The sequence below is a fragment of the Molossus molossus genome, unplaced genomic scaffold, assembly GCF_014108415.1.
Source record: "Molossus molossus isolate mMolMol1 unplaced genomic scaffold, mMolMol1.p scaffold_m16_p_12, whole genome shotgun sequence".
NCBI lineage: Eukaryota > Metazoa > Chordata > Mammalia > Chiroptera > Molossidae > Molossus > Molossus molossus.
Window position 1 is genome coordinate 22,130,597 of NW_023425347.1, and position 72,089 is coordinate 22,202,685.

Below are 72,089 nucleotides of genomic sequence, written 5' to 3' on the forward strand. Positions count from 1 at the left end.
ACTGAATCACAACTTTAAATAGTTAATTCTATGTTATGCAAATTTTACCTCAATAAAAATTAAGAATACATACTGCAGATTTATTCCATTTAAAGGGTGAAGAAGCTGAGACAGTCCCACCCTGTCTCATGTCAATCATTAATTATTGATTGAGAGCTTCTCTCTGGCATTGCTGATTCCCTGGGACAGGCGGAGGAAGAAGGCTTTCTGTGGATTGCAGGAGATCCCTTGGGCACAGAGATGCAGACTGGCAGTTGGAAGGTGCAGCATACTCGAAATACATGGTCTGAGGGATATGGGCAGGCACCGCCAGCAAACTACACTCACTGTGGTGTCACTCATGTCATTTCAAGGTATTTACATACCACCATGTACAATTCCCGAAACAATTACTCTGAATACATTCTAGTTATGAATGCTGTGAACGGTTAAGTTAAAACGCAAGAAGACATAGCAGTAAACACAAAGCAATGTGTCTAAATACCAGTAAATGTAGTGACAAACTTAAATTTAAAAAATTAATTTTTAAAACAAGGTTATTGAAATATTAAAAACTAAATGAATTCAGTAGTTTCAGGACTTTTGTTGTTACCAACAGATTATATTCATCATAATCTGAAAGGGGAGAGTACAGATGAACCAAGGTAAAATTATATTACATTTATTTTTTCTTATAAAGTAAAATATGTTACAATATATTTCAAATGTAAATTTTAAAAAAACTGTAAACATAAAAGCAAAAACCAAAAATTCCTAGGTTACATTTAAATAAAGTTCGAAATAAAAGCATACGCTCCTGTTAACAGGTGACAGCGATCGGTTTTAAGTAGCCCACATACTGAAATGACAGTGGAGAGTCTCACAGAAACCAAGGGCAGGACTGCAGTGGGCCCCAAACACAGATCAGGTTTGGAGCGTCAGATACCTTTAGAAATACACCTGCTTCTACCTTTGCTCCCCTCTCCACAATGAATTCTTCTCTATTTATGTTAATATTCTTTCTTTCCTTGGCCCCACTTCAGAAAATATGGCCATCTAAATCTCCTGATGTCAGTGTTACATGTACAAACTTTTTTCATTTTATCCTCACCCAAGGACATTTTTTTTTGCATTTATGTTCAGATAGAGTGGGAGGAAAAGAGAGAGAAAGAGAGAGAGAGAAACATCGATGTGAGAGAGACACATCGAGTGGTTGCCACCCACACGACCCCAACCAGGGCCGGGGACAAACTACAACTGAGGCACATGCCCTTAGCAGAAACAGAACCTAGGACTCTCTGGTCAGCGGGCCGACACTAATCACTGAGCCAACCTGGCCAGGGTGACATGTACAAACTTTTGAAGAAAGATTTATCTTTTTTCACTAACTTTTTAAATTTTATTTATTTATTTATTTTTAATTTTTAAAAATCTTTCCCCGAGGATAATTTTTTTCTTTATCTTCAGATAGAGTGGGAGGGGGGGAAAGAGAGAAAGAGAGAGGGACAGACAGAGAGAGAAAGAGAAACATTGATGTGAGAGGGACACATTGACTGGTTGCCTCCTGCGTAACCCTGAACAGGGCCCGGGATGAACCACAGCCGAGGTACATGCCCTTGGCTGGAATAAAACCCAAGACTCTTTGGTCTGCGGGCCAATGCTCTAACCACTGAGTCAAACTGGCCAGGGTTTTTTTTTTTTTTTCCCACTGGCTTTTACTGTTCCTCCCAAATTTCCAGGAACAGATTGTGTGGCAAAGCCTAAGTTGTTTGCCTACCCCCGAACCAGTCAGCTGTGTGGTAAACACCTCTTGGAGTAGAGTCCAGTGGCACAATGATAACTATTGCCTGTAGCAGATACACCTAATTGATCACTCTTTCCTCCTGAACATGGAATCAGAAATCACTTAAACTTCAGAAATAACCACTATTGTAAGATATTTAAATGCTTTTAATGTATCTAATGTTGTCTAAGTTGGTATTGCTTTTGTTATTCAGAGCTTATCAAACTTGATGCATGAATTAATTCAGCCTCCTTAGTACCCCGATACTAAAACAAAACAAAATTCAAGTTAGCCTGCTCCTAATCCAGCTATTTGCTAAGTGACTTGGCTCTTAGGCATGTCAACTTATGAGAGACCCACCTGTGATGCTGTCAATAACTTTGCAACAATCAGCCAGGTAAATCCTATGATTTCACTTCAGATAGCAGGAAGACCTGAGTGATGGTACTAGTAACTCTGCAACTAGTAATGCTACATTTTATAGGAATTGCAAATCATATTCTATACAAAGACCCCTTGAAGTATATAGATCAGAGCAGTGGTTTGTTTGCTACTTGGTAACTAAGGTCTGATAAAATTCAATGGTCTGATAAAATTGCATTTCACTGGGAGGCAGTGACCAGGCTACACAGTATGATCATTGAAGAACCTAAACCACCTTGATGGTTAGAACTTCAACTCAAGAATTTTGGGGGCATACAAACATTCAATTCATAACACACATATACTTATATACACACAAAGTGCTAAAATGTTAACAATGGTTATCATCTGAGATAACAACGGAAAGTCTGCAATAGATTCTCACACTTTTCTCTTTTCTGTCTTGTCATCAAAAGTCCTTTTAACATATTTCTGTGTTTAGGCTATCACTTTACCACACACATGTTTTATTCCCTCTTCCTTTCTCTTCTTCCTTCCTTTCTTCTTTTTGTTATTTCATGACATAACTTCTTTATATGTAAGTCTGTTATATCCCACTCCAGGATCAATTTTCTTTGAACAAACCCTTTTGTTATTATAGTGTAGACATACACCTCTGTAATGATCTCAAGGCTATATGAAAGATTGTATCGACTCCCCAAATGTATTTTTTAAACTTTATTATTTATGTACTAGGCTAAGGACATATAGTAGAAAAGTTAAGACCATGGATTCTAAAGTCAGATTGCCTGAGTTCAGTTTCCAGTTATCTTGTTAGTAGTGTTGTAACCTTAGACAAGTGCTTTAATCTATCAATGCCATGGTCTCATATCCATAAAATGAGGGAAATAACCATTGGTATGTCACTGATGTGTTGTATGAAATCAATGAGTTCATGTGTGTAAAGCACTTAGAAGTGTCTGCACATATGACGTACCCAATAAATGTCAGTTACTATCATTGTCATATTCTATTGTGATTTCTATTTTAAAGGAATTACTTAATCACCTTCTAAACTGTTTACTTTAAAGTTATTTGTCATTGTAATTTTCAATTGTATCTGTTATTTGTCAGGATACCTAGTTTTAGAGTTCCATTGACCTCTCTAGAGGCACCTGAGTGACAAATCTATGAAAAATATCTTTCCTGGTCAACATAATTATATTTCTATCCTTGTCAGTTTACTATTTTACTTTCATAAGCCATAATATTTAATCCCAATATTTGATAATATATAGAGTCAGTCAGTCTCTTCTGAAATTATCTTTTAAAGGTCATTATATTTTAACTGAAAAAAAAAATTCTTTCTCTCCCTCCCTCCGTCCCTCCTTCCTTTCTAAGGTTTTCAACTTATTATCCCCTCTTGACTTTAACTTTTAAAAATTTATACATTGCAATTTCATGTGACCTTGTCATATTCCTATGTGTATTCACAGAATGCGACTGTGGTCTGGCGAACCTTGGCAAGTGTTTCATCATACAGACCTGCAGCTATGACACAGTGGAAGAACCTGCGCAGGAAGTCAGGGCATCTGTGATCAAATCTGAGGCTGTCCAGGGAATTACCTGGGCAAGTCATGTAACTTCACAAAGTATCAATTTTGTATTTCCTCTAAGAGATGAGAGAATGCAAGTGGAGATCTTTAAATTTCCTTTTAGTTTGGAAATACTTTGACTCTAGGAAGACAGCACATGTCCATGATTAAGTCATATCAGCTTGATCTGCACTGAGTTCTGAACCCAGGGCAGGAAATTGTGTGTCATGGCTATTTCTCCCTATTCTGTAGTGTTAATCACAAGACTGTTGAAATTTGCTGTACCTGTAAATTGTACTTGCCTTTGTAGGAATATGGGAGGGGTTGCTACTGGAGCTTATATGTGAAATGGTGGGTGTGAAATAGCTAAATGGTAAAATCTTAAAACCTTATGCCTCTACAACTGGCAAATTATGCTGCAAACGGTTCCTCCCAGCCCAAGAATGATGCGTATACTGTGAAAGAAGGTACGCTGACAATTAGAAGACATTTTACTTCATTTCTAGCTACCTTAATGATTACCAAGATTATTCTTGGTGTTCATTTCTACTTGGTGAACTTGTAATTTGGTTTAGTCGAACAGAGAATATTTTCAAAAGGCTGTTCGTATTTGCCCTTGTGGCTCGCTAATGGAGTCACCTTTAGAAAAGTTTTCTTTCCTTTTCTCTGTTTAGGCTTTGTTTAAATGAAGAAGCTGTCCAGATAAGCTTTATGAAGTGTGTTTCTCCCTTTTTGTCATAACCACAATTTGATCAGTGTTCAAAAAAAGCTTTTTTTTTTCTACTCTTCAAAATTGTGTGGGTTGAAAATTTCTCCATGCTGTCAAGCTCTTCATGACTAATAAATGTTACCTGTATCAAGTCTTCTAATTATCTTGAAGCATTTGGGTTTTAGAGCCAGCAATTTCATTATTTTACCATCTGCCAAAGAGTGTTTTTGGCAGGGTTCAGAAGAAAGATAGATAGGCAATGTGGATGAAAACTTGACTAATTAAATACAAGCCTAAGTATAAAAATAACACTATAGAGTTTTGCTTAAGCCAAGCTAAGACCTCATTTCATACTCCAAGGTCCGTGGTGAATTTAAGTGCTTCCCATGCTTAGCCACTGACCATGTCATTCAGAATGAGAGAAATTAAAGAGGACGCAGGGAAAACTTTCTATGACAGTTAATATTAAATTTCTTCAGAGAGTAGTTTATATTGAAATAGCTAGTAGTGTGAGGTTATTAAAAATACCAAATTAACAGAGAAAACGAAAAAGATAAACTAATAAATTTTAAAAACCATTTTATATTCTCCCAGAAATAATGTCTTCATTGAGACCTAGGGTGCTTTTTACGATCCTTATAAATGTTCTCTATCCTTCATCACACAAGGGAATGTAGGCATATGGATTTCTGACTTCCCAAATAGTTTAGATACCTCATAGACAGGCTAAACTGCTTCTGACCAGAAATGCTGAATGTATGCTCCTTTACCTAAAGTAGACACTTCAATAGTCCAATTCCTCTATGCCACAAAGGTGCCATGCTACCATTTTCATGGAGAATGGATGCATAGCGTGCCTGTGCATTATTCTGAACAGACTGGCATGGATGCTCACTGCTGCTATAACCGGTCACAGGTGCTCCAGTAATTCTCCAGCTCTGGAACCTCAATTTGAACTTGAGTTCTGCCACTCACTCTCTAGCCTCGAGGAAATTATTTAATCTCTCCTAGGTGCCTCAGATTCTGCCTCTATAGATAGGGATAATAATAGTACCTACTTTAGCAGACTGATGTGAGAATTAAATTAGTAGATATGAAATACTTAGAACAATGTCTGGCACATAGTAAGTTTTCAATAAATGTTACTTACATATAAAACATTACTTATATCATTTGAAATAAAAATTCTATTAATAAAAACTTCTTAAAAGCATATATGTATGAAGAGATATATACATTGCAAGCTTTATAACAGTATAAAGATGTTAACAATATAATGACCAAATATAAGAGAAGAGAATGAATAAACAAATGATGCTTATTCTATGTAATATAATACAAAATGAAGTATGTAAACATTTAATATAGTAAAGCAAAACTTCTAATTTTATAACATTAAACAATAGAATCATGATGTAAATTTTATTTTAATATGATTTCAATTAAAGAAATCAATAAGCAAAGAGAGAATGAAATATGAAACAATGTTAAGATTTATAGATAATTTTTTTATTATTATTTTTTTGTTTAGGTCTTTGTTCCTTTCTTTTATAACAAATATAACTATGGAAATAATAAGTTATATTACAGTTTTAAAGTTATGAAAATGAAATGAATAAATTGGGACACACTTGACATGGAAAGTCAATATAAAATATGAAAACTTAGAAGGGAGCTTAAATCACCTCCTCTAACCTCTTTTGTGTAATGAGGAAGCCACTAAAGCTCGGAAAAGCGAAGTGACTTGTTCAATCATACAATTAGAGTGTGACTACAGATTTTAAATTCCTGCTGCAATCTAACTTGTTAAAATAGATGTGTCGAAGAGTTTTTGCTGTGATACCGTCTAATGCATATATAATTAAGAAAAATAAAAAATGAAATTCTCTTCTTTGGCACTTAATGGTAATACATAACTACCTTTGAAAGTAATGTCATTATGACATGGGCTATAGAACCACATTGATATTTCAGAGAGATGGATTTTAATTTGTTTAAAGGGAACAGAGGCAGAATGTTTCTAAGTAGACAACCACCCTGACTGAGTAGCATTTTGGTATTTGCATGTGTAGTTAATGCTGTACTGCCCTCGGTGGATGTCAGGGTAGTGACAAGTGAGGTTGGAGTCACATATCAATTAGACAGGATTATGAGAGGTGACACCTCAGAATAAAATAGTAATACTGTGTATGTGAGTACATAAACTTGCTGTAATAGTGTGCATTATCAGTCTTTTTGTATTGTTTTATTCAAGGACAGCGCTGTGTACGTATACCTCACCTGTGCCTGGATCTTACAATCATAGTCTTACGCTCCCCTCTGTTTAGATTTAGTTTATCTTAATGTATACAATATTTCTTTAAAAGTTGACAGAATTCATTTCTAGACTGCAGTGCAGTATAAATGAACTAAGTATAAACTATTTTGTTACTGATATTATTGTTTCACTGGGGCTTAGTCCTGCCTTTTCATTCTGGATTTTATTTCTTGCGCTTCTTTTACCACTCTCTATTTTTCTACTGGATAGACGGAATTTTTCACTATTTGTCTTAAAATGAGGCATTTCTACTTTGATCCTCCTGGTGATTACTCTCATTTGTTGAGAATCAAAAGCATACTTATTTATCCATTAGCAATACTAAAGTTCAGCTGTACCTATATATTACCCTGGACAAAGTAAGACACTTTCTTTCTTTGCTTTCACTTTCTATTGGTGTACAGAACACTGTCTCCAGTCCTCAGGCAAGTTAGCATATTCTAGTTTTAATACAAGATTATATGGATCTAATTTTTACACATTTGTGCTCATGTGGGAAAACATAAACTTTATTAAATTCATCCCTCTGCCTTTCCTCCATATCTTATTGTTTCCTCCTGAATTTATTTGTCTTCTTCCTGAAGTATAACTTCTAAGAATTATTTCAACAAGAGCCCTGTATGTCTGAGAATATCCTTAATCCCTTTTTGTGTTCAATGCAAATTCAGTCGTATATGAAAATATTTGCTAAAAATTAAATTTTCACCACTCTCAGCATAATAGTCTATTATCTTTGCAATCTATGTTGTTAAGACGTCAATCTTATTAATTAATAGGATTAAAAATAGTTTGATTAATGCCACTCCAATTTTATTCCTTTGAGAGAGAGCTAATATTTCACTTTGTCTGTGATCTTTAATTTCACCAAAATGCATCTAGAGTTGTTATCTACCCTGTTGGGCACTCTCTGAACTTTATTAACCTGAAATATTGCATTATTTACTATTTGCAAAATTCCCATTACATTCTCAAATGCTTCCTCCTTTCTGTTTGTTTATTTTTCTGGGACTCCTATTAGGTACATGTTGAACGTTTTCTGTTTTCTTCCATGTTTACGACTTTCCTTTATCATTTATTCTTTCCTGATGCCCTCTGGAAATGTTCTTTGACCTAAACTCCTGCTCACTAAATAGTTCCTTAGCCTTTCCATTGAGATTATTTCAATAACTATGTCTCTCATACCAAACATCTGCAATTAATTTTTCTTCATAGCTGCTTTTTATACTTCATGTTTTCAATACCCTCTTTTGTCTATGAGTAATTTAAATTCTTGTTCTTTTTCTTTCATTAGGTGTACCTTCTTTTGTATAGCTTCCTAAATTTATCATCTTTTCTATTTCCTTAAGTTCTGAAAAGTCTTGATTTCACCCCAGAAACCCAAATGTTATCCTCTCTCCATTATCAACTGCATTGCCTAGTGATGTCTACTTTAAGGAATTTGATGAAAACCTAGGCTCCCGCTTGGTAAAACTGATGAAAACCTAGGTGAGGTTGCAGAGAGGAGCTCTTGGAGACAGAGAGCCCAACTAATATACTCCGTGCCTCTTCACCACCCTAGGCGTCTCTTGCCTCTGAGCCAAGGCATATTTTAATCCAAGAGTAGCTACCTTCTGAGACTACTGCCTGGTTCTGAGTGAGAGAAAATGGCTTGGGCCATGTTGACACTTATTACTCTTGGCTTTCCAGTGGAGCAAGGGTGAACGCAATAAGAGAAAAGGGCACTCCCAGGAAAGTGTCCCAAGGCCAGGAAACAAATGTGAACCCGGAAACGTGCCCATTGGAAGCTGTTCCCACATATCAGGACTCATTCACTTTTTCTCTCCCTAGGTATTTATTCAAACTTTTTTTTTAGTTGCTAAGGCATCTCCAAATTTGGGTTGAAGGGAGGAATCCAGAAGTCACAACTTGTTATTTGATTATAAATATACACTATATTATTTATATGGAAACTATAACTATGTTGACTCATTTCTTATCCAGACTAGAAACCTATAATTTAATTTCAGATATTTTAACCAAATAAAAATATGATACACACCATTAGGAATAACAAAATCGTAAAAATTTAAAACAACTTCTTAGTTTTGAAAGAATAACTAGGTAAAAAATATACATATGTAATATATCTATATAAAATGTGATAATAGTATATGAATGTAGAATATATATGAAAGTTGTATTCTACAGAGAGAGAATGCTTCATCTTTTTTAGGCACATATGTTATATTTTACCCCAAAGCTTTGGAGGAAACATAAATAAAATTTGAAAGGTAACATTTTAACCAATCACATTCTCATATTAAATTGCTTCAAGAAATTTTTGGAACAACTACAATATAAAGTTAAGTAACACCAACAACAATAGAAAAAAATATAGCTTCTTAAATATTGAAGTTCAGATTCTGAATACTACTGAGATCAAATTATAAATGAAAAGGTTGGTTATATATCAAGGTTGACCAGAGTGCAAAAAAAGGGGCATGAATATATACTATTGTTGTATAATCTGATACAGCCTTTTGTGGAGTGCAATGTAAGAGTGCTTATCAAAATTAAACATGTACATACCCCTTGACCTAGGGGCCCCACTCCCTAGAACCTATCACAGAGAAATATTTGTACATGCTGGCAATGAAATAAGAACAAGAATGGATGTTTACACCTTTTTTTTTTAACATAAAGTTTGGTTATATAAATAAAATGATATTTGGAAGAATAAAGAAGCTATTGGTATCTTGAAAAGTTAGTTTAAAGTAAGGTAAAAAAGAAATTTATTTATTTATAGTTATATACTGCTTGACCTGTTATAATTAATAAAACAAAAATAATATTTTCAATTAAAAATATTTATGAAATAATCATAATGTGATTTAAAAATATTATTATATGTGGTCAAAGATCTTATCACATATCAATTCAGAAACTTGAACATTATACTAAAAATAATAAAATATGTAAACAAAATATTCAGTAATAGAAACTGAATATGCACAACAAAGCAACTATAAGGGCATGAATAAGAAAAATATTTAAAATGAAAATTGACAGTAGATGATTTAGGAAATATATCCAAACACTTGTTTTTGAAAATTTTGATAAAATAAAAAACTTTGGGAAGTCTAGAGAACATGTAAATAGTCAAAGTTAGGAATGAAAAGATGATATAATTACAGAGAGAAAAATGCAAGATAATACTTTTTATACCTTTAAGCTACTTTATTACAAATTTGATGAAATCCATGGTGTTCTTTAAAAAAGTAAAAAAATTTTTAAAATGCATCCCTTTTCCTAAACTATGAACAAATAAAAGAAACCATAACTTAAGATCTGTTAAAGGTTCCAGGACTCAATGATATTAATAGAAAAGGTCTTTAAAAAAGTTAAGGAACAGGTAGTTCATAAAATAAATGGAACATAAAACAAATGGAAAGCTTTAAAATTATTTTATGATTATTGTAATTACCATTACACAAATACCTATTTTGTAAATGTGTATTTCAAAATTTTTGGGGGAAAATGTTTCAATTAAAATACAAGTACTTCTTTCTATGCCCAAGTAAGATATACTCTGAGATTATAAGGATACTTTAATATTTAATAAAATAAAACAAAGCATATCAGTAAGCTAAAAGATATATTCCAGATCAATGCAGACATTTTCCACCTGGAAAAAACAAAACAAAAATAAAGACAAGTGATTTTATGCCATTCCCAATTAAAATTCCCAGTATACAATAAATAAAATGGCACTTTGAAAATATTATGATGGATATTTCAACCAACAGCTGCATCATTCCTCAGAGGAACACTAGATCTCCTGTAAAGAATACATTACAGTAAAGAATAATAGAGTCATGCCTTCTCTGGCAGCTGGTAAACTCCTACTCAAGAATTACTTCCTTTGGCTAATAGAGTCTAAATAGATTCAGGCACCAAGTGTGCATGCCCCTTGGAACCTGGGTTCCTCTCCAGTCCCAGAGGGTGGTGACAAGTCTGAGCCACTCTTTGTAATGTTCTGTTCTGCTTGGCAATAAGGCCTTAAAAAAGAGCATATGATAAAATAAAAACAAGGAGATTTCTGTTGTGGAGCTTCTGAGGAAAAGGGCAAAATCAATGCATGAAAGTCCCTCTATTCTGGTTTTATTATGTTTTGGTGTGAGAATGTGAAATGTTGAATCTAAGAAGGCTTTTATCTAACCCAAGTCTACAAATGTTACTTCTATGTTTTACTCTAAGGGTTTCATGCTTTGTTCTTGCATTTAGATCTACAATTCACTTTGAGTTAGTTTTTGTGTATCATAAAAGCAAAGCATTCCACTTCATTCTTTGCCATGTGGATATCTAGTTGTCCCAATCTTTTCATTAAAGGGACTATTCTCCCCCCAACCCCACCTCATTTAATGGTCTTGGCAACAAAATCAACTAACTGTGAATGTGAGGATTTATTTCTGGACCCTCAATTCTGTTCAATTGGTCTATATATTTATCTTTATGAAATTACCACACTGTCTAGATTAGTTCAGATTTTTAGTAAGATTTTAAATTGGGATGAGTGAGTACTCTAATTCTCTTCTTCTTTTCCATTTCTTAAATATACATTTATTTTGGTCCTTTGCATTTCAATATTAATTTTAGGATCAGTTTGTCAATTTTTGCTAAAAAGCCATTATCAACACCTCTCCCTAATTGGTGCATTTGTTCCAATCTATAAACCTACATCAACACATTATAATTATCTAAAGTCCATAGCCTACATTATGATTCATTTTTGGCATTTGCTTTATTTCTTGAAACTACTAAGACATAGCACTAACTTATATTTTTATTTACAGCATACTCCATATTCCTATGTAATCTAATCTACATTCTGTGGGTTTGGACAAATATAGAATGACATGCACCCATTATTATGATATGGTACAGAGTATTTTCACTGACCTAAAAATTTTCTGCATTCTGCCTATTTATCTCTCCCCATTCTCCAACCTCTGTAAATCACTGATCTTTTTAGTGTGTTCATAGTTTTGCCTTTTCCAGGATGTCATATAGTTGGAATCAGTATGTAGTTTTTTCAGAATAGCTTTTTAACTTAGTAACATGCATTTAATATTCCTTCATGTCTTTTATGGCTTGATAACTCATTTCTTTTTAGCACTAAATAATATTCCACAGTGTATTTATCTATTCATCTACTGAAGAATATCTTGGTTATTCCAAGTTTTGGCAATCATGAATAAAGCTGCTATAAATCTATATGCAGAGTTTTGTGTGGATGTAAGTTTTTAAGTCCTTTGGACAAATACATGAGTGTGACTACTGGATTGTATAATAAGTGTATGTTTGGTTTTGTACAAAACTGCCAAACTGTCTTCCAAAATGGCTGTATCATTTTGCATTCCCTTCAGCAACGAGTGAGAGTTCCTGTTGCTCCCCAGCCTTGTCAGCATTTGGTGTTGTCAATGTTCTAGATTTTGGCCAATCTAATAGGTATGTAGTAGTATTTTATCATTCTTGTACTTTGCATTTCCCTGATAATATGTGATGTGCAACATATGTTTATGTGCTTATTTGCCATTTGTATATCTTTTCTGTTAACATGTCAGTTCTGATCTTTTGCTTATTTTTTTTCTTATTGTTGAATTTAAGAATTATTCATATATTTTGGATAACAATCTTAATCATATATATGTTTTGCAAAGATTTAATTCAGTTTTTGGTTACCTTAACAGTGCCTTTCATAAAGCAGATTTAAATTTCAATAAAGTCCATATATTCTTCCTGATTGGTGTTTCAGGCTTCTTAGGGTATATTCCCAGCAGTGGGATCACTGGGTCAAATGGAAGTTCAATTTTTAATTTTTTGAGGTAGCACAATACTGTTTTCCATAGCGGCTGCAGCAGTCTGCATTCCCACCAGCAGTGTACTAGAGTCCCCTTTTCTCCACACCCTCGCCAACACTTGTTGTTTGATGATTTGTTGATGGTGGCCATTCTGACAGGTGTGAGGTGATACCTCATTGTTGTTTTAATTTGCATCTCTCTGATGATCAGTGATGTTGAGCATTTCTTTATATGTCTTTGGCCATTTGTATGTCCTGTTTGGAGAGGTGTCAGGAAGAATATATGTACCCCCATGTTCATAGCAGCACTATTTACAATAGCTAAGATCTGGAAACAGCCCAAGTGTCCACCAGTAGACGAATAGATAACAAAGCTGTGGTACATATACACAATGGAGTACTATGCAGCGGTAAGAAGGAAAGATCTCTTATCCTTTGAGACGACATGGAGGGACCTGGAAAGTATTATCCTAAGTGAAAGAAGCCAAGCAGAAAAAGACAAATACCACATGATCTCACTTATATACGGGATATAATGAACATAACAGTCTGAGGAATACAGTAGACCCAGAAACATGGAAGTAGGGCACAGACTGACATCCCTCAGAAGAGGGGGTGGGGGGTGGGAAGAGATAAACCACAGAACTTATATGCATGTATGCATGACCAATGGACATGGACAACTAAGCCGGGGATGGGGCGGAGGTGGGGTGGGGTGGGGAGTGCCAATGGGGTAAAAGTAAAATATCTGTAACAAAAAAATAAATAAAAAATTCATAAAAAAATTGTTTCAATAAAGTCCAATTTATTATTTTTTATAGATCATTGTACTGTATTTAAAAAGCCATCACCAAACTCAAGGTCACCTAAAATTTTTCTACTATGTTATTTTCTAGGAGTTTTATAGTTCTGAGTTTTATATTTAGGTCTGTGGTATATTTTGAGTTAATTTTTGTGAAGGGTGTAAGGTCTGGGTATAGATTCACTGTTTTGTGCATAGATGTCCATTTGTTCCAGCAATATTTGAAAAGACCCTTTCCTTTATTGTGTTAGCTTTTCTTCTTTGTCAAAGATCATTTGACTATATTCATTTGAACCTATTTCTGGGTTCTCTAGTCTTCACCATCAATCTGTTTGTCTGTTCTTTCACCAATACCACACTGTCTTGATGAGTGTAACTTTATAGTAAGTCTTAAAGGCTGGTAGTGTCAGTTCTCCATATTTGTTCTTCTCCTTCAATATTTGTTGGCTCTTCTGGGTCTTCTTTCTTTCTATATAAACTTTAGAATCGGCTTATTTTTACTCACAAAATAACATACAGGGATTTTGGTTGGTATTATAATAACTTTCTAGTTCAAGTTGTGAAGAACTGATATATTGACAATATTGAGTCTTCCTATCCATAGACATGGAATATATCTTTATTCATTTCTTCTTTGATTTTATTTATCTTTTTTTTAAAATCCTCACCCAAGGATACTTTTTTATTTATGTTCAGATAGAGTGGTAGAGAGAGAGAGAGAAACATCATCATGACAGAGACACATTGATTGGTTACCTTCCGCATGACCCCAACCAGGGCTGGGGACTGAACCACACTGAGGTACATGCCTTTGTCTGGACTCAAATCCATTACTCTTTGGTCTGTGGGCTGATGAGCCAAACACTGAGCCAAACTTGTCAGGGCTTATTTATCATATTTCTATAGTTTTTCTCATCTACATATTTTGATAGATTTGTACCTAAGTCATTTATTGGGGGGCGGGGGGGGAGAAGTTCTGATGTAAATGGTATAGTGTTTTTACTTTCAAATTTCCTTTGTTTATTATTGTTATATAGGAGCAATTGGCTTTTATATATTAATCTTTTATTATACAGTCTTTCTATAAAGGCTTATTTTTTCCAGTTTTCTTGATGATTCTTTTGGGTTTCTATATAAACAATCATGTCATCTGAAAACAAGAGTTTTAATTTTTTTCTTCCCTATCTGTGTACCTTTTATTTCCTTTTTTTTTTTTGTCTTACTGCATTAGCTAGAAAGTCTAGTACAATATTGAAAAGGAGTGGTGAGAAAGGTTTAGTGAATTTTTCATTTCAATTTTGTACTATTCAATTCTAGAATTTCTATTTTATTTTTGTAAATAAATATCTATTTACAAAATAAATATCTATTTAATATATGTTTTTTTATAGTCTCTATTTTGAGACATTGTCATCATATCTTACTTTATTTTCAATCATTCCCTATGTGTTTGCATGTCTTGTAAATTATATTGAATTTTGACATGTAAATAATACATTGTTGCAACTCTGGATAATGATTCCATTTACCCCTTTCCTGGGATTTGTAGTTTTTGTTATTGTTTGTTAGCTTAATTATTTAGTAACCTGGATAGATATTTAAGTGAAGCATATTTCCCCTATAGAGTGCACCCTCTGATGTTGCACCTCAGTGGACACAGCTTTGAGCACCTACACAGTCACCCTGACCACTCCACCCCAACTCCCAAGGTTGACAATGGTTTTAGCTAATCTCCCTTTCACTGTCTCTTTCTCTGTTCTCACTGTTAAGCTTCTAGCTGGTCTGCTTGGATTGGTACCACATATGGCTGTTGGTGTCCACTAATTGCTCCACTGTTTTCAACAATGCCCTGGTATACAAATTGCTCCACAATCTGCTCAGTTATCAGAACCTTTGCAGGACTATTATTTGAAATCAATCACTGAGGCTTGTTCTGATCCAAGAGAGTAATTTCTAGCTTTTCCTCTTCTTTCTGTTAGACTTCTAACTGTTCTACCATTTTTCTTATTGCTGTCATGAAGCTACAAGTTTCCTCTTAATTGCTCATCAACAAAACGTCTTTTTCCACAGTTGCCCATAGGCTTGAAGTTCTCCACACTGTATTCCAAATAAAGTTAGTTCCATGGAGAGAGCTATGAAACTCTGTTCTTTTGGACTGCCTTCCACACTGTGCCACTGTTCCAGGCCTTCCACACTGTGCCAACGGCCTCACATACTTGTGCCTCTGCTCCAGGTTGAAGACAAGACTGCTTTCCCAAGTGACATTACTGCTCTACTAATTAGGTATTGGGTGGGAGTGGTAGCCACTGATCTTCTTGGCTTGTCTCTCCTGGCATGGAATCTTCACCCTCCCGATAATAAAGATGACTAGGGCATGAAATTTAGCCTTCTGTACCTTGAATGAAGCTTCTTCCCTACAAGGTGGAGGAGGGGCTGGGTTTAAGAATAGAGCTCCAAACATCTTATCTGCTTTTGCCTGGAATACAACCCCTGCAACATAGAACCAGGGGGTGAATAAGAAATTCTGGTGGTCTGTTACCCTGAGGGGAAACTATAACCTTAAACTAGAAGCTTGCATTGTAAAAGCACCATTTCTCTTCCTTCCTTCCTTCCTTCCTTCCTTCCTTCCTTCCTTCCTTCCTTCCTTCCTTCCTTCCTTCCTGCCTTCCTTCCTTCCTTCCTTTCTCTCTCTCTCTCTCTCTCTCTCTCTCTCTCTCTCTCTCTCTCTCTCTCTCTCTCTCCCCTTCCTTTTTTAACTGCATTAACCAGAGTAGAGTTCCATCTTTCCATCTCATTGGCTGGGCTTGAGCAGGAAACGGGTTGTGGACCAAATGCCACTGTCCACTTTCTTATCAAAATTTAGATTTGTTAAATTTTCTTAAGTAAATGCTTTTCTATTTACTATATGACCTTGAACAATTTCCAAAGACTTAAATAGTTGCTTTTTAAATTTTTTACTAATTATGATTGATCATAATAGAGAAACCATGAGACTCCTCAAGCTGTCATTCCAGAAGTTTTCTCCTATTGTTTTATCTGGAAGAGATTACATGGAATTTATATTATTTCTTTGTTAAAAATTTGATAGAATACTCCAGTGAAAGCATCTGGTCTTAGAGTTTTCTTACTGAAATACTTTACGTAAGAAATCAATTGATTTAATAAATACAGAACTTCAAGTCATCTAGTTCTTGAGCAAGTTTTAGTAATTTTTATCTTTTGAGTAGTTGGATGGATAACATTAACATTCTCAAGTCTTCTTTAAAATTAATCCCTTTATTATTATGTAACATCCTTTTGTTCCTGATAACACTCCTTTGTTTCAGGAGGCCTATTTTGCCTAATATTAATGAACTGTTTAGTCTTTCTTTTGATTAATATTTCCATGGCATATCTTTTTCCATTCTTATACTTTTAACATATGTATGCGTATACTTTTAACACATTTAACATGGATTTTTTGCAGGGATAGGTCTTGTTCTTTCATCCAATATGACAATTTCTGTTTCTTTAGTGGTATGTTTGTGCCATTCTCATTTCAGGTGGTGATGATTAATATTGCTGGGTTAAAATATACTCACTTTTTAGCAATTTTTTATATTTTTCATTTACTTTTTTATTTTCCTCTTCTTCTGCTTTGTCTTACAAATTTTTTTATAATTTTACTCTATCTCCTCTATTGATAAAGAATGTGGCTGATTGATGTTCTCTCTCATCGATGTTTCTCTCCCTTTCGCCTTCTCCTTTCCTCTCTCTAAAATAAATTTAAAAATGTATTTAAAAAAAGAATGTTTAGTTGTGGACCTAGGATTTATACTATAGATGTTTTACAACCTACATCTTTAGTTAATCAGTGCACACATTTACATGAGAATATAGCTCTTCATATGTAGTGCATCAAACTTACAATGGTATATTCTCAATTGCCCTTTTCATCCATTGTGCTTTTGTTGGTCATATGTTGTGCTTCTTTATATGCTCTAAACATAGTATACACTTTTATCTTTGTTTTAGATAATCAGTTGGGTTTGGGTTTTTTTTTTTTTAGAATAATTAAAAATAAGAAAATATTTTCATGTTACTTTCATTTTTAGCACTTTACTTTTCTTGTGTATATCTAAGTTTCTTTCTCTTGTCATATTGCTTACAGTTGACTTCATTTTCATTTTTAAAAACTTCATATTTAAAATAAGAATAAAACAACAAAAAACATTGTGCTGAGTACAAAATTCTGGATTAACAGGATATTTTTTTTCCTTTTAGAAGTTTAAAAACATCACAGCGTTGTTCTCTAGTTTGCGTGGCTTCTGATGAAAAGTTCGTTGTAATTATTATTTTCATCATTTTGTAAGTAATATGTTTTTTCTCTGATTTTCTTCAGCCTTTCTTTACCTTTGGTTTTCACCAGTGGTGTGCCTGTGCATGTGCCTTTGCCCATATTTTTTTTTTTTTTTTTTTCTTGCTTGTTGTTCCCTGAGCTTCTTGTATCTAAAGTTTGTGTCTGTCAATAATTTTAAAGGATTCTTTGCTTTATTTCTTTTGCTCATTTCCTCTATCTCTCCTCCTTCTGGGATTCTAATTACATGTATGTCAGACCATTTGATATTGCCTTACAGCCCTTAGAAAAAGTCTTCTGTTGGGTTTTCCTCCCCCTCATTTTTCTCTTTCAGTTCTGTTAGTACAATCTGTAGACCTATCTGAATCTTCTTGAGATACAGGCTGAGTTGTACCCCACCCCCAAATTTATATGTTGAAGTCTTAGACCCCAGTACTGCAGAAAATGACTGTATTTGAAAATGGGGTCTCTTTTGGTGGCCTCTTTAAGGGAATAATTAAGTCAAATTGAAATCATTAGACTGGATTCTAATCTAACATGACTGGTATCCTTATAAGAAGAGGAAATTAGGACATAGACAGATAGAGGAAGGCACGTGAAGACACAGGGAGAAGATGAGCATCTATGAGCTAAGGAGAGAGCCTCAGAAGAAATCAACCCTGCTGACTCCTTGGTCTCAGTCCTCTAGACTGTCAAATTTTGAGGAAAAAAAAATTATGCTGTTTAAGCCACTTAGTCTGCGGTACTTTTGGCAGCCCTAGCTAACTAATACACCTTGGCCCTGTCAAGTCTACTAATAAAACTATCAAAGTGCTTTATCTCCATTAGCGTTTTTCATTTCTAATACTTTCATATGCTACTTATAGTTTGCTTCTCTCTGCTGAAATTATCCAATTGATATTGCATGTTATCTGTCTTTTCAATTAGAGCCTTTACATATTAATCATAATTATTTGAAATTCCTTGCCAGATAGTTTTAACATCTGTGTCATATCTGAGTTTGCTTTTAAAGATTGCTTTGTTTCTTGGGAATATTTTTTCTTTTTCTTTTTTTCTAATGCTTTGTAATTTTTGTACAGACATGACATCTTGTGTACTATAATAAAGTCTGAAGTATATAGTGTCTATGCCAAGAAGTAGGTACACCTTTCTTCCTGCTGAAACTTTTCTGTGTGTGTGTATATGTGGGGAGAGAGGGGGTAAATTAATCTAATTAGAAACTGAGCTGGGTTTGAGATTTATTGTTGCTATGGTTACCCTTAGTACACTACATAATTTTCTAGTGAGTGAGGACTGTTTTGTCAGAAGATTTTTGTCTTTTCCCCAGTGTCTTCTCAACCCTCAGCTTTTGGTCTTTCCTTTGTGCAGTGGCTCAGAGAGGGTTTGTCTCTTTCTTGTTAATTCTTTCTAGGAGATGGTTAGCCTGACACGGTGGCCTGGGATACTCTCTATTGTTCTGATTAATCTTCAGTCTTAGGCCATCATCAAGTACCTAAGTCTTGTGTTTGTGACTTTATACATACTTCTTACTCTCCCATTACGTAGTCCTGAGCCCAGAATGTGTCATTCTTCCTCCTACAGGGGTAGAGGTTATCATTCCTGTCCCTTCCTGTTTATAATAGAAACAGTGTTTGTTGCTCTTCTCCCCTAAAGATTAAGGCTTTTGTTCCATAAGGAAGATGAAGGAGAAGGGTCTCGACAAAGTTCTCCAAACTCTTTCAGAATATTTTTTCTATCTTCTTTGAGGTAAGCACTGGTGTTACCACATTTTACATAGAACATATCCTACGAGATCTTTTCTTTTTTCACTGGGAGGTCAAATTAAGTAGTAAAAATGAAATGAGAAGTCCTTTCCATTTCTTCATTTGTATCAGTATCATAGAACAGAAATACAATAAAATATTATCAAGTGTTTTTATTTCTGCTAGTCATTAGGGCTGTTCAATGATAACATAGTTTCCTTTATTTCAGTCATACAGTGGGATTGTATTTCCCTTCCTCCTACCTCACATGAAGGTGGACATGTTAGTTAACTTACTTTGTGCAGTGGACGTTGAGTAGGCACGCTGGGGACAATTTGAATTTCTGCATGTTCTCTTCTCCTTGCCACCAGTTATATCCCAGATAGTGACCAGGCTCCCAGACTGGCACCTAGAGTGAAGAGATGTGAAATGAAGGCCCTGGTCAATTCAGTAATCAACATGTAGTGTAAGTAAGAAATTGACTTTTTGTGTTATAAGCCACTAATATTTTAGGTATGTCTGTTACCTCATTATTATCTCACTATTCTAAAATGATTGGGTTTCTCAGGGAAGTATATTTTAGCAGTGTTATCCACATCTCAGTCAACATCTGGGCCACTCTGGGATGCAGAAGACCAAGGCCACATAACATATGTTATCAACACCCATGATATTTTTATTGTGGGAAAGAGACATTAAAATTTGCATAAAGATTTCAAGCTTCATTCAGGGATATAGAAAGTTGGGAATAGAGCTCGCATCTACTTTGGACAAATACCTTGTCAAGTGTTATTAGGTTTTCTACATGCAGGGTCCCTCAGTTGGTCTGTATCTTTATTTCCACAAATATTTTCAAGTTTTTGCTCTTCATTTTCCATTTAAGAAATAATATATCCATTTCTTACATGCTTTTGAAATAACCTTTTTAGGCTATTGCATTTGCTCTGGTAAATTATATTATTCCTCTATGTTAAATTGCCACAATACTCCAAAAAGATTATATCATTTAACCATTGACATATTTAATGGAAGACATAAGTTTGTTTGGAGGTATGTATATGTCTACACACACATATATAAACACATATATTGATATATACATATATGCATTTGTGTGTTTTTATATATACATATTTATCTTTATAGCAGCAAATGCATGTATATGTATATATGTATGTACACACACACACACAAACATATATACATATACAGTACACACATACACAAACATGCACACACATCTATCTGCTTAATCTCTATGCTCATTAGATTGCTGTGAAGAATCATGTAATCTTGTGTTTTCCAACATCCTTTTATATTTATATATCTTTAGTATTATATATGGTCAATGTAACTTTTCTTTTGAAATGTATCTTTTATGTTGACATTCGTAATTACATATAAGAAAGAAATTATTTTAGGTTACTTTTCAATAATCACCGATAGCTGAGTTAGCAGCAAGAAAAAAATTACAATTTAAGTAGACAAAAGATCTAACAATCTCATTCTTTAAAAGTAAAAAAAAATTTGAGCACCCTATTCTGAAAAGCTTATGGCAATACAGACGAGAAGCCTAGGGAGGCAGGGACTCCGAGTTGCAATGTAGGCTGCAGTGAGTACAGCCCTCTCTCCACTAGTGATTAGCTTTCAAATGATCTTATCACCAGCCAGAGCAGGAAGAGATTCTGAGGGTACCTTATACGGAAGAAAAATCAGCCTTTGAGTTCTGGGCATCCGGATGTTTGACTCTTTCAGGTACTTTGCTCATTTGGTGATACCATTTTGTGAGGGATTTTGTTTAGTTTTCCTATCAGTGTTTCCTCTCACACTTCAGTAAAACGTAAAATAAACTTACTGGCTGCCAGAACCAAGCTTATAAGTAAACAGTGGAGAGAGCAAAGGGAGACTGCAGCACTGAGACCATAGAGAGCAACGAGGGTCCCGCCTTCCCCAAGTCTTTATATGATCCTCCTTGAAATGACTAATAAGAGCAAACTAAAATGTTCAGAAGGAAAAAATAAATTTTTAAAATTATAGAGCAAAGAGGACAGCAACAAATATGTCACACAAAATGTTCTGAAACTGCTTCACCCGACTGCCTCTCCAAGCTATTTTGGCTTGGTTTCAGGTTCCAGGATACGTCTCAAAGGCACCTCTGTTTTTTGGAAATCTTGTCTGTGCCAAGAACCTTTGGTCCAGAATGCCACCGGGAGCCTGGCTCAGTTCTAGGGAACTGGAATAAACTCTGGACACTACCGAGAAAACATATTCTTTATTTCAAAACCTTTTTCCTTCCCCTCAACTGGTTCTATCTCTTTCCATTTTCTTCACAGTTTGAAATTTTATGAGTAGATGGAAGAAACCAGTAATACAGAATAGTATGTGAGAATTTCTCAAAGTTCTTAGACCAAAAATTATAAGAAAGAACACAAGTTAACTTTGCTCAAGCCTCCAATGAAACCTTTTAATCTCTGTCCTTATATAATCCCTTAAATCATTGTTCCTGTCAACACTTAATTTTCCTATCTATATTTCTGTGTTTCTTGCAGTCTAAATCCATTATGCTGACACTTTAGATAGATATATTTTTACTTCAGGATTATTCTTGGAGATTTCAAATTTCCACGGTCTATCATAGTATTGGATTTGCTTCTTAAGAGTTTACACTCCATTGTTGAAAGCTGGTCATAAGTGCTCTTTTCTTGCTCAACTCTTTCAAAGCACAGAACATAAATATGGCTGAGAAAATTATCAGTTCTTCTTTCCCTCTTGAATATCATGCAATAGCAACAGAAGAAGAAAAACAAAAATGTTTATAAACTCTAATTTTATCTAACCTGGAAGACAAATACAATATTTTTAAAAAGCAAGCATCTTTTGAATGATAAAAAATTGGCAGAATATTCTCGATAGACAATGAAAAAAATGAAACACCAAGTGAGAAGGAACCCATCAGCAGCAAAGTTTAGAGAGTAATAGTAAAATTATAGTTCTTGGAAGTAAGGTGCAAGTCAATTTAAATTTATAATTTTATTTGCAAAAAAATTCTGCTGGAACTTAAGTCAACAAGCTGGTGCACCCCACGCTTCACTGTGTTTGACCCAGAGAATCTAGGGTTTTAGGGCTACAAAGCTTTCACGCAGATGAGTCATACTTGTACAGAGCTATCTAAGGATTCTTTGCATAATGCAACAAAGATTGCTCTGGCTGTAGCTTCCCCTCTAGCCCACCAACTCTCTAAAAATGTCGACCCAACTCATTCAATGATGAGTAATATAAAAAGAAGCCAGCCCAGCAACTATACAAGATTCCTACAAGAAAACAAATTTAATAAACAGCATCAACAGTCAACCCAAAGTAACACTCACAAGAAAAATGGTGCCTTCATAACAATCTTTGACCTCAAACTTTATCAGTAAGTATAAAAATTAAACAACATATTTTATAAATTTAGACCATTCTCTGAGTTTAGCAACACTAGAACTCAGAAAGGAGTGGTAATTATCATAGGAGAATAAGAAAGTTTAACTGGTAGAATTTGGGGGGAAAGTAGAAGGAAAACCAAAATTAGCATGTTAATGAAGATAAAAATGCAAGGAGCTACAGTCAGGATACACACTGTGAAAAATATAGTAAAGAAAATAGATGATATAAATGAGAAAAGTAAACACAATGAATTAGAAATAATAAAATAAAACAGTTTCAAAAGGTTAGAAATAAAGTAATATAGAAAACAAACAATAAAAATTCAACATACATATAATTCAAATCTTTAAAACAAACAACAAACAAAACAACAAATAGAAAAAAAAAATCTATCTTTAAAGAAAACATCTCCAAAAATACTATGTCGTGAATTTTTACATTGGGAGGACAATGTACTGGGGAACACTAAAACAGAAGGAGGAAGCCATCACTATGCTAAGCATGTTATTGAAATATCAACATTTAAACAAAATTATTATGTGAGTAGTCAAGCAAAAAGATTAAGGTACAAGAGAATAAGATAAAACAATCGGGTTTTTACATATTTTTTTGCAGCAATATCCAAAATCAGGACCAGTAGGTATCCAATTAAAAAAAAGAGACTTATATTTCATACCCAGATAAACATATCTTCAATTTTTTCTCTTTTTTTTGTTCTATGTTTTTATTGATTGTTTAGAGAGAGAGGAAGGAGAGAGAGAGAGAAACATCGATGTGAGAGAGATACATCAATCAGTTGCCTCCTGCACACCTGCCACTGGGGATTGAACCCACAACCCAGGCTCTGCCCTGATCGGGAATTAAACCAGGACCTCTCAGTCCATGGGATGATGCTCAATCCACTGAGCCATACCAGTCGGGCTATATCTTTAAGTTTTAAATATGTAAAGTCTAATCTCCTTTTATTTTATTTATTTTTTATTTTTTAAATAACTATTTTTTATTATTTATTTATTTAATTTTAATTAATTAATTTATTTTTTTGTTACAGATATTTCACCTTTTTTACCCCATTGGCACACCCCTCCCCACCCCACCCCCACCCCATCTCTGGCTTAGTTGTCCATGTCTATTGGTTATGCATACATGCATATAAGTTCTGTGGTTTATCTCTTCCCACCTCCCCCACCCCCTCTTCTGAGGGATGTCAGTCTGTGCCCTACTTCCATGTATCTGGGTCTACCGTATTCCTCAGACTGTTATGTTCATTATATTCCGTATATAAGTGAGATCATGTGGTATTTGTCTTTTTCTGCTTGGTTTATTTCATTTAGGATAATACTTTCCAGGTCCCTCCATGTCGTCTCATAGGATAAGAGATCTTTCTTTCTTACCGCTGCATAGTACTCCATTGTATATATTTACCACCACTTTTTTATCCATTCATCTACTGATGGACACTTGGACTGTTTCCAGATCTTAGCTATTGTAAATAGTGCTGCTACAAACTTGGAGTACATATATTCTTCCTGATTGGTGTTTCAGGCTTCTTAGGGTATATTCCTAGAAGTGGGATCATTGGGTCAAATGGAAGTTCAATTTTTAATTTTTTGAGGTAACACCATATTGTTTTCCATAGTGGCTGCACCAGTCTGCATTCCCACCAGCAGTGTATTAGAGTCCCCTTTTCTCCACACCCTTGCCAACACTTATTGTTTGATTATTTGTTGATAGCGGCCATTCTGACAGGTGTGATACCACATTGTTGTTTTAATTTGCATCTCTCTGATGATTAGTGATGTTGAGCATTTCTTCATATGTCTCTTGGCCATTTGTATGTCCTGTTTGGGGAGGTGTCTATTCAGTGGCTCTGCCCATTTTTTAATTGGGTTCTTTGTCTTCCTATTTTTGAGTTGTATGAGTACTCTATATATATTGGAAATTAACCCCTTATCTGATACATGATTGGCAACAATGTTCTCCCATACAGTGGGTTGCCTTTCCATTTTGATGATTGTTTCTTTTGCTGTGCAGAAGCTTTTTTGTTTGATGTGGTCCCATGTGTTCATTTTTTCCTTTGTTTCTGTTGCCTTAGGTGATGTATCAGTGAAAATTCTGCTCCGTATGATGTCCAAAATTTTGTTGCCTACATTTTCTTCTAGAATTTTATGGATTCATGGGTCACATTTAAGTCTTTTATCCATTTTGAGTTTATTTTTGTGTATGGTGTAAGTTGATGGTCTAGTTTCATTTTTTTGCATGTAGCTGTCCAATTTCCCCAACACCATTTATTAAACAGGCTGTCTTTACTCCACTGTATGCTCTTGCCACCTTTGTCAAATATTAATTGAGCATATTGCCTTGGATCCATTTCTGGGTTTTCAGTTTTGTTCCACTGGTCTATATGCCTGTTCTTGTGCCAGTACCAGGCTGTTTTGGTTTTGGTTACAGTCACTTTGTAGTATAACCTAATATTTGGTATTGTGATCCCACCTACTTTGTCCTTCTTTTTCAAGAGTGCTGTGGCTATTCAGGGTCTTTTTTGGTTCCATATGAACTTTTGAAGTATTTGTTCTAGTTCTGTGAAATATGTCATTGGTATTTTGATGAGGATTGCATTGAATCTATAGATTGCTTTGGGTAGTATGGACATTTTAATGATGTTAATTCTTCCAATCCATGAACAGGGCATGTGCTTCCACTTTTTTATATCTTCCTCTATTTCTTTTTTCAATGACCTGTAGTTTTCTGCAAATAGGTCCTTTACTTCTTTGGTTAAGTTTATTCCTAGGTATCTTAATTTTTTTGGCACGATGGTAAATGGTATTGTGTTTTCAGTTTCTATTTCTGTGAGTTCATCATTGGTGTATACGAACGCTGTCAATTTCTTGACGTTAATTTTGTATTCTGCTACTTTTCCAAATTCATTTATTAAGTCTAGTAGATTTTTGATGGAGTCTTTATGGTTTTCTATGTATAATATCATGTCATCTGCAAATAATGACAGTTTCATTTCCTCCTTTCCAATTTGGATCCCTTTTATTTTTTCTTCATGTCTGATTGCTGTGGCTAAGACTTCCAGTACAATGTTAAATAAGAGTGGTGAAAGTGGACATCCCTGTCTTGTTTCTGTTCTTAATGGAAATGTTTTTAGTTTCTGTCCATTGAGTATGATGTTGGCTGTAGGTCTTTCATATATGGCCTTTATTATGTCTAGATATGATCCCTCTATTCCCACATTGCTGAGCGTTTTTATCAGAAATGGATGCTGGATTTTGTCAAATGCTTTTTCAGCATCTATTGATATGATCATGTGGTTTTTATTCTTCATTTTTTTTATGTGGTGTATCACATTTATTGATTTGCGAATATTGTATCAGCCTTGCATCCCTGGAATGAATCCCACTAGGTCATGGTGAATAATTTTTTTAATGTATTGCTGGATCCGATTTGCTAATATTTTGTTCAGGATTTTGGTGTCTATATTCATCAGGGATATTGGCGTGTAGTTTTCTTTCTTCATAGTGTCTTTTTCTGGTTTTGGAATTAGAATTATGCTGGCCTCATAGAATGTGTTTGGAAGTCTTCCTTCTTCTTGAATTTTTTGAAATAGTTTGAGGAGAATGGGTGTTAGTTCTTTTTTGAGTGTTCAGTAAAACTCCCCCATGAAGCCATCTGGGCCTTGGCTTTTGTTTGCTGGGAGAGTCTTGATTACCTCTTCAATTTCCTTAGTTGTTATTGGTCTGTTCAAGTTTTCTATCTCTTCCGGGTCCAGTTTGGGGAGACTGTGTGTTTCTAGAAATATGTCCATTTCGCTTAGATTGTCGAATTTGTTGCCATATAGTTGTTCATAATAGCTGTTAACAATTTTTTGTATTTCTGTGGTGTTGGTTGTTACTTCTCCTCTTTCATTTCTGATTTTGTGTATTTGGGTTCCCTCTCTTTGTTTCTTGGTGAGTCTAGCTAAGGGTCCATCAATCTTGTTTATCTTTTTGAAAAACCAGCTCTTTGTTTCATTGATCCTTTGAATTGTTTTTTTGGTGTCTATGTCATTTATTTCTGCTCTGATCTTTACTATTTCCTTCCATCTGCTTGCTCTGGGGTTTTCTTTTTGTTTGCTTTCTAATTCTTTAAGTTGTGAGATTAGACAGTCAATGAGAAATTTTTCTTGTTTTTTGAGGTAGGCCTGTAGTGCTATGAACTTCCCTCTCAGAACTGCTTTTGCTGCATCCCATAGATTTTGTGTTGTTGTATGTTCATTTTCATTGTTTTCCAGGACGTGTTTAATTTCTTCCTTGATCTCCTCGGTGACCCATTCATTGTTTAATAACATGTTATTTAGCCTCCATGCGTTGAAATGTCTTTGCATGTTGTTGTTGCATTTGATTTCTAGTTTCATGCCATTGTGATCTGAGAAGATGCTTGATATGATTTCAATCTTCTTGAACTTGTAGAAATTTAGTTTGTGTCCTATCATGTGGTCTATCTTTGAGAATGTCCCATGTGCACCTGAGTAGAATGTGTATTCTGTAGTTTTGGGGTGTAATTCTCTGTAGATATCTATAAAATCCATTTGGTCTAGTGCTTCACTTAGAGTCTCTGTTTCCTTGCTAATTTTTTGCCTAGAGCATCTATCCAGTGCTGTTGAAGTCCTCTGCAATGATTGTATTGTTGTCGATTTCTCCTTGGAAGTCCTCCAGAAGATTTTAAATATATTTTGGTGCTCCTATATTGGGTGCATATATGTTTATCAAGGTTATATCTTCCTGTTGGATAGATCCTTTTAATATTATGTAGTGGCCTTCTTTGTCTCTATTTATGGCCTTCATTTTGAAATCTATTTTATTAGATATGAGAATTGCTACCCCAGCTTTTTTTTGCTTTCCATTTGCTTGGAAAATTTTTTTCCATCCCTTCACTGTCAACCTCTGTGAGTCTTTTGTTGTGAGGTGGGTCTCTTGTAAACAACATATAGATGAGTCATGCTTTCTTATCCAATCTGCTACTCTGTGTCTTTTTATGGGAGCATTCAATCCATTTACATTTAAGGTGATTATTCATATGTACTTATTTATTGCCATTTTTGTTTAGTGTGGTTCTATTTTTCTTTCCATTTCTCATTTTAATTACAGCAGTCCTTTTAACATTTCTTGGAGTGCTGGTTTGGTGCTAATGTATTCTCTTAGCTTTTTTTTTGTCTGGGAAGCTCTTTATTTAACCTTCTATTTTGAATGATAGCCTTGCTGGGTAGAGTAGTGTTGGATTCAGATTTTTGTTTTTCATGGCTTTGCTAATCTCCTTTTAAAAGAACTGCCAGAGGATGACCCTCAGCCAACGAAGAGACAAATGGGAGATATTAAAAATAAAACTGGTGGTCAGCATTTAATTTATTTACCTATAGAATTGAGGATGAAAGATAGAATGTGGAAAAATAATTATTATTGGATCCTCTGACAATGTAGCTACTGTATGTTTAAAAAAAACTGGAGAGGTAAAAGAAGGTGGATACATTTCTGAATCATGATAATTCAGAGTCAAAGCTTATCAATAAATGTTTATAACCTCCTACTAAAACTATTGGCTTATTTATTTATTTTTAATTTTTTTAAAATTGATTTCAAAGAGAGATAGAGAACATTGATGAGAGAGAAACATAGATGGGCTGCCTGAGGCATGCTCCCTAATGGGGATCAAGCCTGCAATCCAGGCATGTGTCCTGACTGGGAATCTAACCAGTAACCTCCTGGTGCATGGGATGACGCCAAACCAACTGAGTTACACTGGCCAGGCAATATTGGCTTATTTAATAGTACAGAGTAAAACAATGAGAAAGAAAATATTAATAAGGTAAATGAGGTGGAATAAAGAAGAGAACAGGAATAAGTACAGAAAAATTATTATTGTTCATACTAGAAAACTAATAGATACTGTGTAAAGAAGTAGTATATATTTGAAGATATATCAGATGAAGTAGGGACCAGCAAACCATCACTTATGGAACCAAATTGATTTAATGTGTTTTTTGTATGGCCTACAAAATAAAAACAGTATTTAGATTGTATTTAATGTTTGAAAATATGAAAAGAAAGATAATAGTTCATGACATGAAAATTTATGAAATCAGAATCCATTATCCATATAAAAGTTTTAGTCAAATACAGACATACTCATTTTGTCTACGGCTGCTTTTGTGTTGTAATGGAAGAGTTGATTAATTGTAGTAGAGACCCAATGGCCTGTATTTTATAATTTTAGTGAATTAGACAAATGATAGATTTAATGAATAAAGACAAAATCTGATTGTTTAAAGAAACTGCAATAATAAAAAAAAATGAAACACAAGTAAACAGGAAAAAGAACCTAATAGGAACAAAGAAAATCAGAGATTCATAAGAAAGTAATTTTTTTAAAAATTAATAAAATAATTTTTTAAGGAAAATATTTACACAAAATGACATCACATATTACACAAAAGAAATATAGAAAAATCTAAACAGAACTATTTCAATAGAAGCAATAGATATAATTATAAATAAAGGCATACCCAGCAAAGTAGCAGGTTTAAACATGTTAGGGGAATTTAAAAGCCAATAACATAAAGGCTTTTTAAATTATTTTAAAGAATAGTAGTCAAAAGAAAACCTTCAAATGTTTTTGGCAAGGAGATATAAAATTGATAATGAGACCTGATAAAGATGTTATATATAGAAATAAAACTATAGATTAATCTCAGTAATAAATAATAATGGAACTTCTCAAAAGAAAATGTTAGCAAATGTAATCCAAGAGCATATAAAAAGAATAATTATTCTGACAGAGGAATTTATTCTAGAAGTACAGGATGGTTTATTATTAGACAATACATTAATAAATAAATAAAACTTATAATATCAGAGAAAATTGTCACTTTCAGACATGCTGAAAAGTCATTTGAGGAAATGCAATAGCCATTCTTCAAAAACATACTTAGTTAAATAAGAATGGATGGACACTTTTAAACACAGTAAATATTTATTTATCTCAACCCAGAAGTCAGCACCATGTTCAATGGAGATATACTAGAGGCATTCCTACTAGAATCAACATCAGAACAAAATAAAAAAAAAAAACTATCACCTTTATTATCCCGCAATGTACTGGTATTAGTAATGAATATAAGCTAACAAGGTAAGTTAAAATTTGAAGCATAAATATTATATACTATAACAGTGTGGAGATGATATGATGGTGCATTTCAAAATACAAGAGAATCAACTAAAACATCACAAAGAGAGAATTCAGGGAAGTCATAGGATATAAATATTACAAATAAAAAAGCATTAAAGTTATTATGTACAAAAAGCATATAGAATACAAAATGGGAAAAACATTCCAAACAGTAAAAACAAACAAAACAATATCTCGAGACATAAACTTAATAAAGGTGTACAAACCTTTATTAAGAAGATGTACAAACCTTTATTAAGAAGAATTAAAATACTTCTCAAATGTGAAGACAAAATGGACTTTTTATTGAGGTACTATTGGTTTATAACATTATGTACATTGTTAGATAATGGTGTTAGTAAAACCCAACTAAGGTGGGGGGAGTTGAATCCATATTTCATACTTAATATCAACAACAATTCCAAATGAAAAAAAAATAACATTAAGAAATAAAGTCTTAAAAATAATAGGATAAAATGGGAGGGCTCACTTGTGGGGAAGTCCTTTTAAACCAACAACTCAAAACCCAAATTATAAAAGACCACTTAAGAAAACAGAAAAGAAACTTCTGTAAGCAAATGCAAAAACCAAAACAAAACACCATGAATAAGGTCAAGAAACAAATACAACTTGCAGGGGAAGGTGGGGTGTTGGATTGCCATTTATATCATAGGCATAGAGATTTTTTTTTTCTTTAAAAATATTTTTTTTTCTTTATTGATATTAGAGAAAGAACATCAGTTGGCCACCTCCTGCATGCCCCCCACTGGGGATCAGGCCCACAACCTGGGGATGTGCCCTGACCAGGAATAGAACCAGCGACCTCTTGGTGCATGGGTCGACGCTCAACCACTAAGCCACACTGGCCGGGCAAGATTTCTTTTCCTTAATACATACTTTCATCAAATCAATAAATAAAGACAAATAGTTGAACAGAAAAATAAGAAATAGATTGAAAAGATGGTTTACAGACAAAAAGCTTCAAAAAACTTTCCTAACATATGAAAAATGATCAACCTCACTTATAATAAAACTACACAGTCATATAATTTTTTAAATCTATGAAGTTACCTAAAATTCCGAAGTTTATAACTCATCATCGGTGAAGGTGAGGGAAATAGGCCTTCTCACAGAGCTCCCCGGCCACTGTGATGGGAGACACCAAGCACCTCAGACCCCTGGCAGCTGGGTGGATCCTGGTCAGTTAGAACGTGTAGGTTTGTTCCCTTTGGCCACGAGTCATTTTTTTTTTACAGGGTTCCCAGTCCTTTCCACTTTATCCCGAGTGTTAATAATTATATGTCCTTATGGTGTGAAAAAGCTTGGGATGCCTGGATCTGGTACAATTGCCACAAAGGGCAATTTGATGATACCTATCAAAATTATAAATATATAAAATTTTGGACCCATTTTCAATATGGGAATTAATCCTGCAGATATAAGTGCGGATGAGCTCAATGAAACATTCAGGGTTATCCAGAGTGAACAATCCAAATGCCCATGGTTTATTGGGGATTAGATTAATTATGATCATGCAAACACTGGGAAACCAGGCAGAGGCACAAAAAATGCAGGGGTGGGGTCAGGGTGGGGATGGGGGTGAGCAATGAGTCAACGGTGTCAACTGTATAGTGGTGAATGTGAGCACAATGTAGTATATACAGGTGTCAAATTATATTGTTACACACCTGAAACATATAATGTTGTAAACCAATATTAATTCAATTTAAAAAAATAAGAGAGAGAGACCATATGCTGGTATGGAAAAGTCTCCAAGTAAATTATTAATCAGAAAAAGGAGGGTGCAGAACAATGGATATAATATAATAACTTTTGTCTAAAAATAGAAATGATATATATTCATATTCATTAAAAAACTCTGGAAGAATTCAGAGCAGACGCCGCTTTCCTGGGGACGGGGGTTTTTCAGGCAATGCAGGTTGAGACTGACAAATGGGGATCAGAGGTAGAAGCAACATGTTTCACTGTATATATTTCTGGAGTTTTTCATTGTTTTTGACTTTCAACAATGCTAATGTATTACCATATCAAAACTATTAACATGAAAGTGATCCAGCAGTATCTGTTTCCAAAACAAGGAACTGGGACTTGGTGAAAAAACGTGTAATGTCACATTTCTGATGCAAAAGAGTATGTATTGAATCCCTCAGGGCATGTCCTGGTCAGGGAGTGGCAGACATCCTCCCAAACAATTTTCTCATGTTCTGGTAATGGCACAACCTGCTTTGATGTTTCAAGGAAATAAGGGAGTGGGCCCCTAGCTGAACATTTGCCTTCCCCTCAACCAGGGTTAGAGCAGCCACATAGGATACTTTACTTTAAAAGAGAGCTAGAACCAATCCTTTTGTATAGAAAGTCAAGTCAGATCATTATTTTAAGGCAGTAGAGTGTGGAGATTCCAGAGTCTGGGGGAGCCTACTGGGCCCGAGTCCAGATTCCACCTTTAGAAATATTCTTAGTCTGGCCAGTGTGGCTCAGCGGTTGAGCGTTGACCCATGCACCAAGAGGTCGCAGGTTCGATTCCCAGTCAGGGCACATACCCAGGTTGTGGGCCTGATCCCCAGTGGGGGGCATGCAAGAGGTGGTCAATTGATGTTCTCTCTCATCAATGTTTCTATCTCTCTTCCCCCCTCACTTCCTCTCTCTCTAAAATCAATAAAGAAAAAAAAAAAGAAATATTCTTACATTGCTATAAAATTAAGATCACCTCATCAGGTAAGGAGAGATCATAATATTACCTACCTCTGAGTGTTCATGAGTTAGTACACATAGAGTGATTAGGAAATTGCATTCCACTAAGAAAATGCCTCATAAGTGTTAGTCATAACAAATGTTTTATTCCACCTACTGTTTCTTATGCAACTTGTAATCATCAATAATGCCTTGTCCTATTAGTCTACAAACACCAGAAACCCTTGCATATTTCCTCTTTATTTTCCACTGTGCCTAGAGAAGTACCACACATGACTTACTGCTTTTTATGTTAACTTGGAGAGTAGCCACCAAATTAAAGTTTCAGTCATTAAATCTTTTTAAAAGGAAAACAAAATAGTCCTAAGGTGACAGACTGTTCCCAAGTTTGGATGAGTGCAGTGATTAAACATGAGCCTTAGAATCAGGTAACTAGAGATCACATCCCTGCTTCACAGACTACTTACATGTCGATGTCTCAGTTCCTCACCCCAGTCAGCTGAATGCCAGGCTCCTAGGGGTGCTGAGAAAATAATGAGATGCTGCTTACACAGTCCCAGGCAAATAAATAGCAGGTGCTGATTAAGTAGGTGCTATTTTTTTTCTTTTAATATATCATCATGACCCATCTCAGAGACATCTAACACACAGTAAAGGGGATAAAAAATATCCAAAGACAAATTCTCTGAATTAATGCATAATATTTATATTGAAGGAAAGGCTGAGGTTAATTCTTTTAGAAAACTTCGACCTCATCCATCGCCAGATTCCATTCCAGGGTTTAAAGGTCAGAATTGGTATCATTTTCTAACTTCAGAGGTTCATTATACTCTCTCCAAACTCTATGAAACATCAATTGTGTTTTACACTGTAGATCTTGGCTCTTTGGGAAATCCTCTCTTTTTTATAAATAGCACTAGGTCACATGTTACAAAAGCCTGACAATTCACAGGAGATCTTCCTGAGAGGGTGGCAGCTGTCCCAGATTCTACTGATGAAAGCTTTGCTTTCTTTTCCTGATCCCAATATCATTAAATGTTCATTTGGTAAATTTTATTTTACTACAATAATAATTCAGATTAAGTTTGTGCTTGCGGCTGCCCTCCTATCTACAAACCTTCTGGTAAAAGGCCTTTATACAATTAGCCAAAAGGCAGCTAACCTTAGGCTGCCTCCCTGCTGTTTGAGAGCAGTACCAGAAATAAACGTAGAGTCCAAGATGGTAACTCCTTTGAGTGCCAGTAAGTGGAATTCTGCTGCCCTCACCCCATCTCCAGAGTCCTGATTATTTCATTATGGACTTCTTGGGTATCAGGTGCTACTTTCTTTCATTCTCAATCTGTTCTAGGTCCCTGGGGAGACTACAGTGATGAAATGTTATTTCTAATGAACGTAAAATGAAATAATCTACTGTACTAGCAAGCCTTGGATTATTAAATGTATCATAGTGGATAGACCATCTGTCACGATATGAACTGTTTTGATCTAAAATATATAGTCTGAAAATTTAGAACAAGTTTCATAACACGGTAAAAAAAATCTGTATCTCAATGATAGAGGTACATAGTACATAGATATGCATCATTAGAAATATACATATGCACACATCATTAGAAATACATGTATATTTCTATCTGGGTTTCTATTTCACCAGTTCTATAAGAGGAATAACGACATCTCATAGAATAAATATTACATAATGTCTTTATAAGTTCAGATATAAAGATGGCATGAAAAAGTCAGTTCAAAGTTTTATTTTACATGTCTCTTTTAGAATGTAAAAACAATTTTTTATATGTTTCCAGAGCCTGGGTACACTCTTTTACAGGCATTCATCATAGCCCTTTTTAAAGTTCTACTTCATGCCTTAAGGCAAAAATAATTGTCCAGGTAGGCTTGCAGAACTAATTACATAAATTTAACAATGTTAACAGTAGTGACATCAGGAACCTTGGCATGAAAGGCAGTTTAAATGTCATCTTTTCAACCAAATGCTCTTTATGTAAATAAGTACAACTTGGGTTTCTTGAGTCCACCCCAGTCCTTATTGTTTCACTTATCAGGGACTCTCTTAGGGGGATTTCATATCATCATGGTGACACAAAAAGCTACTTTTTCTGGGGTACAATACTTTGCCCCTTATTGAAATCTAATGACATAATAACAATGAGTAGACCTGGTTCTGGTTATTCTATAATCTCTTCTTTAATGGCAGATGTTGTATATTCCTTGAAAACAAAGACTGTAACTTATCTTTGTATATCTATCACTGCCTATGCAATGTGTTCCATATACAAAATTTCTAATAAATGCTCAAAAAATGTATTAATGCTTTCTTTAGAAAATCCTTCTAGATAGCTCATATAATTAAAAGAATGCAGAATTTGGCAAAAGTAGGTGTACAGTTGTTCATATGAAAAATAATACAATAATTAATAAATGATAATATATGAATAAACACTTTTGTGTACTTACAACTGTAAACCTACTTTTGTCTCACTCTATATTCTACTTGATGTTGTAATTTACTTCCAGATTTACATGGTTTGATGAAGTATGAGATTCATGGAAAAATTAGAGTTTGCTATTTTTTCGTATGGCTTTGATGTGTATAATTCCCACAAGGGATAGATGGAAAGATGAACTTAATCAAAGTTTCTTTGTAGGTCAGTTTTTTCTGGAGGAATTTGTCCATGGTTAAGCATCAAATACCAATGTTAAATGACTCTTTTCATTGGATAAGAAGATGGCGGCAGGCAGGACCAGAGGGTGGGTGAGTGTGTGAGAGAGTGAGCGAGTATGTGAGTATGAGTGGACGTGAAGGTGGACGACCAACCCCAAACAGTACAGAAACGCGGAGCAGAAGGTTCCTGTGCTGTGGATGGAGCAGCTGGCTACCGCAGTGAGCAGCGCTTCAGGGTGCTTCTCCCTGTGCCAAGGGGAGGTCCCACAATTTTGGAAGGTCCCAGGTCTTCCCTGGGAGGAGGCAGTGGGAGCAGCTAGGGCCCAGCAACCTGAGCCCACCAGTGCACCTGGCACCATCGGACCAGGGGACACTCTGCGTCAACACAGACCTGTGCACAGTAGTGGAGCTCCCAAGGTGCCGGTTGCAGAAGCTGCAGACAGCCGGGAACCCAGCTCTATCCCCCACAGAAGCAGCCTGATCAGAGTCGAGATATACCCTCATCAACAGAGGCTGGAGAGCAGACATCCATCCCCAGGCAACAGAAGCACAGACCAGCAGCTGAGACCCATCTCCAAAAACTACAGCAAAAGCTGAGCAGGAGTTGAGCCCCATGGGGTAACACCTAGCTGCCAGCTGCAGGACCTGGGGCTCCACAGAGGCCTGTGTGGTCCAGTAGCTCACAAAAGCAGTGGGAAGCCAGAGCCCTAGAAAGACTGGTGCAATCCAGCTACCCGCCCATGGGACCTGCAGGGTGCGGGGGCACCAGAGAGTCCTGTGCCGACCCAGCAGGGACTGTGCCATCCAGTTACCCATGGGCCCTGCGGGGCGCTGAAGCACCAGAGAGGCCTATGCGACCCAGGAGCCCATAACATAGGCATAGAGCTGGGTCCCCAAAGGGACTGTGTAATCCAGTTACCTGTGGGACCTGCGGAGTGCAGGGCACGAGAAAGACCTGTGCCACCTAGCTGCTCACAAGATAGGCTTAGAGGATGTGAAAATGGAGGCGGAGTGAATAGAAGCTACACAGATGATCTCCCAGGACCAAACAGGAATTACAACAAAAATAAAGACAAATACTCACTCAGAAAAATGCAACAAAAAAGCAGCAAGACAGGACCATATAACCAGGGACACTGGTAGGATCTGCAAAAGTGCGAGAGGGTGGCAGGCTGGGAGCCCAAGTCCAATAGTAGTCTTACCTGTGAGGAGCGCCCTTGGGGAATAAAGACCAAACCCACTCCACAGCTCAGAGAGCCAAGACAGAGCACTAAAATAGCCATAACCACTCACCTGGGGGCTATGGCAGAGGGAGGGCAGACTGGGCTAGAACTCTATGGGGACACGTGGGATTTGGAGGGCACTCAGAGTTTTTGCTGAGTTGCAGCCACAAAGGATGGTGGCCAGTGTACTCCTTCCCAGAGCTGTTCAGAAAAGCAGCAGCCCACCACCCTCAGAGATTCAGCCTTTCCCAGGTGAGGCAAAGAAATTAAAATTGAGGCTCATTAACAACCAGCACCTAACCCACCCTCTGGAAATCCTATTAGGCAGAACACCACTCAGGCACTGAGTAACTGAGACTACAGGCCACCAGGATAAAGCTAGAGGATAACTGAACCATTCCTGGGCTTGCAAATCTACCCAGAAAAGTAAGACTTGACAGTGGTGTTTAATGTGGGCCCACCCAGGCTCATCCAAACCCAAGAGGGAGCCACAAAGAGCAGAACAGCAACACCCACAGAAAAAATTGGGCAGGCTCCAAAATGCACTGAGACAGCCTAAATGGTGAAACAAAGAAACAAATCCCAAATGAAAGAACAAGAAAACTCTATCGAAGATGAGATAAATGAAATGCAGCTAAGCAAATTATCAGAGATAGAGTTCAGAGCCATGATCTTGAGGAAGCTCAACAGTATGAGTAAGGACATAAACTCCATGAGTAAAGATATAGAAACATTGAAAAGCAACCAAGTGGAAATGAAGAATGACATAGCAGAAATTAAGAACACATTTGAAGGACTAACCAACAGAGAAGAGGAAGCTGAGGACCGTGAATTAGAAGACATGGTAGAAAAAAATCAACCAATCAGAAAATGAAAAGGAAAAAACAATAAAAAAACAGAAAGGCAGCTTAAGAGAACTGTGAGACAACTGAAAACGTAATAACATTTGCATCATAGGAGACCCCAAAGAGGAAGGAAATGGGCAAGGGTTAGAGAATATATTTGAAAAAATAGTGACAGACAACTTTACTAACTTGGTGAAGGAAGAAGGCATTCAAGTTCAAGAAGCACAGAGAGCCCCAAGTAAGAAGAACCCAAACAGGCCCACACCAAGGCACATAGTAATTAAAATGCCAAAAATTAAAGACAAAGAGAGAATCCTAAAGGCAGCAAGAGATAAGTAACAAGTTACCTACAAAGGAACCCCTATAAGGCTCTCAGCTGACTTCTCAACAGAAACACTACAGGCCAGAAGGGAGTGGCATGAAGAAATCAAGGTTATGAAAAAGAAGGATATGAATTCAAGACTACTTTACCCAGCAAGAGTATCATTCAAAATAGAAGAAGTCAAATAAAGAGCCTCCCAGACAAAAAAAAAAAAAAAAAAAGGTTAAGGGAATATATTAACACCAAACCAGCACTGCAAGATATGCTAAAAGGACTGGTGTAATTAGTAGAAGAAATAAGAAGAAAAATAGAACCACACTACACAAAAAATGGCAAAAAATAAGGACATATCAATTATCACCTTAAATGTGAATAGTTTGAATGCTTCGATAAAAAGACAGAGTAGCTGATTTGATAAGAAAGCATGACTCATATATATGTTGTTTACAAGAGACACACCTCACAACAAAAGACTCACATAAGTTGAAAGTGAATAAATGGAAAAAAAATCTTTCAAGCAATTGGAAAGGAAAAAAAGCTGGGGTAGCAACACTCATATCTGATAAAGTTGATTTAAAAATGAAGGCCATAACTAGAGACAAAGAAGGGCACTACATAATATTAAAATGATCTATCCAACAAGAAGATATAACCTTGATAAATATATATGCACCCAACATAGGAGCACCAACATATATTAAAAATCTTTTGGAGGACTTCAATCGACAAATCAACAGCAATACAATCATAAAAGGGGACTTTTATTCCCTGCTGACATCACTGGATAGAACTTCTACAAAAAAATTAACAAGGAAACACAGAGTCTAAATGAAGCACTAAATCAAATGGATGTAATAGATATCTACAGAGAATTAATCCCAAATTGCAGAATTCACATTCTTCTCAAGTGCACATGAGACATTCTCAAAGATAGACCACCTGTTCGGGTACAAACTAATTCTTTACAAGTTCAAGAAGATTGAAATCATATCAAGCATCTTAACAGATCACAATGGCATGCAACTAGAAATCAATTGCAACAAGAACATGCAAAGACATTTGAAAACATGGAGGCTAAATAGCATGTTATTGAACAATAAATGGGTTACCATGGGGATCAAGGAAGAAATTAAAAACTTCCTGGAACCAATGAAAATAAACACAAAACACACAAAATCTATGGGGTGCAGTGAATGCAGTTCTGAGAGTGAAGTTCATAGCACTACAGGCCTACCTCAAGAAACAAGAAAAATTTCTGACTGTCTAACCTCACAACTTAAAGAATTAGAAAGCAAACAGAAAGAAAACCCTAGAGCAAGTAGAAGAAAGGGAATAGTAAAGATCAGAGCAGAAATAAATGACATAGAGACCAAAAAAACAATTCAAAGTATCAATGAAACAAAGAGCTGGTTTTTCGAAAAGATAAACAAGATTGATGGACCCTTAGCTAGACTCACCAAGAAACAAAGAGAGAGAACCCAAATACACAAAATCAGAAATGAAAGAGGAGAAGTAACAACCGACACCACAGAAATATAAAAGATTGTTAACAGCTACTGTGAACAACTACATGGCAACAAATTCGACAATCTAAGCGAAATGGACAAATTCCTAGAAACACACAGTCTCCCAAAACTGGACAGGGAAGGCATAGAAAACTTGAACAGACCAATAACAACTAAGTAAATTGAAGAGGTAATCAAGACTTCCAGCAAACAAAAGCCAAGGCTGAGATGGCTTCACTGGGGAGTTTTATGGAACATTCAAAAAAGAACTAACACCCATTCTCCACACACTATTTCAAAAAATTCAAGAAGAAGGAAGACTTCCAAACACGTTCTATGAGGCCAGAATAATTCTAATTCCAAAACCAGAAAAAGACATTACAAAGAAAGAAAACTACACGCCAATAACCCTGATGAACATAGACTCCAAAATCCTGAACAAAATACTAGCAAATCAGATCCAGCAATACATCAAAAAAATTATTCACCATGACCAAGTGGGATTCATTCTAGGGATGTAAGGCTGGTACAATATTCACAAATCAATAAATGTGATACACCACATAAACAAAATGAAGATAAAAACCACATAATAATATCAATAGATGCTGAAAAAGCATTAGACAAAATCCAGCATCCATTTCTGATAAAAACGCTCAGCAATGTGGGGATAGAGGGATCATATCTCACATAATAAAGGCCATATATGAAAGAGCTACAGCCAACATCATACTCAATGGGCAGAAACTAAAAACATTTCCATTAAGAACAGGAACAAGATAGGGATGTCCACTTTTGCCACTCTTATTTAACATAGTACTGGAAGTCTTAGCCACAGCAATCAGACATGAGAAAAAAATAAAAGGGATCCAAATTGGAAAGGAGGAAATGAAACTGTCATTATTTGCAGATGAATTGATATTATACATAGAAAACCCTAAAGACTCCATCAAATATCTACTAGACTTAATAAATGAATTTGGCAAAATAGCAGGATACAAAATTAATGTCAAGAAATCAACCGCATTCTTATACACCAATGATGAACACGGAAAGAGAAACTTAAAAAAACAATCCCACTTACCATCGCGGCAAAAAATTAAGATACCTAGGAATAAACTTAACCAAAGAAGTAAAAGACCTAATTGCAGAAAACTACAGGACATTGAAAAAACAAATAGAGGAAGATATAAAAAAGTGAAAGCATACACCTTGTCCATGGATTGGGAGAATTAACATCATTAAAATGTCCATACTACCCAAAGCAGTCTATAGATTCAATGCAGCTCTCATCAAAATACCAATGACATATTTCATAGAACTAGAACAAATACTTCAAAAGTTCATATGGAACCAAAAAAGTCCCCGAATAGCCACAGCAATTTGGAAAAAGAAGGACAAAGTAGGTGGGATCACCATACCAGATATCAGGTTATACTACAAAGTGAATGTAATCAAAACAGCCCGGTACTGGCACAAGAACAGGCATATAGACCAGTGGAACAAAACTGAAAACCCAGAAATGGACCCAAGGCAATATGCTCAATTAATATTTGACAAAGGTGGCAAGAGCATACAGTGGAGTAAAGACAGCCTGTTTAATAAATGGTGTTGGGGAAATTGGACAGCTACATGCAAAAAAATGAAACTAGACCATCAACTTAAACCATACACAAGAATAAACTCAAAATGGATAAAAGACTTAAATGTGTCCTGTGAATCCATAAAAATTCTAGAAGAAAATGTAGGCAATAAAATTTCGGACATCATACGGAGCAGAATTTTCACTGATACATCACCGAAGGCAATAGAAACAAAGGAGAAAATGAACACATGGGACTACATCAAACTAAAAAGCTTCTGCACAGCAAAAGAAACAATCATCAAAATGGAAAGGCAACCCACTGTATGGGAGAACATCATTGCCAATGATATATCTGATAAGGGGTTAATTTCCAATATATATAAAGTGCTCATACAACTCAACAAAAGGAAGACAAAGAACCCAATTAAAAAATGGGCAGAACGGCTGAATAGACACCTCTCCAAACAGGACATACAAATGGCCAAGAGACATATGAAGAAATGCTCAACATCACTAATCATCAGAGAGATGCAAATTAAAATGACAATGAGGTATCACCTCACACCTTTCAGAATGACCGCCATCAACAAATAATCAAACAACAAGTGTTGGCGAGGGTGTGGAGAAAAGGGGACTGTAATACACTGCTGGTGGGAATGCAGACTGGTGCAGCCATATGGAAAACAATATGGTGTTACCTCAAAAAATTAAAAATTGAACTTCCATTTGACCCAGTGATCCCACTTCTAGGAATATACCCTAAGAAGCCTGAAACACCAATCAGAAAGAATATGTGTATCCCCATGTTCATAGGAGCACTATTTACAATAGCTAAGATCTGGAAACAGCCCAAGTGTCCATCCGTAGATGAATGGATAAGAAAGCTGTGGTACATATTCACAGTAGAGTATTATGCATATGTAAGAAAGAAAGATCTCTTATCTTTTGAGATGACATGGAAGGACCTGGAAAGTGTTATACTAAGCGAAACACGTCAAACGGAGAAAGACAAGAATCATATGATCTCACTTATTTGTGGAATATAATGAACAAAACAGTCTGAGGAATGGAGTAGTCCCAGAGACGTGGAAGTGGGGTACAGACTGACAATCCTCAGAAGAAGGGGTAGTAGGGGAGAGATCAACCACAGAACTTATATGCATGTGTGCGTGAACAATGGACATGGACAACAAAGCTGGGGACAGGACGTGGAGGGTGGGGGAAGGGGAAATCTGTGGGGGGAAAAGGAGAAACATCTGTAACAAGGATAAATTAATTAATTTTAAGAAAATGACTCTTTCCTCCAATTATTTTTCTACTGATCTTAATTTGTAAGTGGTAAATATTCATTAGGATGTCGCATCATAATATTTCATTTTTATTTACCAGTAGTGATGCATTTTTTTGTAGGACACAATTCACACTCCATCTTTCTCAGAGCTTTAAGAAAAAAAAAATTGAAAATATTTACAACCTTTCTTTGAAATCCACTAATAAGAAATATAAATAGATCAGTAGATGGATATAGATGTTGAGATAGGTGTATTCAGTTGATGAGAATTTGGGGTCTCTAAGGCTAAGCCTATGGATTCATACAAAATGGGTTGGCTCTATGGCCACGAGTGGCTCTGCTTACCACGAGGAACAAGCTTGTACATACATGTTCTTTATCACTACTCGAAATCAGTTCAGAATGTCAGCCCCACAGTTGGTGGGTGAATCCATTCTTTATACTTTATTGTTCATTTCTCTTTTTTAAAATTAATTTATTTTTGTTACAGATGTTTCTCCTTTTTTTCCCCCATTGACACTCTCCTCCCCATCCCCCCACCCCGTCCCCAGCTTTGTTGTCCATGTCCATCCATTATGCGTACATGCAGATAAGTTAGTAGAATACATCAAACTGATACAGATACACAGATAAAATCCTCACTCTCCTTTATTCTCCATGTTCTGCTTCTTTGTTTGTTTTTCCTTATCCAGCATTCATTTCCACATCATGGCCTTCACGCATTGTTTTCTTCAATTTCGAATTCTCCTCCTTTCACTACCTCCTGTGCCCTCCCTCTCTTCACCTGGCCAATTTCTCATCCACATTCTGGTCTCAATGTAAATGTCATATCCTCATATTTTCTGTTATATTCCCCAACCTGATTTGACAGAGACTCTTAAAACCTTATACATCTCCTGTGTGAAACATCATAATTATGACAAAAAAAATTAAGAGATTGGCTATAAAAAGTGTGTGTCTAAGGCTAAGCCTATGGATTCATACAAAATGGGTTGGTTTTATGACCTCGCGTAGCTCTGCTTACTATGAGGAACAGGCTTGTGCTCAAGCATGCGTCAAGAGCGGGCGATCAGTCCATGCTCGGCATCACTCCTAGAATACAGTTCAGAATGTCAGCCCCAACTAGAATGTACGCACATTGAGGGTAAGAACAGTGTTTCCTTGTTCTTCCATGTGGTCGTAGAATACACTAGGGTTTAATTAGTAGTTATCAAATGACGATAATTATGCTGTTCTTATACTTACTAGAGAATATTGTGTAACACTTAATATTACTATAATTAGGTTTTGGTAAATGAACATGTAATGTAAACCAATGGGGGGAAAAGAGTTTTTAAATATAAGAAAAAATACATAGATTATAAAGTTAAGTAAAAAAAAAAAAAAAAAGCAAAATACAGCATTCTAAGTAGAATAGTACAATATGACCTAATTGGTGTATGAATATGAAAACCTAGGAAGAAAATTCATGAAAATGCTCAAAGTTGTTTTTTCTCAAGTGCTCAAAGATGAGAGTTAATTAAAAAAATAAATAAACCACCTTTTTAAAAAATATGTTTTTATTGATTTTAGAGAGAGGAAGGGGAGGGGAGAGAGAAAGAGAAACATTAATGTGAGAGAGAAACATTGATCAGTTGCCTCCCACAAGTGGCCCAACCTCATCGAGGATAAACCCAAAACCTACATATGTGCCCTGACCAGGGAATCGAACCAGTAATCTTTCAGTGCACAGGATGCCCCTCAACCAACTGAGCCACACCAGTTATGGTGACAGTTAAATATTATACAGTTCTGTAGCTTCTACATTTTCAATAGGTAGCATGAATTGACAAAACAAAGTTATTAGAGAAATTAATATTTTAGTTATTTATTATGCATCATTTTTCCAGACCCTGGGCATAAAGCAAGTGGTGACAATAAAAACAGAGTACTTGCCTGCTTGAATTTATATTCGTATGGAAATAAATAGATAAGAGAATTTCACATACTAATAAGAACTTTAAAGAAATAATAAAGGGGACTGGGGCAGAAAATGACTGATGGTAGAATTTTAGATATGGCTTGTGGTGACTGTTCATGACCAAAATAATAGCTAACAATGTTTAAGTAATTGCTCTGGACCAGGCACCTTATTTTCTTTGAACAATGATCCCAAAAGATAAGTGTTGTCCTTGTCCCCAGGAGAACACACAAGGAGTGGACATTTAGAAAGATAAGCCCTGGCCAGTTTGGCTCAGCGGTTAGAGCGTCGGCCTGCGGTCCGGAGAGACCCGGGTTCGGTTCCCGCTAAGGGCACGTACTTCGGTTGCAGTTTGTCCCCGGCCCTGGTTGGTCGTGTGGGTGGCAGCCACTCGATGTGTCCCTTCACGTCGATGTTTCTCACTCTCTCTCCCTTCCTCTCTCTCCCTCCCATTCTATCTGTACAAAAAATGGAAAAATATCCTCGGGTGAGGATAAAAAAAAAAATAAAAAAATAAAAGAAAGATAAAATAATCAAGATTTTACAGCCAATTTTTGGTATATCTCAATTGCAGTATTTTGTGTGTGTGTGTGTGTGTGTGTGTGTGTGTGTGTGTGTGTGTGTTACGTGCCCCTAGCGGGAACCGAACCCGGACCTCTCTGGTCCACAGGCCGACACTCAACCACTGAGCCAAACAGGCCAGGGCAATCGCAGTATTTTTTACATTGTAATTTTTTTCCTATATTGCTCATAGAGAGAGAGGAAGGGAGAAGGAGAAAGAGATAGAAACATCAGTGAGAGAGAACATCAACTGGCCGCCTCCTGCATGCGCCCCTCTGGGGATTTGGCCCACAACCTGGGCATGTGCTCTGACTGGAAATCGAACCAGCAACTTCTGAGTGCATGGGTCAATGCTCAACCACTGAGCCACACGGCCGGGCAACACACTGCAATTTTTATTTACTTATTTGTCTTTACTAGGATATTCCCTGCTTCATGAGTGCTGGGTCAAAGTCTCATTAGACTTTATAACTTGAGCATATATTTCAGAGACTGAACGTAATGCAATGTCAGCACATGTTTGTTAAATGAACAAATGTGTGAGCCAAGGAGAAAATTTATCCTAAGGGAAAGGGAGTATTATTTTGAAAATTCATGAAGAAGTGTACCTCATATAATGAGTGGAAAATTGTTCTGTATCAAATCAGTTCATATTCTCAGTATGAGCGGATAACTCTCTATGAAATAGGAAGAGAAAGTAATTAAAAAAACATGAAGATGAATCATAGGTTAAATAAAACAGACAGCTAGGTGGTTTTATGAAAAACCTACAAGGAAGTTTAAAATACAGTAACAAATTTAAATTCCAAATTGGAGTATTTTAAAACTTTAATGGGGGAACTTACACTACTCTAAAGCTTTATCAACATATGTACTTGAAAACTTAAAAAGAGATAGAGCATTTGGATAAGTAATAAAGTAATAAATTCAACATGACAGCATCAAAGAACAATATAGAGAAAAATACAAAATTTGTGAAAGATTTAATCACAAATTTTAATCAATGGAAGACTCATGTGTTCTTTTTTATTATTTTTCATTGGTTTTTAGAGAGAGAGAGGAAAGAAGAGGAAGAGAGAGATAGAAACATTGATGAGAGAGAACATCGATTGACCACCTCCTGCATGCCCCCTACTGGGGATTTGGCCCACAACCTGGGCATGTGTCCTGACCGGGAATCGAACTGGTGACCTCTTGGTGCATGGGTCGATGCTCAACCACTGAGTCACACCAGTCGAGCATTTCATGTGTTCTAATAAGAGTGACAAATTGATTTAAAGTCTTCCTGAAGAATAAAGTTTTGAATATATTTTTTAAAATATGAATAGAGAAGACATAAATAGGGGGAATTAGATATTGATATACACTTAAAACTTTAACAATTTAATCAATAGATCAGAAAGTCCATAGGAGGAGATAGAGAGAGTATGGCATGATAGTTAAGAGCACAGGTGTTCTGCTCTCAGCTCCATCATGTAAGAAACTTCCATCCTCACTCTTAGAAAAGAGCTGGCCAAACAGAAAATCATTGACTTTTCTTAGACTCACCACAAAATTGAGGTCACAGGGGTAAATTGCCACCCTGAAGGTGAAGCCTCTGGCAACTACAGCTGCAGTAAACAGTAAACAGTAAACAGTCAGCTCTCAGATTAACAAAAAAAAAACAACCTCACACTAAAGGACAACCTACCTTTCCAGTTATCGTTCTTGTTTTTCAACACATCATGTCGTGATTTCTACATTACAAAGTATGCTAAGAGGCAAGAAAAACCAGTCTAAAGAAACAAAACAGCCCTCAAATCCAGACTCAAATATGACACAATTTGTGGAATTATCAGTTAGGGAATTAAAAATAATTATTGGTAATATGTTCAAAACTCTAATGAAACAAGTAGAGAATATGCATGTACAAGCAGATAATGTAAGCAGAGATATGATTCTAGGAAGTAATCAAAAGAAAATACTACAAATCAAAAACACTCTAAAAGACATAAAAAAATGTTTAGATTGTCTCATGAAAAGACTAAATATGGCCAATAAAAGAATAAATAAACTTGATTGTCAGTAGAAACTTCCCAAACTGAAATGCAAATTTAAAAAAAGATTAAAAAGTTACAAGAATATGCAAGACTAATATGATTACAAATAGTGTATCATTCACGTAATTGGGATAACGAAAGGAGTGGAAGGGAGAATGTAACAGAGGAAATATTTGATTCAATAATGGCTGAGAATTTTCCAAAGTTAAGAACAAACATAACACTAAAAATCCAGGAAGCTCAGAAAATACCAAGCCTGAAAAATACTAAAAAATAAATTCCTAGGTATATTATATTTAAACTGGAGAAAACCAAAGACAACAAGAAAAGCTTGCAAGGAGCCTTAGGGATAAGACATCTTACCTGTAGAAGAATGAGGATAAAAAGAAAAGACCGAAATTACTAAAATTAGAAATGTAAGAGGAGTCATCACTACTAATCCAGTGGATAGTAAAAGGATAATAAGTAAATATTATGGACAAATTAATTCTCAAAAATTGATATCTTAGATGAAATAGATCAATTACTTAAAAGTTACAAATGACCAAAACTCACACAACAAACATACATCATCTGAGTAGGCCTATAGTTATGAAATAAATGGAAACAACAATTAACAACAACAATAATAATCTTTTCCCTCCTCTTCCTCCTCTTCTTCTTCTTCCTCTTCTTCAAAAAGTACCAGACCCAGATGGGTTTAATAGTACTCTACCAAACATTTAAGGAAGAAATTATACCAAGTATGCACAATTTTCTACAGAATATAGAAGCAGTATGAACCCCTCCTAACTTATTCTTAAAATAGTGTTACCCTTACACCAAATCCACATAAGAACATATATAGATCAATGTCTCTCATGAACATAAAGGTAAAAATCAACAAAATACAGCAAATAAAATAGACCAATCTGTAAAAAGAATTATACACCATGACCAAGTGAGAATTATTTCAGATATGCAAGGCTGATTCAACATTAAAAAAAATAATAATGTAATCCTGCACTTAAATAGGCTAAAGAAGAAAAAATGTATGATCATATCAATTCATTCAGAAAAAAACATTTGACAAAAACCCAACAGCCATTCATAATAAACATTTTTGACAAATTAGAAATAGTGAAACTTATTCAACTTGATAAAGAATATTTAATCCTACAACTAATATTACACTTAATAAGGGGAAACTGGATGCTATCCCCTAATACAGGGAAGAAAGCAAGTATGTTTCCTTTTATCACCTCTATTCAGCATTGTACTGGAAACACTAGCTAGTACTTCCAGACAAGAGAGGGCATGATCAGAACTGCACATAAGAGTACCGTACACTAACTGATAAAGTTGTTTTCCACAGGGGTACAGGTTAACAGTTCTGATACTGCTCTAATGTATAATAAAATTGAGTCATTATAGAAATGCATAGCAAATGGTGGAAGCCTGGTTTCTTTCTGTTGGAGTAGAAAGTTAAAGAGAAAGAAGCTGCAATAATCCACATGGTAATGAATTAGAGTTCAAGACATCAGTATAGAAAATAACATATTTAATACACACATAAATAATTACATATAGACATATTTATAGATATGTCTATATATACAGGTAGATATAAACATAAACACAGTATATTTTTGCTCTTTCATTTGAGAAGACCTAAAGAAATGACACCCCATCAGCAGCAAGTGACATGTAGTACCCATATTTTGGTTTCTAATGCCATTCTCCAATAAAAACACTCAGGACATCATGGAAAAATCACTGAGTCTAGGACTTAGGAAGGAAATATGCAAGTTGAGCCTGAAGCATCTTGTAGTGCCAAAGAGTAAGGAAGTATCAAAAATAAATAAGTAATAATCAACACACACATATCAATGGGGTAGGTCCAAGGGACATAGGACCCAACTGGAAGAGCTGCTGATAGCTTAAACTGGAACAATTTGAGCAATAAATAAATATAATAGGAATGGCTTACAAACTAGTCATATAAAATAAGCATCCTTCAGTCTATATGGATATAAATAAATGACAGCATGAATAAATAAATGGGGAAGAAGAGACAAATCTCCCACACAGAAGAATTTCAAATAAATTTTGTAGGCTCTCCATCCTAAATGAAGGGTTGCATAATGGGTCAGTTCTTAAGTATGGACTGTGAATAGTGACTTCTTTCCAAAGTGTACAGTATAGACATGTATGTGCAGTGAGGGAGGACAGTGAGCAACTTTATGGTGAAGAAATCTGATAAATATTTTTTCAACCAGGTGATTAAGGTCAACAGCAACAGTCATAAATCATATTGGTAATATGTATACTTGACATGATGTGATGAAATAGTATCTTACCTCTGTAATTTTCCTCCCCACATTTCATAACTTCAGGCTAATCATGAGAAAACATCAGACAAATTTCAATTGAAATGTCTTCTACAATATTAAAATGACAAGGTCATTAAAAGTAAGGAAAGTATGAAAACCATCACAGTTGAAATGTAGGTAAAATGACACCTAAATGTAATGTGGAATCTTGGAGGGGACTCTGGTACAGGAAAGGGGAATTAGGTAAGAGGTAAGAAAATATGAATGAAGTATGGCCTTTAGTTAATAATAATGTATCAACTTTAGTTCATTAATTATAACAAATGCTACTAATATAAGCTCATAATAATAGGGGAAACTAGGTTTAGGGTATATTGAAACTCTCTGTACTAATTTTATAATTTGTCTGTAAATGTAAAATTGATCTTAAACTAAAATATTATAATAAAAATTTTTTTTAGATTCCAGGTTTGAATCTTGGCTCCACTACTTACTAAATATATTACTTGGGCAAGTTATTTAAATTTCACTATGCTTTAATTTTCTATCTTTAAAACAAGGATAACATTAATGTTTGCTTCTTGGCACTATTGTAAACATTAAATTAAATTATGCATGTAAAGAGTTTATTAAAGTAGCTGAGAGTCAATATTTAATGGACATTAAATATACTTACAATATATCATAATTGCCCCCAAACAAGTCTGACTGCCCTTAAAGGATTTAGCAAATGTTAATTATGATATCACAGTAAACCAGATAAGAGCAGACTTACTAGTTAGTTATCTTGCGAAAGCTAAAGAAATTTTTAGAATAGAGTTTTGCCTCAGATTATATCAATTCCCTCAAAGTTAATGAGTTAAATGCTAAACTATCAAATGATTAAATAATGTAAGAATATAGTGTATATCAAAAAATCCATTTTTAAGTTGAAATGCATTGCACAGAAAAGGTCATAGACTTGACTTCATATAAATTACAAATTTTTCAAATGAAACAAGTACATTGAAGTAGACTTTAATCTGAGGAAAATATTTATACAAAAGGTCATCTGAATAAAATGCATACTATTGATATGCACAACTTAGAGAATTAATAGAGAGTTTTTAAGTGAGAATATTCAATACAAAAACTGTGTGAGGAGACAGCTCTTTTAAATATAAACATTTGAAATATAAATTGCTATAATATTTTGCTAAGCAATTTAGGAATATGTATCAAAAGAAGAAATTTACTCATTTTTTCTAACAGTAATTATGTAGCTGAGATTATACTATGAAAATATAATTTTGAAATGAAGATTTATACAGAAGTGAACACTCTTTTACTTAGTAAAAGTCTGGAAACAATCTAAATATTCCCAAATAGGGAGATAATTAAGTGTTTTTAATATATCCATAATGTGTAATATATAGTTAGTAAAATAATTTTCAAGTTTATTCAAATATACTTTGTTTTTAATAAATAATATGTACTCATGAAGAATTTAAGCAATTGAGAAAAAACAACAATATGAGTTTCCAAACTTCCTGGACCCAACCACCATCAAATAATCATCACAAACTAAAGCAAACAGACAATAGTAAGTGTTAACAAGGATGCAGGGCATCTACAATTCTTATATATTACTGACTGTAATACAAAATACTACAGCTACTTTGGGAAACAGTCCAGTGTACAGTTTTTCATAACGTTAAATAATATACACTTACATTATGATCCAGAAAAAAAAATTTTAAATATTAATCCAAGAGAAATGGAAATGAGTTTTATACATAACTTGTGTGTGACTGGTAATAGTCATAAAAGACGAAAATAATTCAAATGTTTCTCAAATGGTGGTATATACACACACTAGAATAATATTTAACAATAAAAAGAAACAAACACAACAACTTGGACAAATCTCAAAAACATTGTACTAAATAAAAGAAGTCAGATTCAAATGTGCTATGATTCCATGTATTTGACATCCAGAAAAAGGTAAAATTTTTGGAGTGGGTAACATGTAAGTTCTTGGCGAGTAGCATTTTCTGAGGGACAGGGAAAGGATGAGAGTGAGGATTAATTCCAAAGAAGCCCAAGGGAAATTTTTGTAATGCTAGAAGTATTATATATATTTCTTGATTATGCTGGTAATTACATGACATTTGTCAATACCCATAGTGTGTTTACCTTAAAAAGGTGAAGTTTATTGTGTATAAATTATACCTGACAAAAACAAAGATATCAACGTACTGTTGTGCTATTTAAAATATTACATAGTAAGTGTTACATTTAATTTCATTTTAATTTAATTATAGAAGAAAAAGAAATTTAGGAAAAACTAGTCTTGCCAGTGTGGCTCAGTAGTTGAGCATTGACTCATGCACCAAGATGTCGCCAGTTCAATTCTGTCAGGACACATGCCCAGGTTGTGGACCCGATCCCCAGTGGGGAGCATGAAGGAGGTGGCCAGTTGTTGTTCTCCCTCATTGATGTTTCTTTTCTTTTTTAAAAAATTTTAACTGCCATTGTTTATTACTGTTTTGGCTATATTCTCTACAATTTCAGCAGCATTATAAAGAGACAATGTGTGTATGTACAATGGAAAAACAAAATGGCTTGCAACATCAGAAATAAGAGCCACAGTTTAACTGTACAATATTAAGGAGAATCTGTGATATAGAGGTATAGCCTCCTTTTTCGGCAACATGGACAGCTTACATTAAGTATCAGCACTCTCTCTCTTTCACTTGCTCTTTCTCTAAAATCAATAAAAAAATTTTTTTTAAAAGAAAGAAAAACTAAAGGAAAGCTGAAATTCTGCTTTATTCTTCTATATGACAGATATATTTATTGTTTTTAAATAATCATTTTAAGGTTAAGATAATAATCTATGAAAAATTGTAAGAAAGTAGAATCGGTATTGTTTCCAATCATGTTTTCACTATACACAGAAAAGATTGACTTCCTGTTATAAAGATGAGCCGGTGTGGCTCAGTGATTGCTCATCAACCCAAGTACCAAGAGGTCGCTGGTTCGATTCCTGGTCAGGGCACATGCCCAGGTTGTGGGCCCAGTCCTCAGTGGGGGGCATGTAGGAAGTGGCCAATCAATGTTCTCTCTCATTGATGTTTCTGTCCCTCTCTCCCTCTCTCTTCCTCTCTCTAAAATCAATAAAGAAAAAATATTAATAAAGATGAGAAAATGAACACTCCACCATTCTCTCTTTCTTCCCCTTTCTTCTCCTGACTTTGTTCATTATTTGTTTTGTGTTTTCAAAGTTTCTTCTCTTTACTTTCTATTTTATAACAACAGATCTCAAATGCTTCAATGTTAATTCTATGTTTAAGACGATTTCATGCACAGTGCTTGAAATCATATCTATCTTCTTCTATTCAAGTAATTTCACGATTTGCTTAATTTTTGTCATCATCTAGGTTTTCTCTCTTTAAATTTAATATGAGCACATGAAGAATGGATTGTGCAGTTATAATCATGAAACTCATATTTAAAATTTTTTTTCCTTTATTGATTTTTTTTCAGAGAGAGGAAGGGAGAAGGAGAGAGAAACATCGATAGTGAGAACACCTATTGGCCTCCTCTCACATGCCCCTAACTGGGGATCAGGCCCACAACCTGGGCATGTGCCCTGACTGGGAATCAAACCGGTGACCTCTTGGTGCATGGTTCGATGCTCAACCACTGAGCCACACTGGCCGGGCTCTTTCATATATTTGAATACCTGTTGTTTTTAGATATGTTTTTAGTTCTACATCATTGTAGAACTTCATTTTTTTTGGTCACAATTTTTTTCCTCCAGAACTTTGTTGACAAACTTTGACTCCTGTCATTGAACATGGCTGAGGGGAGGCTTACTCGGTTCTCTTTTGGAGCTTACTCGCTTGTTCCTATCAGGATTTGTAAGTAATTATTTTTTTCTTGAAATCTAAGACACCAAGATGTGTTTTGATTGGTAGTGTGCTCTTTTTTTTATCCTTACGTGAGGACATTTTTGCATTTATATTCAGATAGAGTGGGAGGGAGAGAGAGGAAAAGAAATAGAGAAAAACATCGATGTGAAAGAGACATTGAGTGGCTGCCACCCACACAATTCCAACTGGGGCTGGGGACAAACTACAACCAAGGTACATGCCCTTAGTGGGAACTGAACCCGGGGCTCTCTGGTCCGTGGGCAGATGCTCTAACCACTGAGAAACCTGGTCAGGGCTAGTATGCTCTTTTAATTTGCAAATTTAACTTTTTTTTTTTGCTCAAGGGAAATTTTTTTTTTAAGACCTTTGAATGCTTTTTATTTTCAACTTACTGAGTTCTAAAATTTATGGATGCCCAATATCTGTATATATAAGATCATTCTCATGTGTCTTCTATGTCTATTCGCTTTCCTTTAATCTTTATATTTTTCATGAGCCTTCACTGTACTTACCTCAAACCTTTGCTCTTTTGAACAATTATGTATGTTGTTTCTTACTGTTTTCTAACTTATTTGTTAGTTCTCTAATGACGTAATTTTCATCCTTAATTTGTTTCTTTAGACTTGCACTTTCTCTTCTTTTTCATTATGAATATAATCTATTTGTGTTCTCAGGAAACATTTTTTACAGCTCAAAAAATATATGGAATGACATAATGTATACAAATCCTATGAGGTAATTTGACACTTATGAGGTTCCATTAAATGTCTAATACCAGGGTTCGCCCCACCTAATTGGGAGGTGTACCCCATTCCCACGGAAGCATATTTTTAGGGTCTAGATATCTCCCTTGGACTGATATAAGGCCCTGGAGCCTTGATATCCTTCTGGAAATGCTAATTCCATTGGGCCATTCCCAATTCATTTGTTTCTCTCCAGAGGTGTTGCCACTACTTCACAGGAGGAAGGAAGTCACAGGTAAAGCTACTTACTCAGGATAGGTCTCTCAGATTGGGGGTGTTGGTGAGAATGCTGAGATTTGGTTTCACTCATTAGTAAAGTGTCTGTGGGTGAGAATAGTGATCATTGGAGCCAAGATTCTTTGTATTGTGGCTTTCTGAAAAATTTCTTAATTATTTTCCTTGGTTTTTACTCTAACATTTATGACATTAGCTCATTTTTTTTTTATTTTTATAATGGGTCAATGTAAGGGGTTCCTGCATTGCTGCTTCCAGGACTGGACTTATTCTCCAGTCTGAAAATGCCTGACTTTGAAACACAAAGACATAAATATGAGGTGTGCAGCTATTTCAGTTGCAAACCACAAACTCCAATCAGAACATATCTTTTTTTCAACAAGTCTTTGAACCCAACACTAGAAATTCCCCTCACAAATCTATTCAGTCACTCCAGTACATAAAGAGAGGGGGGGATAATTAAAATAAAATTTCTGTTGAAATTTAGAATGACGCTCTGAGAAATATACTTCATTGTGCTGATACTTTTAAGCATTTAGAGATAATTCATACACTATGAGCAGCTCTTCACTCCGGGAGGTTCCTCACCTTATGCCCAGTTCACTGCATCAGCACATCACCCAGTGTTTTCTCTGATACATTCTACCCTTTCGTTTCAACATGACCATTGACAAAATTATCTTGGCTTCCAGTGTTGGATTAAATGTAACACAGCTAAACCTTTCTTACAGCTGTATTTTCCACTGCTGTGATGCAATACACTTTGAGAAAACCACATAAGGAGAATTTTGTTACAAACCTAGAGGTCACTGGTTAACCTGAATGAAGATCTGTGGGAGGTCCTATACCGTGGAGATTGTTCTTGTAGAAAATTTGAGTGCCCTGAGGATTACATTGGGAACTGCTGGTCTAATATTGCACAGTGTAAGTATTCAGCCTATTCATCATAATTGATTGATTTTCCTTCTGAAAACTTACAAAAGTCTATGGCAAAAACAAATAACAGAGTCATTTTCTTTAACCTCACTTTAGTGTCCTTTTTGTTAGGTTTAGAGAAATGAAAACAACCCAACTTATTGTTCCTGGAATGAAAAATTCACAATTTGGGTTAATTTTATATGTGAGAAGACAAATTTAAGAGAGCACTTATAATCAGATTTGCAGTGTGGTGATTGCTGAGGGGAGGGATGGAGGGAAGTGGAGTGGGGGAGGGGAGGAGAAAGTAGTAGGGGTAAATGGTGACGGACAGAGACTTGACTTGAGGTGTTGAACACACAGTACAGTGTACAGATAATGTGTTGTAGAATTATGCACCTGAAATCTGTGTAATTTTGTTAACCAGTGTCACCCAAATAAACTCAATAAAAAGGAAAAAAATAAGAATTAAAACATTAAATAAAAAGAAACCTGAAAGAAATTTACAGAGAGAATTATTTTGCCCCGACCATCCCCCTTCCCCTCATAAACAGACTAGTACAATAAAACATTTTAATCATATGTTGAGTTCTTTCTAGGTTTCAAAGATGGGAGCACTTTGTCATCATCTCTTAGAAAGTGTTCCTAAAATCTGATCTAACTTTGTACAACTTTCTTCTTAGGTAATGGATTTCCAGAGCTGTGGAAAAGATGGCTTTGCACATGTTAAACAGCAGGCTGTGGAGGGGCCTTGCAGCAACATTCTCTCCTGTCCTCCAGCCTCCTGGCCCCTTCATCACCACCCGACACTCTTCCGGGGGAAGTATGATTGGTTGCTGTGGTCAGCAAGAGAAGAGAATGCAATTCTTTTGGTTATCATACTGATAACCAAGATGAAGACTGATGAAAATGGAAGAAGACAAAGAGTTGCTTCTTCAAGGCCATGTGATACAGGCCTCTATCTAATGTATAGGCTATATTTACTTGCTTTTTTGCTGTACTCACCTGTTTCTAATCTCTTTGTATTGTGATTAGGCCTGCACACTTTAAGAGAATGGAAATGTGGCTTCCAATTAGAAGAAATTTTAGAGAAAGCCTCGTCTCACCAAACAGGAAAGGTCCTTGTAAGTCCCAGTCTTGTTGGAGTCTGTGCTGTGTTCCCAGGTACCATGGGCGTCCTGGTTTAGATAACACAATGGCAAGGTTATGGGCTGGGCCTGCATATGGACCTTGTTGAGGAGTAACAGGGTGAGCTGTTATTGCTATAAAAAGAAAATGATGCTTTCTCATTCACTTCTGAACTGTATGAAAGAAAAAAAATAATAACTTCAGAGAGACAACAGTCTCAGTACAAAAACTGCAATTATCTTCTCTTCATTCATGTTCTGTTTGGTATAATGCTATTGGGTAAGCATTAAAACATTGAAAAATCAATCAGTCAGTTAAACAAATTAGGTACTGTGGAATTTTACAGCTGATGCCAAGAGCAAGCTATAAGGATTGCTTATGAATTCAGAACTATTTTTCTCTCCATTAACATTTTGAATTGATTTGAAGAAATACAATATAATAAAAATAACTATGGAAGGACAAATCGTAACAACTGGTCAGAGGTTTCATTTGGAATGAGAGAAAAAAATCCATGCAAAACTTCGTCCAATTAAATTTCAAATATGGTATCAGAGTTTTATCTTTCAAATAGAACTTCAAATAGACTGAGTCAAGTCTGCTAAAGCCCATGGGTGGCCTTGTTGCACAGTGTGGTGAAATTCTCTACCACATGCTTCTTAGCTGAGAATTCCTTGTGCAGAGTCAAATACTCCTCTCCAGGCAGTGCCCGTGTTCCCTGGCAATTCTAAGGTTGGTTTCTGTACTAACGCCAAGGGCATATGTTTCATGGACTTAGCTATCACTGTGAAGGTAACATGGCTGTCCTGTGTATTTTTGTCTGTCTGTCCAGTGATCTAAACATGCCCCCATTCGATTGTATGATGATTGTCTCTGGTGGACATCTGCATGTATATTGTAACCCATACATTTACCACTTGCTTTTTATACTTCCTGTTATCAGAGTTTTAACACTGTAGATATTTATTTGTTGACACTTTTTTTGTGCTCTTCTAATGCAAAGCCCATAAAGTAGAAGTAATATATGATGCTGAAATACTTGCTAGGTTTGCAAGAATAAACAGATTCTATTCAGTGTAATTTTACTGGAAACTATTTCTTAGTTATATTTGAATATTTTAAAATATTAATTCATATAAATCATATTGGGAAATTCTTTTATCAGGTATTTGGTTATTACTAACTCTTTCTTAACTCTTTCTGGTAATAGAGTTTATTTTACACTAATGCGCTATCTACTTAATTAAATAGTCGTGTCTTATTTATGTCATCTGACAAATAATAATACTTAAAAAGTGTTTCTGTTTTCTGTAAGGACAGAACACAAGGGCTTTCTATGTTAATGTAAGCAGGAACAATTTGGTTGTGGAAAAAAAATAGAAGAGAGCAGGCATTCACGGGAGAAAGGGGAGCCCATCATCATGGTGGGTCACTGACTCCAAGAAGATGAGGACAATAGAAAAATTTCCTAGAGGCCAGAATGTGGGATTGGCAAAAAGTTATAAAGGACAAGCAGCTTTCTTGATTGTTCTACAGTGTAATAGCATTACGTGGCCCCGAGCCTTCAGTAGTATTTGCTGTACAGTTATCTTTAGGTTGTTGGTGCTCTGGGAACTGAAGCATCATATTTTTCCCAGTGATAAGATAGAATGTTGAAATGAAGAACATCTTTAAGAAGTCAAGTGAGAAGACTGAGAACAGAAGCCGGATAAAATGCCAGGTAATAGGAGAAATAACTGTTCCCCAAAGAATCCCCAGCAACAGTGGCTGGGATGCTGGGTTTCTCATTCTACGTGGGATAGGAATGTACGCCAATCACATACATTTAAAAATATATTTAAACACTTTTGGAGGATCCAAAAACATGAGGTTTACATTAAGTTATTGCAAAATCCTTTGTAAAATTGTATTCAGGGGAAATAGAAAACTGCATCAATGCAGAAAGAAATTTATTGTAACTAAAATAAGAAACCTCAGTGTCCTGATCATACTAATCTAAATACAAGGCAAGGTGGGTCAAAGGTCACCGAATCTAGGAACCATGGAAAAGAAGGTTGAAGTTGAAATGAAAGGGACGAGTTGTTGGTGAGGCACCTGGGACCACTTTGTTCCCGTAAGTGTCACTGTGTGTTCATTTTAATTTGAAGATGTTATACTTCTGCCAAAATTTAGAGCACTAGTGACTTAGGGGTATAAAATAGCTGTTTTCTGACTAAATTATATTTATATTAGTGAACTACAATGAATTGGCTTTTGTGAGGCCAGCTAACCTTATTAATTGGGTGACAGGATAAGTTACTCGCCAATCTGAGCCTTAGTTTCTTCATATGTCAAACAGAACGGAAAGCAACCCAAAACCATTGATAGGATTAAATGTGAGAAGTACCTGATCCTGAGCCTGATTTAACAGTGATACATTTTACTCCCCCCTTCCTCTTTTCTCCAGGAGTCTTCCCCGAAAGTTTTCAAGGAGGAGAAGTAGTTTAGAATCCACAGCCAAGGCTGGAAATGGTTGACTGCGCTACTTACCGTGACTCACGGGGTGTTAACCACCACAGCTGGGATAAAGATGTGAGGGTCAGGGGACATATGGCAGATATGAAAAGAGTAATAGAAAGTAATCAACCTGCCCTTGAATGTGGCTTGACATGAGGGTTCACAGTCAAGAAAGGTCCTACAGACTTCCTGGCCAAATAATCAAAGTCTGCGGGTCTGATGGCCAGAAATCTTAGCAAGGGGGGCTCTGTGCAAGACAGGGTAGGAAAATTTATTTAGGATACAGAGACTGAATGCTTATCAAAGCATTGGTCAGTCTGAAAATTATATCTCATTAGAGCTACTTCTCTAGGAAGCACCTCCCAACTGGTTGATCCCTGGAAGAAATGCACATGGACATTTTCTGAGGCATTATCAGGACTAAAGTTCATTACTTATGAACACCTTAGGTAAGCAAATCTTCAGAATTGCTTTCCAGAATCGACTGCACCTGTTCTCTCAGATCTACCTCTTGCAACAGTCTGGGATACTACGTCTCCATACAAAGAGCATTATACAAGAGTAGGGCAACTCTGATCTTCCCTTCCAAACTTTCTAACCTTCTGCCTGCCGTGTTCTGCAAGCTTTGGGCTCTATCACTGAGACTTGCATACCTTTGGCAAGCCTCAGTTTTTTTGGACAACACTAGAGGACCAGCTGGCAATAATATGCTGGCAAGTGCCTTGAAAAGTAAGTGTTATGCAAACAGAAGCCACTTGATATAGAATAGTTTTGAGGGCAAGTGGTAGATAAGTGTACTTCCCAGAGGCAAAAGAAAGGTTCCTATTTCTTATTCATCATCTTTCTTCTTATTTAGTTACTGATTCTTTAGTCTGCTCTTGACTTTACACATAAATTTGTCCACCATGAGTCTCAGATTTATCTAGTAGCCTCTGCTAGAAATGCACATTAGCTTTTAACTCCTTACTTCAGTACATCAGTAGGAAGAAATGGTGACGTACTAAAAACATTACTTCTCTGAGTAATGGCCAGCACATTGTGGTTGGGCACCAACTTTCTTCTGATGCTCTTGGTAACTAACAGGTGACTAAAAAGGGTGACACCCAGGACTGGTTTTTAAAGAATCCCAAATCTGGATGTATAAAAGCATGTGAGCACTTCAGAAGCAAGACTTTGGAAGACAATGCTAACTCTTCAAAAATTTACTAACAGAGTATCAACTAGGACGTGTCCTGGACAGCATCAGAGCACCAAGGTGGTGACCCAACATTGTCCTCCAAGAGGGTGGCAGAATATTATGACGTGTTCATAAAACAAAATGTATTAAATTAAAGTTACAGGCAGTTCCTGAAATAATCACTTCTGTATTTAAGCCCATCTATCTTGGACAAATCTATCACAGCTCCTTTCAAGAGTTATATGACTTGTAATAGACACCAAAACCTGGTATACGATAGGGTCTCAACAATTTTTGGTAAATTAATAACTAATAAATAAAAATATTTACATGACTTGGGTCATTGGTTTCATATTTCCCAGATTTAATTTAAAAGGATTTTATACTTAATAACTGAAAATCTTTATATGCTCTTACAAGTGTCCACATATTTTATCCAACAATTGGAAAAAAAGTGCTGGACCTACAGTCAGAGAGAAATCTAGGACTTCAACTCTGGCCTGCCAGTAACAAACGGTCAGATTTCAGTTTCTTTATCTCTAAATTAAAAGACTGGGCTTGAACACGATGTTACTCTGCATACCATATAATATTATATAAAGACATTCAAATAAGTTTTAGCTGATAACTAAGAAAAAGGTCTTTGAGTCTGCTGATGGTACAGGCCAGGAATGGGTGTCAAGTTTAAAGGTATAATTCAAGTTCATGACAGTCTCTTTAATGCAGATGAATCTTGGAGCTACTTACATATAAAGTGTAACAAGGATCTCTTGTTTAAATTGTGATAGTGGCATTGTATTCAGCCTTCAAACATCCCCAATAAATGTTCCATTACAGGGAACTCAAGGCAAACCTTATACATCCCGTTGCTCCTAGATTTCCTAAGTAACAGAAAAGGGGGGTGTAGTTTGTAGAGAAAAAGAAACAAACGGGAACTGAAGTTCTGCAGGGAGAAGCAATGGCCCCTGTGATGAAGATGATCTGATTCAGGGAAAATAAATCAAAGAAAGAATGCAGCCACAGCCGGAGGCCTGATTCTGGGATTAGAGAATGCTTAAATTCTGTGGTTCAAACTCTGAGAAATTCTATAACCTTTCTCATCTTCCTCTGCTCTCTTCCCAGCCTGATCCCATCCTGAAGGACTTGGAAAGATCTCATTTGGCAAATTGGTTTGGCATCTTTGGGATGCAGTGGGCAGAATGTAAACCCTATACCTTATACTTTTGTTTTTTGAAATTTTTTTCTTCCTTTGGGTAGAATTATTACTGATATTTATTCTCCTGTAGTTTTTGCAGCAAGGGCTTGTGGATGGTAAATTCCCCCAGAATCTTTTTTTTTCTAAAATTATTATCTAACTTTTACATTTTGGATTCATTTGGCTGATATTGAAATTTTAAGTTCACAGTTATTTCCCCTCAGACCTTTGAAAATTCTCATTTCTTTTCTTTTGTTGTTGTTGTTGCTAATTTTGTTTAATGTAAATAATCTGCCTCCTCTCTGCAATCTGAAATTAGCAGTTGGTGGCAGTGGAGGTGTGGGAGGGGGTGTGAATAAGATGTCAGAGAAATGTGCTAAATCCTGTGTCATATCCTGTGAGAGACTCCTATACACCTTGTCACTTTATGCTTTTCAAAAATTGTTTCCCTAAGTATTAACTATTTTAAACATAAAGAATATAATATGGCATTCCTCTATCCATCATTCAAATCCAACAGATTCATCTTAATGCTAATATTTTGTGACACGGATAAAGATCATTTTTAAAAATAGAGAAATGAAATCTTATAGACTCAGTTGAGACAATCCTTCTTGACTAGTCCAGTTGCATTTCCTCTCTCCTTTCTCACTATTCACCTGAAAACAGAGGAGTTGTCCACCTGTCAGCAACACAGGTTCTGAGATGGAGTCACAGGTGGCCCGCAGGAGAGATCGGTGACCACGCCAAGGCGAGTGGAGGTGAGAGATGGGAAGTGCGTACGGAATCCATAAACGAGCCTGGGAAAGGAAAGGCAGTGACTGTGCATCTTCGGGTCCAGGCAGCACCCACGTCCAGATTACAGTTGCGCCGGAAAAGCACACCATTTTGCCCTTGCTCTACTCCCTCCCTTTCTCCCAAAGTGCACAGGTCTTTTCAATTAAATCTGTATCACTGATTCAGTCATGGTCCCAACAGCAAACAGATGGCACTCTCAAAGCAGTATAATCTGAGCAGGGCTGATTTACAACAGGACTGTTTACAGACATGTGGGTACACAGAAACCCCAAGAGACAGAGAGGTAACCCGGGGCTAGTAGCAGCTGGGTAGTAAAGCTCCAGGCCCAAGAAGAAGGCGGAGGTAGTGCTTACTGCAGCCCAGGGGGAGAGTGAGGCAGCATCCACTCCTGTGAGGGGAGCAGGAAACTGTTGGGGACATAGCCAGTTTACCTCTGGAGCACAGAAAGAAAATCTGGCCCTCCATATACTTTAGAGGCAGGGAACTGAATTTCAAAGTACTGATCATAAGTGGCCCAATTTCCAGTTGCGATGAAAGGTGGATCTAATTCACACGTTCCACTTTTCCAACACAACGTCCAGTGCTTTCAAAGCAGCAATAGCAGCGACAGCTTCCATATTGGCATTCAATTGGGAGCAGAGGGAGAGTTGAATTGGAGTACTGGTTACATGTCAGATTTATACATAAACGTTTATTCACTAAATACTGTGCGGAGGCCTTGCACACCTCACCCTCGCCTACGTGTGAGAAGAATGCCTTAGCTCTAAGCCAGCTTTCTTCTGTCCCTGTGCCCCGAGCACTGAGGACAGAGAAATCGGGCTAAATGAAGGTGGATTGTGGACTAGAAATTGAGGTTCTAGAAAGTCTGAGTTCATAGATAAAAGTAGAAAGGAAGGCCTTTTTAAATTTAATTGCAGAGTAGAGATTTGGTAGAGTTTTATACTCATCGGAGGGGGAGAAGGTACTATCTGGGACAGGGGACAGCCTCACCGGACAAAGTCTTTGTAGGAAAAGCATCCAAGGACCTGCAGCCAAGACTCCTGCTGTTCCCTCCTACTGATGAGCAGAGACGTTTTAGGACTTCACCTTAATTTCCTGCCCAGTGGGCAGCCTCTGAATTTTTCAATAAGGTTTATGTTAAATAAAGTTGTTTGTTCTCCTTTAAATGCCAATTTTGTCATGTGATTATGTTTGTGATTTGAAAAATGCTCTGAAAGGCATTAATTGTCTCACCTAATATTCACTCGAAATGAAAAACAAGTAAAAAGAGGGGGGGTGGGCAAGCAGATTTGCTACACTGACAGTGTTTTGTAGCTAATTTGATGTATTGGGTAGGAAGAAACATCAGGAAAAATCTTAAGTTTTCACTTTACAAATATGTCTGATGCCTTCTATGAACCCACTACCATTTTTTCAGAAAACAACATAAGCACAGAAAACGCTCTGCTTAGGAGCCTAGGTGTGGGCTGTCCACCTTAGCCCAATGATTCACCCTCGGTTGATTGTGAGATGTCACAAAACTGTCCACTGGTGCTCTGTCTCAGGGCCTTGTAAGAATTTCAGTTTTTTTAACATTTGCAATTCCCCTACCAGTAAAACACAATTCGTTACCAGCTAATAATTTAGGAGTCAAGAGATGTGGGTGAGAGAAACATAGATCAATCCAAGGGGGTTTTTCAGAAGAAAAGTGGGGGACAATGAAAAGAGAAGTGGGAGTATCATTGTTGTATCATATGTTCAGGAAATTGAAAATATATCTTCAGCCCAGATCTCTCTCCTTCCTCCAGATATACACATATCTCTACACATATGCATATATGTATGTATAAATCCACATGCTGGACACTTCATACATTGGTTTGCCTCCGAATCAACATGTCCAGAATTGAACTTACTATCTTACGACCCCTCCCAGCCCTATCTTCCTTTTCTTCCTATATTCTTCAGGTGAGGAATGGCACCGCCATTTAACCAGTCCTCCAAGCTAGAAACTCAGACAACGTTTTCACTGCTGCATTGTCCTTCTCGAGTCTACACTGTAATACTATGATTTGCTATAATTGATTGAGCACCTTCAGTGTGGTAGGCTCTGTAGTAGGTATATATATGCCATCTCATTTAATATTAAGGTGTATAAATGCCCTCTGTGCAACCTGCTGCTATACCATTTATCAGAGAGGTGACATAACATGCTCATGATCATACAGGCAGTAAGTGGCAGCCATAATGCATTACTTTTAGTTTCCTGATCATGCCTTAAGTGGTTGCCTAGAACTTTCCTTCTCTACCTTGCTGACTAACCCTTTCTCACCTTACTGACAGGACTCAGCTTAAGAGGCTTTTCCTCTATGACCTCTGGTCTTCCAGACCCAGACTGGATGCCTCTCCTATTTCCATCTGTCATATCTCTTCCCCAGTGATGGCCCTTTTGACTGCATTATAGCTTTGTTTAATTGCCTATATTCATCATTATATTAATAATGATGCATAAGCAGGTAAGCCTTATGGAAGTAGAGAATGAGCTATTTCCCTTGCTATCAAATTTCTAGGCATAGCATGTAGCAGGTACTAAGTATTAGTTTAAAGAATAGAGGAATGATGGGAAAATGAGAAACAAATTCTGTTCAATTCAAAATTATTGTCTAGGGTTGGCCCTTTAACATTTTCCTTTTTCTAGAACTCTTCCTTGTCCTCAGAACTGTTCCATCTTAGTTCTCATGTGTTAAACTCATTGCCAGCTTCTACAAGTTGCTTACCTGCAGAGAGCAAATACAAGTATTTACCTTGTTTATTTAACAAAACAAAATGTTTTGCTTTTTGATGTTTTATCATATAAGTTTAGAAGGGACATGGCTTTCTTGTTTTTTCTTCCCTCATAATTTCACAGGGTTTTGTGTCCATGTTCAAATGGAACTTAGAGACCATTTAATTAAATCACTCAGAGAAAATGGAGTCGCAGAAAGATAAAACAATTTCCCCAAGATCCTGCTGCTAGCCTAGTTCTCTTTTATTTACTCTGTGTCTTTTCTTATTTTTGTCTTTCTTGGGGTCAGGTTGATCTCTGTTTGGGAAGGTAGTCATACCTACTAGTTCAGGTTTTACCAAACTGCCTCTGGACACTCAAGAGGGCGTCAGCATTGTGCTTCAGTTCTTCAAGGTCAGCCAAAATGCTGACTGCGGGAACAAAAGGCCTTCCTAGTATCTGGTGTTATAACCTTAGCCCAGCCAGCAGCGTGACACGCTAAGAAGCAAGACACTGAACAGAACAACAGCCAGTTCTGTCACCCATCCAAGGATTTGTAGCTCAGCCACGACATCTGGCAAAAATATTTGCAGAGTCCAGCATTGCACCCGCTGAAGCCATGTGCTCACATCTGGAGTCTAGACTAAGTGGCTCTCTGTTTGGGCTCCCGCCTCTTCACACCTCCCGTACCTCTCACTTTACCTCTTCACACTTCGCCAAACCTTTTTTCTTTTCTTTTTTTTCTATCTGCCTCTCTCTTCTGATTTTTTTCTCTTCTTTCATTTTTTTTTTCTTCAAATCACGCCTTGCTTAGGTTTTTCCAGATGCTTCTAAGAAACATCTTAGAGAAAATATTTTCCCAACAACAAGGGGCATAATGTCTAAGGGGATGGTGTCCTGGCAAGATTCTGCTACAAGATCTGTTACTAACAAGTTGCATGACCTTAAAAACTTTGTATCTCTGGACTTGGTCTTTCTTATCTTTAAAATGAAAAAGCTGAACCACATTTGCCACATTCTAACTTTTTTCTTTAAAGCTACAAAATTCTTTCTTCACACAAAATATAATGAGGACATCAATACTGAGAAAACACGGACTGGTTAACATGAGGAGGAAACAGAGTAACGGTTCCACCTTCAGGGTTCCTGCTGGACGCTGGGAGCTCTAGAGTTCCTGCAGTGCATAGCTGGGAAACCCCTGGCCCGGATGACCTTTAAGGTATCTCCTATTTGGTAGGTACGGCAAAAACAATAAGGATCGTCACGTAGTCTCTTTGTCCCATTACCTTTCTCAGCCTCTTGGTGTTAGCATTGCAATGTGAGTGGTTCTGGCCAGTGTGGACAGAAATGATGTTGTCCCCTGTGAATTGAGACAAAGGAAATTTAAGTATGATTCTTCATACTATTTTCTTGCTCCTGTGATCAAAGAGGTGGCCTATGGCACAGGGTATAGCTGTAACTTTAAGGACTCGTTGTCATCATAGGTTCTTGAATAACTATTTGGAGCAGAGATTCTTGTGCTGATGTAAGGGACATGATATGATTAAAATATAACCCTTCAGTGTGTTAAATCATTGGGTATTGGTGTTCATTTTTATGCTGGAATAAAGCTAGTTTATGTTGAAGTAGCAGGTAAGGAGAACAGGAACAAATGCTTTTATGTTAGGTCTTATTCAACCATCTGCTGTGTACAGCCATATTTATTTATTTATTTTTTATTGGGTTATACCATTAGACAAAACCAACAGCCCTCATACTGGTTTATTTAAGTGAAATTCAGCAGAAAGGAATCTCCTGAATAACATAAATAGGAACAATTTGAATATAATTAATCTAGAGGTCTTCAAATCTGCCCCTGGCCAGGTAGCTCAGTTGGTTAGAATGTTGTCTGGTTACACCAAGGTTGCACGTTTGATCCCCATTCAGGGCACATAGAAAAATCAACCGATGAATGCATGAATAAGTGGAAAAACAGATCAACGTTTCTCTTTCTCTCTTTTTCTCTGTCTCTCCTCCTTCTTCTCTTTCTCTAAAATCAATAACACTTTTTTTAATTATAAAAAATAATAAGTTTCTCTAATTCTAGAGCTCTTCAAAACCAAATGACATTTTTTAAACAAAACTTTTATCTCAAAATAGAAGCTTCTACGTTTTACAGAATCCTATACCCCGGAGATACTTGGTTGGGGCTATCTGGGCATCTTTGGATCGGAAAGCATCAGAAGAGGCTGGAGCAGACGCTCTCTTCCCATTGTAATGTGTGATATTCTTCAGGGCCTTCTGTCTCCCCGCTCCTTGTTTCTCCCCTCTGCTACCACCAGGGGCACTGCTAGCTGAGCATTACTATTAGTAGATACAAATACTCTTCACTCTTCCCTGGGAGCAAAAGGGAAGTGGGGATAACTCTGAGTCTCATGTTCTACACTGAATCTTTGAATTCCACAATAGGATTAAGCTCCAGTTACTCAATGGGGGGACTGGTATACCAGCCCATCCTTTATTGACTGCCTTTCGCCCTCTCACCTCTTTTTCCCTATTATTTCTTGGTATCACACTCAAATAAACCACTTGAACTTGTTTCCTTATCTGAAGCTGTTGGGAGAACACAAACTACAACAACAGCCATAGAGCCAAACCATGCTGGCTTCCATAGGTTAAGATCTCATTTCTCTTCAGGAGACTCCTAAATTCCATGGACTCCTTGGATAAATGGCAATTCTACGCAAGCAGGTAGGCTTTTTAAAATGGCCATCACAAGAGGGTTCAGATTTTTCAATGGGAATTCCATTACACCTTCTGTGGAACTGATGTGCCCCTGATGTGTTTGGCAATTCAAGAGATAGCTTGAATTCATCTCTCACTTGTTGAAAAATCCTATTAAGAAGAGAATGCACATGTTTTTATCCTAAGCCTAGCATTTCTGTTGGTTTACAGAGAGGGATGCATTGTCAGATGACCAATGCCCCCAAAGTGGGTCAAAGTTACTCAAGGTCCTTGGGAGAATGTAGTGTTAGACTGTGGAATAGAAAGAACTAAGGGCTAGGAGAAGAATGGGGCCAGTGTATTGAGGTGGCTTTTTATTTTATTTATTTATTTTTTATTTTATTAATTAATTTATTTTTGTTACAGATGTTTCTCTTTTTCCCACACTGATTCCCACTCCCTCTCCCTCCCTGCCCGGTCCCCAGCGTTGTTGTCCATGTCCATTGTTCATGCATACATGCATATATAAGTTCTGTGGTATATCTCCCCACCACCACGCCCTCTTCTGGGGATTGCAAGTCTGTACCCCACTTCCACGTCTCTGGGACTATCCCATTCCTCAGACTGTTATGTTCATTATATTCCACAAATAAGTGAGATCATATGATACTTGTCTTTCTCTGTTTGGCTTGTTTTGCTTAGGATAATATTTTCCAAGTCCCTCCATGTTGTCTCAAAGGATAAGAGAACTTTCTTTCTTACAGCTGCATAGTACTCCATGGTGTATGTGTACCACTGCTTTTTTTATCCATTTGTCTACTGATAGACACTTGGGCTGTTTCCAGATCTTAGCTATTGTAAATAGGGCTGCTACAAACATGGGGTACATATATTCTTTCTGATTGGTGTTTCAGGCTTCTTAGGATATATTCCTAGAAGTGAGATCACTGGGTCAAATGGAAGTTCAATTTTCAATTTTCTCATTTAACAACATATTGTTTTCCATAGTGGCTGCACCAGTCTGCATTTCACCAGCAGTGTACTAGAGTCACCTTTTCTCCACACCCTCACCAACACTTGTTTGATGATTTGTTGATGGCGGCCATCAAAAGGTGTAAGGTGATACCTGATTGTTGTTTTATTTTGCATCTCTCTGATGATTAGTGATGTTGAGCATTTCTTCATATGTCTCTTAGCCATTTGTATGTCCTGTTTGGAGAGGTGTCTATTTAGTCCCTCTGCCCATTTTTTAATTGGGTTCTTTGTCTTCCTTTTGTTGAGTAATATGAGCACTCTACATATATTGGAAATTAACCCCTTATCTGATATATTATTGGCAATTATGCTCTCCCATACAGTGGGTAGCCTTTCCATTTTGATGATTACATCTTTCTCTGTGCAGAAGCTTTTGAGTTTGATGTAGTCCCATGTGTTGATTTTCTTCTTTGTTTCTGTTGCCTTAGGGTATGTATCAGTGAAAATTCTATTGTGTATGATACATGAAATTTTGTTTCCTACATTTTCTTCTAGAATTTTTATGGATTCATGATTAACATTTAAGGTTTTTATCCATTTTGAGTTTCTTTTTGTGTAGGGTATAAGTTGATGGTCTAGTTTCATTTTTTTTTGCGTGTAGCTGTTCAATTTTCCCAACACCATTTATTAAAAAGGCTGTCCTTACTCCACTCTATGCTCTTGCCACCTTTGTCAAATATTAATTGAGCATATTGCCTTGGGTCCATTTCTGGGTTCTCTGTTCTGTTCCACTGGTCTATATGCCTGTTCTTGTGCCAGTACCAGGCTGTTTTGATTACAGTGGCTTTGTAGTATAACCTGAAATCTGGTAATGTGATTTCTCCAACTTTGTTCTTCTTTTACAAGATTGCTGTGGCTATTCAAGATCTTTTTTGGTTCCACATGAACTTTTGAAGGATTTGTTCTAGTTCTGTGAAATATGGCACTGGTATTTTCATGGGGATTGCATTGAATCTATAGATTGCTTTGGGTAGGATGGACATTTTAATGATGTTAATTCTACCAATCCATGAACAAGGTATGTGCTTCCACTTTTTTATACCTTCCTCTATTTGTTTTTTTCAATGACCTGTAGTTTTCTGCGAATAGGTCCTTTATTTCTTTGGTTAAGTTTATTCCTGGGTATCTTAATTTTTTTGCCACAGTGGTAAATGGGATTGTTTTCTTAGTTTCTCTTTCGGTGAGTTCATCATTGGTGTATAAGAATGCCATCGATTTCTTGACGTTAATTTTGTATCCTGCTACTTTTCTAAATTCATTGATTAAGTCTAGTAGATTTTTTATAAAGTTTTTGGGGTTTTCTACTTATAGTATCATGTCATCTGTGAATAATGACAGTGAAACTGTCCTCCTTTCCAATTTGGATCCCTTTAATTTTTTCTTTCTGTCTGATTGCTATGTCTAAGACTTCCAGTACTATGTTAAATAAGAGTGGTGAAAGTGGACATCCTTGCCTTGTTCCTGTTCTTTAGGGAAATGCTTTCAGTTTTTGCCCATTGAGTATGATGTTGGCTGTAGGTCTTTCATATATGAACTTTATTATGTTGAGATTCCTGAGCGTTTTTATCAGAAATGGATGCTGGATTTAGTTGAAGGTTTTTTCGGCACCTATTGATATAATCATGTGGTTTTTATTCTTCATTCTATCACGTTTATTGATTTGCGGATATTGTACCAGTCTTGCATTCCTGGGATGACTCCCACTTGGTCATGGTGAATAATTTTTTTGGTGTATTGCTGGATCCAATTTGCTAGTATTTTGTTCAGGATTTTGGCATCTATGTTCATCAGGGATATTGGCCTGTAGTTTTCTTACTTTGTAATGTCTTTTTTCTGGTTTGGGAATTAGAATTATGCTGGCCTCATAAAACGAGTTTGGGAGTCTTTCTTCTTCTTGAATTTTTTGAAATAGTTTGAGGAGAATGGGTGTTAGTTCTTCTTTGAATGTTCGGTAAAACTCCCCTGTGAAGCCGTACGGGCCTGGGCTTTTGTTTGCGGGGAAAGTCCTGATTACCTCTTCAATTTCTTCTGTTTTTATTGGTCTATTCAAGTTTTCTATCTCTTCCCGGTCCAGTGTTGGGAGACTATGGGTTTCTAGAAATTTGTCCATTTCACTTAGAATGTTGAATTTGTTGCAATACAATTGTTCATAGTACATCGTTGATCGTTGTTCACATTAACGATCTTTTGTGTTTCTGTGGTGTCAATTATTATTTTTCTTTCATTTCTGATTTTGTGTATTTGGGTTCTCTCTCTTTGTTTCTTGGTGAGTCTAGCTAAGGGTCCATCAATCCTGTTTATCTTTTTGAAAAACCAGCTCTTCGTTTCATTGATCCTTTGAATTTTTTTTTTTTTGGACTCTATGTCATTTATTTCTGCTCTGATCTTTAGTATTTCCTTCCTTCTACTTGCTATCAGGTTTTGTTTTTATTTTCTCTCTAGTTCTTTAAGTTGTGAGGTTAGATAGTCTATCAGAGATTTTTCTTGTTTCTTGAGGTAGGCCTGTAGTGCTATGAACTTCCCTCTCAGAACTGCTTTTGCTGCATCCCATAGATTTTGTGTTGTTGTGTGTTCATTTTCATTGATTTCCAGGAAGTGTTTAATTTCTTCCTTGATCTCCTTGGTGACCCATTCATTGTTTAATAACATGCTATTTAGCCTCCATGCATTTAAATGTCTTTGCATGTTCTTGTTGCAATGGATTTTAGTTTCATGCCATTGTGGTCTGAGAAGATGCTTGATATTTCAATCTTCTTGTACTTGTAGAGACTTAGTTTGTGTCCTAACATGTGGTCTATCTTTGAGAATGTCCCATGTGCACTTGAGAAGAATGTGAATTCTGTATTTTTCGGGTCTAATTCTCTGTAGATATCAATTAAATCCATTTGGTCTAGTGCTTTATTTAGAGTCTGTGTTTCCTTGCTAATTTTTTGTCTAGAGGACCTATCCAGTGATGTCAGTGGGGTGTTGAAGTCCCCTGCTATGATTGTATTGCTATTGATTTCTCTTTGGAAGTCCTCCAGACGATTTTTAATATATTTTGGTGCTCCTATATTGGGTGCATATATGTTTATCAAGGTTATATTTTCCTGTTGAATAGATCTTTTCAATATTATGTTGTGGCCTTCTTTGTCTCTACTTATCGCCTTCATTTTGAAATCTATTTTATCAGATATGAGTATTGCTACCCCAGCTTTTTATTCCTTTCCATTTGCTTGGAAGATTTTTTTCCATTCCTTCACTTTCAACCTATGTGAGTCTTTTGTTGTGAGGTGGGTCTCTTGTAAACAACATATAGATGAGCCATGCTTTCTTATCCTTTCACTTACTCTGTGCCTTTTTTTTGGGAGCATTCAATCCATTACATTTAAGGTGATTAATCATATGTACTAATTTGTTGCCATTTTCGTTTCATGTGGTTCTATTTTTCTTTCTATTTCTTTTGCTAATTACAGCAGTCCTTTCAACATTTCTTGCAGTGGTGGTTTGGTGCTAATGTATTCCCTTAGCCTTTTTTTTTTTTTTTTCTTGTCTGGGAAGCTCTTAATTTGACCTTCTATTTTGAATGATAGCCTTTCTGGATAGAGTAGTATTGGATTCAGATTCTTGTTTTTCATGACCTTGATTACCTTATGCCATTCCCTTCTGGCCTGCAGTGTTTCTGTTGAGAAGTCAGCTGAGAGTCTTATGGGGTTTCCTTTGTAGGTAACCTGTTGCTTCTCTCTTGCCGCCTTTAGGATTCTCTCTTTGGCTTTAATTTTTGGCACTTTGATTACTATGTGTCTTGGTGTGGGCCTGTTTGGGTTCTTCTTACTTGGGACTCTCTGTGCTTCTTGAAGTTGAATGCCTTCTTCCTTCTCCAAATTAGGG